The following is a 72,089-nucleotide window of genomic DNA, read 5'->3' as shown; positions in this document are numbered from 1 at the left end:
TCACACTCTTTCCGTGCTCTCTCAGTGCCACATGAAAGCGGAAAGACATGTCTGCATTCACTTAGGTGTGTTTGAATGGCTGCGAGGACACCAGGAGCCTTTTACAACAGCTTCGCGCTCTCAGAGGCGACAAGCCGCTGGCGGGTGTTGAATAGAGGTTTTGGGTGGTGATGGATCCCACTGGGACCAATTTGAGGGTCCCTCGATAAGGTGCATTCACAGGTTGGGGGGTGTGTTCGACACACTGACATTCTGAGAGCGTTGCAGGTGTTGCCAGGGCAGTGCACCAAGACGCCGACTCATTTTATGTCCCTAATTAGCAGATTGATCGGTCAATTTACTGGGTAAATGTCATTTTCAGATTCAATATATCCAATTAGAAACAGCCTTAACCCTGCATATAGTGAAAATTACAAAAGTAATACTAACAGTAGTACCAGTAATACCACCAGAGGTAACAAAATTAGCAGTAATATTCATAACACTAATAGTTAACACACTGATAGTTAATAACATACTAATAACATTATTAGTGGTAGTAGTAGTAGTAGTAACAGCAGTAGTAGTATTTGTAGTAGAGCTAATAGAAGTTGCAGTGATACTAATGGTAGTAGTAGCAGTAACAGTGGCTGCAGCAGTATTAGTAGTAGTGGTATTAGTAATGACAATGATAGCAGTAGTAGTAGCAGTAGTAATAGTAAAAATAGTAGTTGTAGTTGCAGTGGTAGTAATAATGGTGGTAATTTTATTCTAGTAACCGTAGTACTATTACGAGATGTAGAAGTAATGCAAGTAATATCAGAAGTAATAGTTAAGAGTAGCAATAGTAGTAGTAGTAGTAGCAGCAGCAGTGGTAGTTGTAATGGTAGTTATAGAGGTAATGGCAGCAATAGTAATAGTTATAGTAGTACCAGTAATAGTAGCAGTAGTAATAATAATAGTAATATTAGTCGTAGCAAAAGTAATAGTTCTTGTAGTAGCAGTGCTACCACTAGCAGTAGTAGTACTAGAAGTAGTAATAGTAACAGTAATTGTAGTAGTAGTAGTTAGTAATAGCAATATTCATTAAAGTAGTAGTCGTAGTAGTAGTGGTAGTGGTAGTCATTGTAGCAGTAGTGGTTGTAGTAGTAGTAATAGTCATGGTAGTATTAGTAGTAACAGTAATAGTCATTGTAGTAGTAGTAGTAATAGTAATGATAGTAATACTAATTGTCATTGTAATAATAACAGTAGTAGTAGTAGCAGTAGTAGCAGCTGTGGTGGTAGTAATGGTAGTAACAGAAGTAACTGTAGTAATAGCTGTAGTGAGTAGCAGTGGTAGTGCTAGCAGTAGTAGTAGAAGTAGTAGTAATAGTTATCGTAACAACAACAGTAGTACAAGTAGTTGCAGTACTAACAGTAGGTGTAGTACTATAGTTTCAGTGAATGAATGCATGAATTTAATTCCATGTGTAGTCATGTGAGCATGACCCGTCAAGGCATTACAATAATCAACAGGGATAGTATTTGTACATTAATCAACAGTGATAGTATTTGTACAATAACTGATAGTGATAGTATTTGTACAATAATCAGTAGTGTTAGTATTTGTACAGTAAACAGTAGTGTTAGTATTTGCACAGTAATCAGTAGTGATAGTATTTGAATAATAACCAGTAGTGATAGTATTTGTATAATAACTGATAGTGATAGTATTTGTACAGTAACCAGTGGTGTTAGTATTTGTTATTGTTGTACAGTACACTCTGACATTGTGCTGTAGCTGTGGGACACAAACACAGCGAGTGGCCTCTCCATCTGCCCGGCTGCAGTATAAATGCAGTCATTTCCTCACTATCCATAATTCAGACGCTGCAGGAGAGTAATGGCTGTGTGAAATAGGAACAGTAACACGAACACATTCAGCACGGAACAGCCATTTGGCAAATGGGCCGACTATTTAATTATCTTTGCTGATATGATTTAACTGTGAACTAATGCTGGCCTCTTGACTGTACGGATGATCCCCCAAAATACTTGAACTGAATCAGGGAAGTGCTGCACACAGAGACAAATAAAATAAAACACTAAAATGAATGATTAAATGCACAAAGGGCAAAATGCTAAATGAAAAAAAAAAATGGAACTCAACAAAACAAATGAAATCCAGTAAAATAAACAGGCACCTCAGGTAAATCAGGGTGTTTTTGGATAAAAGCTATATTTAAAGAAGAGGATTTAGTTTTCAGGCTGAAGGAGACAGAAGGCCTAATATATAACTAATATTAATCACAAGATTAATGACCTGAAGGATCTCAAAATATTTTAAAAGTACTAGGGATTTTGCCCTACCTGTTTCATAAATGTTCCCCACATCTATCATGTTTAACAGTGAATTTTATTCTTTTGCCAGCAGTTATTCTGTCAGATTTTTTTTAATTGTACTATTTAAAAAACAGCTCTTTTAATATTTACAAATGACATGGAATCTTGTGAATAAATAAGTTGTCTAAGTCTATATAGAAAATGTCATTTCCGTGGAAACTTTTATAGTTGCGCTATTGCGACATGTTTTGAGCATTTTTTTTTTTTTTTTTTTGCAGTTATTAAACTTATTAAACTTTGCATGTAAGAAAAAAATACATATTTTCCAGAGGGATTAACGCAGAGTGTTGTGTTTGAGGTGCTGGCCAGGTGCAGGAAAACAATGTCCATTAAAATCTATATGTTTGTTTATTCTGTTCAATGTTTCATAAGAGGTGAGACTATTTTGAGGAAAGAAATGTTTACTTGCAATATAAAAAATTAACAACATAAATAATTGAAACAAGTAGCTGTAGGATTGATGAAGTGTGTGGCAGACCTTCAGTTTCTGACAGTCATTATTCTCTCCAGTGCTGAGAGCAGAGCTCGGGTCTCTTCATAATAACACACCACAGGATTTCAATAAAGAACAACAATAACAGACCATAATGCAGACCGAAACACTGGCTGATATCTCAACTGCAGGATGGAAACAACATTTATCTTGCAGGCAGCTTCTCAGATCTGTAAGAGCTGTGTAAAGCCTCAGTTTCCCACTCTATTGGCTGCATCCGTCTAATCCTGCAAAACCAGTGAAGGGCAAACAAGATGGAGAATAAATTTCAGCGGCATCAAAGAACAAAAGAGCTTGCAGCTTCTTTATACCAGACCTTGTTACGCAATGCAGTCATGTCGGTTTCTTCTTTTTTATATGTAGGTATAACTCATATAACTAAGAGCCCCTTGACTTGCATTCCCAGAAGTTTACATGTGCGTTTTTGAGTGGCTCAACCTTGGATGCACACTCAGTGTCACTTTATCAGCTCCACCTGTCCAGTCTGATGCAGTTCAGCTCAGCAGCTCTGCCACAAATTCTACCTTTTAACAAAGTTTAACATGTTCAGTTTGTGTTGACATTGTGGAGAATGTGTCAATTTAATTCTGCGTTTATTATTGAGGTTGTAGTTTGCAGAGGTCTTGTACTGGACTGCATTATATTGTCCCTCATATTTATATACAACGAGGGGGGACAGAATAGTGGAAACAGCTGTCAGTAAAATGCAGTCCAGTCCAACGGCAGCACTAACTATGAGCTCAATGCCAAATATAGAAGTGAATGAACACCTCTGTTACATTGACAAAAAGAAAAGCTGAGCATTATCGGCAGCAGGAGAGGAAACTTTATGGTACAACAGTGGGATTGGATTGGATTAGATTGTACAGATGGACCTAAGAAAGCAGCCAGGTGGGTTCATCGCTATGAAAGTTGCTCAGTGGCTCATGAAGCCAAAAAAGATTGACTTCTGGGTATAAAATTACCTGAATCTTTTGCATGTATGGGGCCTATGGAGCGAGCGCACTAGCATTTCCTTTAACCCCACCTCTGCTGCCAACCACTCAGTCAGTTGGACTCGCTCACATGATTGACATTTCGCTTGCTTTTAGCCTCGTAGCTGCAGCGTTTATGTATTAATGAGACACATAAACCACCTGGCCACGTTTAACAGCATAATCCAGCAACATGTCATCATCAGGTTTGGAAAATAAGCCAAATCAAAACATGTTGTGACCATGGATGTATATCAGGCTGCACCATGTGCCTTTGCCCATCCTGGTGTGTTAATATAGCCTACAACTAATAACATCACTGTGTTAAATTATCTTTATGTGGTGCTACTAGCTACTATCCGAGAGCCAGTTGTTTGGGAACAGAGACATTAATGTATCCACGATACAGGCCATGATACACACAGCCCATTGAGTTGATGAGTTACAGCCAGTACATCCATGATTACAGCCCATGGATGTATTCCAGCTGCATAAAGCGGGCATGAAGCCAGGAGAACAGGAACGTCGTCAATGAACACAGGACGGCGCCGTCCTGTGGCTCTGATGCCCGTTCATTATGCCTAACTGCTGGTGAAGATTACAACTTTTAGAACATAATGATTTAAATAAGTGCTTTTTATTGTACGTACTGGGAAGTTGACGCATCTTTTCATCTCTTTCACAATGTATGTCTATGGGAAGTTGTCTTTTTGGGCCCCTGTGCAGAACCCAGAAGGTGTAATCACACATTTTGGCCACTACATCCACTTGGCTTCAGAGCCTGGTTCACTTCATGGGGGCTTGGCCTTTACAGTGAGCTCAACAGTAGAATAAGGTTCAATTCCTTGATCTACAGTGGCCCTGAGAGCTCAGTGAAAACACATGCAAACAGACAAAACACAAGCAAATTAAGAAAACATGTCTGGTTACTGTAAAATTAAAATTATCCTTCTTCAATTAAAAAAGCATTTTCAGGGTCTACAAAGTAATTTTGGAAGTCACTGTTTACAGCAACCAGATGTAACATCACACCTAAGTGTCCTCTGGAAACACTTTGTCGTCATTTGGTGTAATTGTTGAGTGTTTTCCAAATGCTGCACGTTTCTGTATTGTGTTGTAAGATGTTTTTGTAATTTGCTTGATTTTATTTATTTGAATGTTGCAGACTATACAGTTTCAAATGGGAGGTCACCACACGATATTATAATGTGGTAAGGAATGATGAATGGCACTCAATTCTTGACTCAGAGATGCCTCAGGAGTTTAAAACAACTCTTTTCCACCTTCATAATCCAAAATGTCAGTGCATTTCACTCTGTTGTTCATCTTGTTATGCATATTTGACATCAAAACATTAGATTCATTACAGGCATTTAAAAGTGTTCAATCTATTTCTATGGGTTATTCATCCTTGCAGGAACCTGAGGGGTTTCATCTCTCCCCAGCCTCATCCTTAACATCAGCAAACAAAGTGGCGTGCCCTCCCAGTTCAAACTTATGAGTCTGCCTTTATGTCACAGAGCATTTTCTTAAGTTGCAGGGCGTACGGATCAGCCGCTTGTAAGAAACTGAAAATGAGGAGTGCAAAAAGCAAGAGCTCCGTCAATATTTCCGTGACCTTCAAATGATCAGCTCAGAGAAAAGTGCCCCAGATAGAGGCAGAAAGAGAGGCAGAGGGGACGTCCCCTCAGGATGAAAGAGCGAGTGCAAGACGAAGACAGAGGAGGAGGTGAGACTGAGCAGTTGGGGGGGTTGGGGGGAGGGGGAGGGAGGGGTGATGTGAGCTATTTGTTGAAGAGATGAGTTTTCAGACGGGCAGCAATTCTTCTGTCCTGGCTGCAGATTGGAGTTTTATTTATACAAACTCTTCTCAGAGGTCAATCTCATATGAAGCTCTGGTGAATTTGCCCTCAGAAGCGTGACTGCGACCGCCCAAACACAGGGATGGGGGACGGGGTGGGGATGATGGGTTGGGGACGGGGGACAGGGGATGGGGGGGACGGTGGACAGCGGGTGTTGGGTGTTGAATTGGAAAATCTTAAGTCATTAATTTATTCCTCAGATATTCGACATCACATTGTAAACAACATTTGTAAGTCTTTCATCAGCTCTACAGTTTACATGCAATTCTTTCCTTAATGAGTCTCTCCCTGGGTGGAGCAGCCAATCAGCGCTGATCCCAGGTAGGTGCAACGGAAATGACAGATGATTGGTCCAAAATGTTCGCCCAACCTTAAACCATTTCACTTCCTGCTATCCTTACTTAAACTTAACTTCATTCTACAGTGGGCGGAGCTAAAGAACCACAGGTGTTCTGGCTAAGTAACATTAGACTGAAGTAAAATAGAAGAAGCTAATATTATGAAGCCGAGCCTCGGCCCTACTGACTGAAAAGAAGGTTTGCGGTTGTCTTGGTTAGGCTGTCTAGCTGACGTTCCAAGTTCATAAGAAGAAGAAGAAGACAAAAAAGGGAAAGATGAAGAATATTTTATTCATTAACATTGCTCAAACTATCCGTACTAGTCTAATACTAATAATAACAGTACTAACGATACATTTTATTTGTATAGCACTTCTCTTGGATCTCACTTTATGGTAAAAAAAAAAGAGCTAAAAACCACATGAAATAAACAATATAATGAAAAAATAAAGTAGATTAAAGTAGAGAATTTAACAGACAAGTAGAGAACTTAACAAACTATACACAGCTCCACACATGATCCACTGGATAAATCAGACAGCTTCAGAGTTGCTGTAGGCTTTATTTATTCACTTTGACAGGGCTAGGCAAACGACTCCCATAGACTTCAAGTCTTTATGCTAAGCTAACAGGAAAAGCTACCCATAGGAAACAAACCACTGGACGTACAGAGGAGAAAATGGCACCAAACATCTTGTCTCAGTCTGGGGAAGTCAGAAAAAGGGGATTTGGCCCAAAATGTTGGGATTACACCATTAAGACTGGCACTGGATTCTTTTTTTTTTTCATATTTTAGAGACTGTTTGCCTAATCTTTGCAGGTCTTTTTGCTCTTTTAAGTCATTGCTCTTCTTGAAACTAACTTGTCAGAAGCTATATGACTTCTAGAAATGGCTGGCGAGTCACTGTACTGGACTATATTTTAATCATACAGTCATTTAATTTGTAATTTGGAAAGTGTGTCACAGTACAAGTAGCTGCCGAGTCTCTCCTGAGTTGTGGTCAGCACATAGGGTAGCCCAGTGCCGGCAGCCTGAACTTCAGAGCGCACTGTTGTAGTTTTATTTTTTAGCAGGAATTCTTTGGCTCTGCCTGTTGGCGTTTAACTGAACCAATTAAATTATTTCTGTCCTCTGAGAAATGTTTATAGAGCTAAAAGGAGCTTCTAGGTCCCGGCTGGAGTGGTGGGACATCCGTCATTGAAAAGCCAAGAGGGAGAGAGTGGAGTATCGACCGGCTCGCCACCGCAATTTATCATCATCTATAGTGTTGATTTACCCGGTTTGATAGTCTGAGCAATGTTATTTTCTTTTGCCAGGCTCCAGGATCGCTCTGATACAGTGGGTAACAGTTTACCAGAGAAATTATCAGTCAAATCTTTCATTAAAATGACACAAACAAACAGCTGCCGTACTGGTTGTGGTTCAGTGAGGCTCAGTGGCTCATGACTAAACATTTCACTTCCACTGGGACCAAAGCTAAAAATGTCAGCATTTGTAAGTAATTGGGTGGTTGTTCTTTCATCCCCTTCCAACAACAACAACAACAACAACAAAAAAATCCCTGGCGGTGGGTAAAAACAATTTCTAAAGGTGACATTTTCCTGAATAAAAGTGATGATTTGTGTATATCACACGGCTCTTCTGTCTTTTTCTATGACGTCCTCTGTTGATCGAGGAAACCTTAAACTTCAGGTTTCAGCGCAGACTTAATACAAAGAGAGTTGGCACATATTAAGGATAATGACTTCCCTGAATAAAGCAAGATCATTTGCAATCAAGCACTAATGATGACAGGGTAATGAGGTAGAAAGGAACTTGCCAGAATTTTAGTCACAGGACACAGAATCAATTTAGTTTCACTTCACCTCAGGCGTTTAACATGTAACTGTGGTCATTTCTATGCAAATACCTGGATCTTTCTCCCTTTACTGAGAATAGAAACGTGGGTGATTATGGCAATAAATTGTACAACAGTTAAAGACACTGTCAGCTTCAGATTTAGTGGAAAAGAAAAAAAAAACATGACCAAGGCCAAACAGATAGATGAAGTGTTTCTGGTTGTGAAATGTGTCAGTACTGAGAAGAAATACCAAAAGTCTATTCACAAGCATACTTCACATACCGATTAAAGTGCTACTTATGAAAAAGGACTACATCCCAAAGCTGTATAACTTGATCTTAATGTTACCTCTCAAAATTAAGTGAGCTTTTATGCCAATCGCTTGATTATGTCATTAATCTTAAGGCACCTCCAGCCACTATTTCCATCTCAGTTCAGACTGAGTGATTTGACATCCAAAGCTTCTTGTCCTTGAGCAGCTGCAGGACAAACTGTTCTGTATCTGATCCTCACCACAACTTCATATTGTTGCCCCTAATATTGTTACCTGTAAAAAAAAACTCTTCAAATCTTCAACTCCAAAGCAACTCATTCTCAAGAGTGAAAGTAGTAATCGGAACTCAAACCAGACTCTAAAAGCTGCTGTACTTTTTGTTCTAACACTGTAAATTAGTCACTGTAATGAAAAATTTTAAGGCGATAAAGTAGCCTGGTTGGACTAACTAACATCTGGTTGGAAATTTGCTCAGATGTTTTCGGAGACGCCAAATAACTCTCAAGCTAGCCACGGCACAAAATAAGCACACTTTTGGTTGTTTACAACAAAAAACAGCATTATTCTCAAATGGCTTGCAGAATACATTAGAACCAAGTGTACTGTTTTTGTTTTGAAGACATTCGCTTCAATCTGAAATTACAATCGTTTACAGCATCACAACACTGATTTAGTATTATTAAATCACTCATTTGTACGGTGAGGCAATGCATTCTGGGGAAGTTGAGTATAGCTGGTAAGCTCAACCTTGCAGACACAAAAAAATTTGCAAATCTAGTTTACATCCGGGCATTTCTCGCGCACACAAAATCCACAAACTAGAATGCACTACAAAGTCAATTTGCCATCATATTTAGTATGAATAGTACTTTAGTAGGTGATTTCAAACACGGCCTTGGTGTGCAAACGTCTTAAAAAGGACGTTGGAGGGCCTCGTCAACACACCTGCCATGTTTGAAGTCAACGGGACGTTCGGTTGCAGAAATAATCGAGCCACAGACACACATACAGACAGATTTCTCCATTTCTAGTTAGTTATGTTAGTTCTCCTTCTGGTCTTGCTGATCCTGCTTATTGAAGCTCACACTGTCCACCGACAGCAGGTACAGTGAGTGGAGCTCCAGTAATTTCCCCTCATCAGCGACTCACAGGCTAATTTCTGCCACATTAAGACAGCCGGGGTGTAAAGAGCGGCGTGCCACCCGACTCCGTGACGCCACACAGGGAGCCGTAAACCTTCAACACCGTGGAAACCGATAAGAGGAAGGTTCCTGCAGGTGGAGCATTCCTGCCTTTGACCCAGATTTATCTGGAAAGGAAACTGAGAGGAAGTCTCTGGCGATGGCCGTGCCTTTAAAATTCATCCGATCAAACATCTGCAGCAGAAACACGGGGTCGCCAGCGTGTTATTAGGCCTCATTATCTGCCCGCTGGTCATTATCTGCTGTGTGTGTGTGTGTGTGTGTCTGTGTAGACTCACTTCTCCTCACTTCTTACAATGGCAATTTTAGGGTTAGGATTTTGATTCAGGGTTAAGATAAGAATTAGGATTACGTGATGGTGAGATTTTAGCATTTAAGTAACTGTATGTGAGTATATAAATCCAGATTATATTATATTTTGGGTTGGGGCTAAACCCAGTGTAGATTAGGATTTGAATTTAGGGTTACAATTAGAATTAGAGTTACATGAGGGTGAGGTTTTAGGGTTAAAGTAAGTGTAGATTAGGTTGAGATTATAATTAATTAATAAGAATTACAATAAAACCTAATAACTTGCTGCAGTTTCTGATGCTCGTGTAACATTTTTGCCAATATGTATTGATCATCAAAGCAAAGCAAAAATCAATACTCAAGTTCTGTTGCTCATCTTTGGTGGTAAAAGCCTCTTTTTCCTCAAACAAGGTAAAAAACAAAACAAACAAACAAACAAACAAAACAGCCAGTGAGATGAGATAATCCCACTAGTTAGGTGCTTTCCTTTAAAAGGCAACACATCTTATTCTCTTGCATACTTATTATCTTTATTTTGAAATATTGTTTCACTTGTTTCAGGATTTCTCCCAGAGAGCGAGCATAAATCTGCTGAAACAAGGCAGAATAAGGCAGATCATGCCACTGGGATCAAGAAAATGACGCTTGATTCAAGAAAACTCTGATAGCTGATAAGCGTTGAAAACAAGTGGGATTATCTCATCCCACTGGCAGTTTTTTTTCTCTGTGTTTTTAATTAAAGATAGACTAAACTTGTACATTTTTACAGTATCATCTGATAGTGGAGGAGAGATAGATGGAGTAAGAATGAGAGAGCGAGAGAGAAAGGGGTGTGTGTGGGGGGGTGTATTTGTCAGCTGGGTCGCTGTGGCAACCGCAGCCGAGAAACAGCGGGAGTGTTTTATTTATTTTATTTTCCCCCTCTGCCTCTCTCCCTCTTCCTGATGTTTGCAGGGTTAGGGCTCAGGATGTGGCATGAGGGTCTGACTGCCTGATCTGTGTGTGTGGTGTGGTGTGGTGTGTGTGTGTGTGTGCAAACAAACGGCTGGGCAGCTTCCGAGAGCACTGCTCTTTATCTGAAGCCGAGACATTTACAGGCTTTCAGGCGGTCATGTAATCGTCTTTATGGCCTGCAGGTTCAACTAGAACACGTCACACGCTCGCTACATATGCAGTGCATGTCTGCAAAAAATAAATAAATAAATAAATAAAATAACCCACATAACCTTCTCCTTTAATCTGAGGTACTAAGTCCATTCATTCAAGTCCTGTAGTTCAGTCCAGTTTTGAGTTTCTGAGTCCATTCAGTGGGACTTTCTTCAGTTCCTGCTGCACATTTCTGAGGGAAATCTACTTTTTCCTGCACTTCTTTCATCTGACGGCTGGAGTTACTAGTTACTTTGCAGAGGAAGCTTTTCCATGCAGAACATTAAATGTGCTACACTGTTAGAGTGTAAACCAGCCAACAGGATATGGAGCAGTTCGAGCTGCAGCATTAAAACACTTCTTACAGGTTAATGCATCAATAATTTAATTTAATTCCCTGAAAGGAACTGTTCTTCACAGTGACGACTCGCTGTACTGGCTAAGACTTAAGGAACATTATGAATGCAAGGCTTATTTTAACCGGAGTATTTTTCCATCACGGTATTGCGTCTTACTTAAAGGCAACGAGGGCTTTTCCCACCACTGATCCCCACTGACTGAAGTGGATTAACAGGTGAAAACAAACAGAGATTAGAGAGCTTTCACCTGGGCTCACCTGCTCTGCCTGTTTCAAGGAAAAAAACAAACCAAACAGAACAGGTGCAATGTGCAATGACGTTTATGTAAAAACAAACCTGTCTTAGCTGGCTAAATCCCTAAAAGTGGGGTTGCAACTGAGACAAGCGTCTCATGCAAACAAACTGCAGATGCTGTAGAATCACTCGGTTTGCTCAAAATATCGTCATCATCTCTGGTGTCGATGAACTGAGGAAATCTGAAATCTTCCACACACAAGAGCAAAGCACAAAACTCATCTAAAGCTGTCCAGAGAAAGATGGACATAAAGTGCGATGGCCGAACCTCTTCACTGCCGCTCTCGCTGCAATTTGAAGCTTCAACAGTGCAGCTTTAAGACCTGCTGGCCATGACAAGCTGTGAGATTTCTGCAGTCTTATACGTTTATTGCAAGCCACACTGTGTCACATGAATCAAATAAACCTGGGTACAAAGTCTAATGTATGCTTTTTTTACGATGATCACACTGACTGAATCTTATAGGTGATGATGCAAATCAATATACAGCAAAACATCATCAGCGTACGGGATCACTCTGCGCTGCTCTAGTGGTAAATAATGAAGCTCTGCAAGAATGGAGGCCTTGAAATGGTGGTATTAATGTATTAATATTAATTATTAATACTAGGTGTGGTTAATGTGTTTGGTGGGAATCAAGAGAGGAGGAGGAGGAGAATGTGGAGCCGGTCGTTTTCTCCATTGTCGGATTCCCAAACATTTCGTTTTGCTTGTTATTACGGGGTTAAGCGCCAGTGTCATATTCATCAGTGTTGTCATTTTATGCTGCTTTCCTGTTGGTTGGTTAGTAGACGTAGCTCATAGCAGCGGTCACACTGAGATGCTTCTCCCAAATTTTTGACTTTCACTTTTGTCTCAGGCTATCTTTGGTCACAAGACTGCGACAACGGCCATCTTTGAACCTCTCTCGCAGTGCCATGTAGGATCACAGTTTTGGAGCCATGACCAAAGAAATCACCACGTTTCTTCCACGTTGGTCATCACCTCTGGGATGGCCCAGAATCGCACAGTGTAAACCTGGCTTTACAGCAAATCATTAAGCTTTCCACACATGGACAGTGATGAAGTGGCTTTGCGCTGGTTGGACGGAGCGCTCCTGCAGCCTCCTGCTCTGGTGCAAACCTCAGCTCTCCACTGAGTCACTGCACTCAAAGTTCAATATTTTTCATCTGTGACCCTGTTAGTTTCTGACCTTTCAGAAGCACAACTGATGATAAGAAAACAGCCGAGTAATGTAGAATAAAAAAAAATTGCCTTTGTAGCATCCAAATAATATCAGGATGTGAGGTTAAAAAAAAAGGCCCAGCATGGTGGTAGTTTATGATCATATTTCAAACACATCCAAAGTAACTAATAACCAGTCAAATCCATATCAACTTCTAAAAATGATTCTCCCTTTTGGTTTCTGGCCTTTGTGGTGTGTTCCACTACAGAAAAAAAGTAGGCCTAATAGATATGAAAGGTGTCAGTTGTCATTGTCTCTATTCCCAACTGTCTACATAAGGTAAAGGATGAAACGATTCTCCTTATAAATAAAAACTTTCTTTTTCCAGCCGTGACAAAATGACTCCATGTAGTTGGGGCTCACCCCTCTGCCATGTCTCGCTTCAGCTGCAGCGATTTCCCAGAGGGCCAAGCTGCCAAAATGTGGAATATGAGGAAATGTCAGATATTATCCTCTGACACCCTTATGCAACTGCCAGGCGCGTGTCAAGGATAATCCTCTTAGGGAGGAAAGAGTCGCCTTAATAGGAAACAAAACGCGGCGTGCCTCCTCTGCTGCCTGCATTTAATAATCATAATGGAGTTAGAGCAAGAGGCCGCCGTGCAGAATAATCCAGGCAGCAGGACACGGCCGTGCGCTCTAATCTACTGTGATTTGCATGTTTAAAAAAAAAAAAAAAAAGCTAGCTAGCAGTCGAGCGTGGAGAAACAGCTGTGTTTAGGTGGCCGGTTAAAATGCATTTGACGGGATTAGAGACAAACCGGAGCGGCCCTTTTGCAGCGGTGCGATGTTGGAAACACGGTTTTGGAAGAAGAAGAAGAAGAACAGGTTTCAAATGAGGTACGCACTGTTTCCATAGCAACTGGCAGCGGTGTACTTGGCCAAGCTGCTTTTTAACGTTTAGGGCAGTGGCGATAAATGGGGGTGTGCATCCCCCTAGGGGTGCATTCGAGTACTGCAGTGGGTACGTGTTTTTTTTTTTTTTTTTTAATGTTAACTCAAAAATCTCAGTCAGGCATAATTCCTAAAATAATTGGCCCATGCTCTATAATATGTTAATTAAAAAACAGAGATAAAAGTTAAAGTGATAAAGCACATTTTATATTCAGTATTCACTTGGCTTTTTTTCTCGAAGCTGTCAAATGCGTGTGTTTGTGGTTTGGACCTCTTTATATAGGCTTTCCTTTCTAACAGATTTTTTTTGCACTGGTCAGGGGTTATGTGGCTGAAAAAATATTTCAGTGAGTGTACATTATTAAAAGGTAAAGGGAAAGGTTTGTCGTAATGGTTATGGTAAGGAAAAAATCAGTGGATAAGATAACAAAACAAGACTTTTTTCTACCATTTTTTTCCCCGCACTGGTCAGGGGCTGCTTGGCTGAAAAAATATTTCAGGTGAAAAAAGTTTGAGACCCCACACAGACAAAACCAGCAAATATCATGGTTATTCCATGTTTTTTTTTTTTTTTTTTTTTTTTTTTTTTTGAGTCTAAGTGAGTCTAACCCTCGTACCTTTGACGTAATGCACCTTTAAGTAAACCTCAAGTTGTAGTTACCCTGAATAGGCTTTCTACAACAACAGAATTAAGCATAAAGTTTACAAAATGTAATTAATTCAGGAAGTTTGCAAGTGAGGAAATTAAAGACATTCTGAGACTGTCAGTGAGAAAATACTGAGAAACCACACAAGTTTCTAAAATTTCTTGTTTTGTGATTTAAGATCTAAAGAGTGTTCTGATTGGTCAACACCATGCATAGTTAATGAGGATCCTCAGTTCTCTCAGATTTAGGATTAAGGTTAAGATTAGCCAGCTGCTCGCCAAACCAGCCAATATTTCTGAAAAAGACAAAAAAACCTCATTTCTACAAATGGCATTTGTTTCCCAAAGATAGAAATATTACTCTGCAGTGGAAAGCTCTGGAAAAATGTTACTTCTTACTTGTGACAAAAACCAGTATCAAGACTTCTCCTGGATCTTTAATGCTTCACTTTGAGAAATTCAACAAGCGCTCAATTACACTGAAAAATGAAGGTCTCTGGTCTTTGAAGGCATGTTTGATGGCATCTTCCTGCCTTCCAGACGTAGCTGGTAAATATGTGCTGCCTTGAAGCCAGAGTTGTGTTTCATCACAGATTATATCGGCCTGAAATTGTAAAAATGCTTCTTATCTGTTCAACATTTAACAAGCCGGTTAGCCTTGAAGCGAGGTGCTCTCTGCGCCGAGTGTGAGATGAAGCCTCATTTCACCTGGGAGAGGAAAGAGCTGTTGTGTGACCGATGGTCGGAGACGCAGATCATAATCTGTACATTTTTCTCTTGGCTGTTGCTAAAGGATCCTGAAAAGGAGCTGATGTAAATTTTGGAAACATCATCTATTCAGATGCAAACAGTTCCTCTGATGACAAATCTGCAGGCCTGAGAAATTATCTGGTTTGAAAATATTTACCCATAACATGTCTCCACAGACTCTGAGGGAATAGTAGTGTGTATCTGCATGCATTCAATCAAAAAACAATGTTAAAATGTTCCAGTTTGTTCTGTTCTGCATGTGATGAATATGAAATTAAAAGTGTCCTCATGCAAATCTGTGACAAATGAGGAGAATGTCAAGCAATCAGCAGGTGCGGCAATCAGCTAATCAATGTGATTATCAATGGAGAAGGTCTGGGCCTGCAGAGCTCTAACTCAGCGCACTGACCCCACCTGGTGGCGACAGCGAGAATTACAGTCCACTCACTCGGAGTAAAAACTGAATTGAATGCACCTATAAATGAATGAATAAATGAATGAATGAATGAATGAATGAATCTGATTCCAAAGGAAAAAATGGCATTTTGGGGAAATAAAGTGAAATAAAATAATTATAAATCAAAAACAAAACAACCCCCCCTCCCCTCAAACAAAACAAAACAAAACAAAACAAAACAAAAAAAACAAGAAAGATATTTTTTGGTTTACATTAATTTTCTCTGATTTGCCACAATTCACAGATATTAATTATCTGAGGTATTAATGCTGCAGATGTTGCCTTCATTTTTTTTTTTTTTGATCATGTAATGAAAAAAAAATTGAATATGCCTGAAAGAAGATGTTTCCCATTCTGTCTGTAGAGATATACAGGTGTTTGAGGTTATTTTTTACATTTTAATATTTATCAATATTATTTGTTTAGCCTAAAATTTAATTTCAGTGAACCTGTAACCACATGATCACAACCCTCAGGCCACATGGTTCCAAGTTCAGTTTTCATCATAAAATCCAGCTGACACGTATAAACTTTTACTTTCTTTCATCAAAATGAAAGAAAATCAAAGTTTATATCAATGGTAACCATGTGACCATGTGGCCCGAGGGCAGTCACATGTCACACGGTCACATGTTCACTTCCATTCATAAAACTGTGTTCACACATTGCTGTGGTCTGGTGAACACCACAATTCTCCAGGATGTGATGTGTTTTTAGGCTTGATGGCTGTGCATTTTTCAATTTAATTAGTTTTTTTTTGTTGTTGTTGTTTTGTTTAAATTGTATTTCTTCTTAATTCTTAACTGATATAGTCAGGAAATGAAGTCACCAAAATTGGAGAAAAAGTGTTTTCACCCAACAATGAGGATATAAATATTCATTTTCCAGCTCTCACTCCTCTGCACATAAGCAAAGCAGGAATACCATAAAAAAGTTATATGAGAGGCAATAAGGAAAACCAAAACTAAATATATCTGTGCCAGCTGACAGGGTTGTTGATCAACACCAGCGACTTTATAATTCCATGTCCAGCTGTTGAGATTTCTGGCTTTGCTTGGAGAGAAAAGTGAATTTCAGCTGCAAAAGCTAAAAAAGCCTCGTTCTCAAGGCAGCAAAAACAAATGACAAAGCAGCATTATTGCAGCATTCTGCACAGTGATTTAAGAGTAAGAAATCCCAGCATCATACACTACATGGACAAAAGTATTGGGCCACACCTCTTTAACTGAATTCAGGTGTTTCATTCAGTGTCGTTGCCACAGGTATATAAAAGCCAGCAGTTAACCATGCAGTCTGCCTTTACAAACATTACTGAAAGAAAGGCTCGTTCTAAAGAGCTCACTGAGTTCCAGCGTGCTGCTGTAATAGTAATGTAATAGGATGCCACCGCTGCAACGAGTCAGCTGGTGAAGTTTCTTCCCTCCTAGATATTCCACCATCAGCTGGAAGTGGGATTATTGCAAAGTGGAAGTGTTTAGGAACCACAGCGACTCAGCCACCAGGGGGCAGCACCACGTAAAGTTACAGAGCGGGGTCACCAAGCGTTGAGGCGCATAGTGCATAAAAGTGGCCGACGCTCTGCCGCCTCAGTAACTGCAGAGCTCCAAACCTCCTCTGGCATCAACAGCAGCACAGAAACAGAGTGCTGGGAGCTTCATGGCCGAGCGGCCGCACGCGAGCATCACCAAGCATGACGCTGAGCGGCGGACGGAGCGGCGTAAAGCACGCCGCCGACTCTGGAGCGGTGGAAACGTGTTCTGTGGAGCAACCAATCAGACTTCTCTATGTGGCGGTCTGATGGACAAGTCTGTGTTTGGTGAACGCCAGGAGAACGTTCCCTGCCTGACTGCATTGTGCCAAGTTTGCTGGAGGAGAGATAACACTATGCGCTGGTTGTTCTAGGGTTGGCCTCGGCCCCTCAGTTCCAGTGAAATTGTGAGCCGGGCCCTCTGATCCAACATCAGTGTCTGACCTGACAAATGCTCTTCTGGATGAACGGGCAAAAATTCCCACAGACACACTCCAACATCTGGTAGAAAGCCTTCCCAGAAGAGTAGAAGCTGTTCTAGCTGCAAAGGGGGACCAACTCCATATTAATGCCTATGGATTTAGAATGGGAGGTCAGAAAAGCTTGTGTAGGTGCAATGTGTAGGTGGTCCCATACGTTTGTCCATATAGTGTATCAAACACCTGTTTCAAAACATTCAACAGAGACAGAATCACTTTTCTTTACAATAAATAATGTTTATTACTGCAATTATCAATCTAAATTCAAATGGAAGGCATTTCCAGTTTAAGCAAACTGCTCGGATGGAACAGATTTCTAAATAACTTTACATTTTTTTCATTGCACTACACTATAGCAGAGCAGATGGCCTATCTGACATTCATTTAAATATCTTCTTTATTTACAATTAAAGCAAATACTGTGATCTCTTGTAAATAAATGTTCCTTGAACAAGGAGAAATGTAAACAGGGTTTGTCATTCAGTAAAGCATGGGAGAGTGCTTCCTCTCACTTCTTGTAACAATAAATCTGTAAAAGTCACTGGTTTCTCTTGCTTGAAATCTACATTCAGGATCTGAAGACATACGCTGTTGAGAGTCCGAAGTGGCAAAAAAAGAAAAAAGAAGTAGCAAAACCTGCTGCCAAATGTCCAACTGGACACAGGAAGTCCATGTTGTGTCCAGACAGAGCAGCGGGTCGGTGTGAACGTGCTGGGTGCAGTTCATCAGTCGTCCTGCAGGAGGTGCTGCTCCGACACAGCAGGAGGAAGGTGAGAGGGTCCAGTATCATGCAGGAAAGCCGGCGCTCCTCTCCGTCCTCCTCTGAGCAGCAGCTGACACCTGCACACCACAGAGACAACACATTCATATCAAATAAACATGAATTAAAGCAAAGCTGACAGTAACAAGCTGCTTTATTGTTTATTATTTACACATTTCACTCAGTTCACTTTAAGTTGAATCCCTGTCTTATTTTATTTATACATATTTTGCCTTCTTTTACTTTCTGTTGTCCATTTTATGAATGTATTTTGTTGTTATTAAACTGTTTTTTAAGTACTACTGCTGTGTACTTTGTTGGTAATTATTATTCTTATCCTTATTATTTTTTGATTAATTTCTATTTTAAAACCTGACATTGTTAGAGGGCTGGACAACAAAATAATGTAACAGCTGCTGAATAAATGTGCTAACTTCTTCTAAACATGATAAAATGTCCCTCAAAATGAGTCAAAAATGCAACAAATCCTGTTCATGTAACTAATGATACGATGTAATAACATCATATTGTTACATTAACCAGTGATTATTACTTTATTAGAGGTGTAATATATTTAACTGATGAGGTAATACTAGTAACTGGCCAGTGATGTAATAAATCAAGTTATTGCATTCTCCTTATTTTTACTCCATTACTGGTAGATATTATTATGACATCATTGTTTGAAAATGTTCCAACACTTGTGACGTAATAATGGTTGCTCTAATACCATATGAGGGATTTAATTTGTTACATTAATAAGTATTAGTGGATTTTTGACCCATTTAAAGGGACAATCTTATTACGTTTCTAAATTTATTACATTATTCAGCAGTTATTAAATTTTTAGTTGCTACATTTTATTTCAAAACATTTATCCCTAATCAGAGGCATCTCCGAGGCAACCATGTTACTATAAAACTTGATTTGAAGATTTCAGTGATCACATTACAAATACCAAATTTTCACATAATGACTGTTACATAATTGCAGGGCACTGATGGAGTTTCATGTGTTTTCAAACGCACCGTGGAGCCAGGTGGTGCGTTCAGGGCCACTCCTTGTGATGGGCCCGGTCCTTCCTCTTCCTCTCGTTCTTCTCCTTCTGCAGCCGCTCCAGCTCGGCCTCGTACATCATCTCCTGGATCAGATATTTCTCCCTGCGCATCCGGTCCCGCAGGTCCTTCGGCAGGTCGGGGATCAGGTAGGCGATCAGGGTCTTGATGGCGAAGACCATGTGCTGCGGAAACGGAGTCGGCAAATGTCACAAGGGCCAGAGTCCTACCTCTATGAAGTGATGTGAAACTTTTTTTTGTTTGTTCTAGTTATTCTCAGCTAATGCTACCCATAGGAACCGAACCACTGGACGTACAGAGGTGAAAATGGTACCCAACATCTTGTCTCAGTCTGGGTAAGAGTCGGAAAAAGGGGCATTTTTCCCAAAACGTTGGAGTGTTCCTTTAAAGCCACATGGAAGATCAGTAAAATATTTCTCTGTAAATGTTCTTGAGCTCATTTTAAATCTATATTCTGACTCCCTACTTCACCAGGAGGTCCGCTGCAGAACATGCATCTTCTGTTTTTCACCTCCACATTCACAAATGACTCTCAAAAACACAGTTCTGACTAAAATGTGAACAAGTTACAAACACGACTTCAAGTTTAGTTTAATTTAGATTATTTTGACAGACATTTAAAAAAATGCAAATAAGGAAGAGTAGCAGAGTATCAAGTATCAAAGAGCATAAGGAAACCGTGGTCTAATACCTGAAGAGCAGTTCCAGCAAACCGGATCTACTTTCTCATTCAAACACTTATAATATGAAAATTAGGCCGTTACAGCTACAGCTTCCTTATGTGATCCTCTTTGAATCGTCTTTGTAACTGGTTTATATTTAAGTTAGAACTACATTTCTCAGAGAGTGTTTTCTTCATGTGTAATACACATGAATGAGGAGGTGAAAAACAGAAGATGTGTGTTCTACAGTGGAGCTCCCAATGAACCTATAGACTTATATCGAGCTCAAGAGCATACACAAGCAAATGTTTTATTAAACTTCCATGTTGCTTTAAGAGCCATTCAATTTGATTTCGCCAAATGAAAAGTGCAGTAATCCACAGCGCTTTCATGCACTGATAAAATACAGATTAACACGAGTGCAGTGATGGCTTAGGATCTAATGAAACAAAAAGCCATCGCAGCAGCAACTACATTTGATGTCAGGCTTCCAAAACTCTAGACCAGTGGTTTTCAAGGTGTGGTCCGGGGACCCCTAGGGTTCCTTGAGAGGTTTCCAGGGGGTCTCAGCACTATAATGTAGATTCTCTCGGAATTATTGCAGTACAAAAAATGTATTAATGATGATATTAATATTGTTTTACTCTCAGCATTTTGGATCTATAGGCCAGTGTTTAAGGATGGCATGTGCATAACTCAATTCTTAATGACACCTACAGTTTGTGAGATTACAGTAATCTTTGTTGTGACATGGATCTAATAAACCTGGGTCAAGTTTCATGTATGTCAACTGTACGATGATTACACTGACTGAATCTTATTGGCTACGACGCAAGTCAATAAACAAGAGAACGTCATCGGCATACAGGATGAACAATGAAGCTAAGCAAGAATGGAGCCTTGCAATATTGATATTAATGTGTTTGGTCAACAATTCCAAGAAGAGAAGGAGAATGTGGATGCACATTTGGTTTTACTCGTTTTACCTCCTGAGGCTGTCAGAATTTTGTTCCAGGCTATCTTTGGTTGCAAGACTGTGACAACTGCCAACTTTGAACCTCTCTCGCTGTGCAACATAAGGCCACCATTTTGGAGCCACAACCACAGATGTCGTTTTTTCCACGGCGTTGGTCATCTTTCATCAGGGATGGTCCAAAATCACACTGTGTATAGCCGGCTTAAGACAAACCAAAGTATCTTTTCATGTCAGGGTCCCATCAGGGCAAAATTACTTCGGATCGGGGTGTTGGCCTTAGCCTTAACAGCAAAAATATCATAATAGGCCTAACAACAATAACAATAGGACAATAATATACTTCATTTAGAAAAGGAAAAGCATAAAGAACAGAAACATTTTCTTGAATGACAGGCTGGCAGTGACACAATACGTTTAGCCTAAAGTCTTAATGGAGTCCCTGGGCTGAAGCCACATATTTGCAGTCCATACACAATTGATCTGCAGTCCACTTTTGGACCACGACCCACCAGCTGAGAACCAGTGCTCTAAACCGAATACAACTCTGTTTAAGTGTTGGCATTTCGTCAACTACTCAGCGTCATCTAACAGACACCATGATTGTACAAAACTGATAATATCCATAGCAACATATAGCATTAGCCAGCCATTTTCGACCTGATTAATCAATAGTATTTCCATCATACTGATCAGTTCTGACTTGCACCTCACCAAATGTGTCATCATAGAGGTCTTACTTGCCTTGGTGCGTCTCTTCAGTAAAGTCAAAACAGGACTATTGACTACAATCAACTGCAAATGCACCTATCTGTTTCTCTCTCAATTTTAAAACAGAGACCTGTGCCTCTAAATAAACATAAAAGATGATGTGGTATCTTAAAAGCCTGTAATCAACAAATGAACAAATGACAGTAAAAGAAGACCTAAATTAAAATAAAAATAAAGGCCATTCTTGTAATTTGGATGCTAGCTCGACCATTGCTTGAGCACTTCATTGTTTCCTCAATCTTCCTCAAACAGGGCATAATGAAAATGTCTTGTGTAGCTCTACTGTGTGAAGTCATGCACACAATACATACTAATAGTTGCAAGGTCATGGATAACCTGCATATTAAATGATCTACATGGCTCACAACAAAACATGATTTTGGTGCTTTCAGGTTGATTTTTGGAGTGTCTCTTGGCCTGTTAGGGCTGTAGCGCAGAGCTGCAGCTGTAATTCGAGTGCAGTGGTGGAGTGGAGGCCTGCCTGGATGGGATTAATGCTGCAGGACGGCGCTGGTAATGTAATTCAGTACATCACACATCAGTGATTTTAATGAACAGTCCAGAGGGCATTATGTATGTGCTTTATTGCTCCTATAAATTAAAGGCCTGCATCTCTTCTATCAGATTATAGATGTGTCTACTGTGTATAGCGTTTGAAATTTATACATCATGAACCACGGATCTGGATGGGACTAGAGCTGACAGAGGACGATGAAGGTCGCTGGAAAATGGACGACATTACAGCTAAAATTCACCATGCAACTTTTCTTCCTGCAGGTATTTGATTCCTTAATAATCACCAATGGAAAATAAGCAATGGGAAACCAGCAATTTTTTCTCTTTTTACTGGAGTCTAGGAAATAGTTTGAAATTGAAAGCGAGAAGTGTGTGGTTTTCCCTTTGCTTTTTCTATGCTTTCAAGCTAATGACCTGCATCATTCTGGGTGTGTGTTCTTATTTTTCAAGTACAAGAATCACCAATTCTGCATTTATCTGCAGAATAAACAGATCACGCATCACTCTGGGAAAAACAACATCACCAGACTTCCTCTAATAATTCTGTGCTAATGACCAGACAGGACTTACGCTTTAATTTCTACATCACAAACGTCGCAAGAAACCAATAATGAGGAATGAAAGTCCTGTGAGAGAAGTTTGAGGTAATCAGAAAGACAGAGAAAGTTATCTGTTTTTCCGATGAGAGCAAATTAGAGTAAAGTTTTGGAAGAAGAGTCATGGAAACTAACAGAAAGATAAGAAGCATCAGCAGAATAATATCAAGGAATCCAATTACACAGACATCCCGTCGTCTGGCGTTATTTGTCAAAGAAATTGCCAACACTGACCTCAAACACGATGATAAATGCCAGCCTGGCTGCCAAGACGTGCCAGAACTGCAAAGTGTACGAATACGGCTCAGCAGAGTCCGGAGGCTCCCTGTAGTCCCGGTACCTGCGGGGGTTAAACGAGGTCTGAGGTCAAAGGTCAAAAACTCACAAACTCATCATGCTGTGGATTCAAAACTTTCTCAGAGAGCAAAATGTGGTTCCCTTAACCCCTTCATATTTGTGAGAATATTTGTGGTAACTCCTGGGAGCATTACCTGAACGCTCCTCCTTTAAAGTGACAGTTTGGATTCTTACCCATATGTTCATACTTGCTCCATGTGAGTGTAATACATCCACCAAGTTTGGCACATTAACTCGTTCCCTGTCCTAAGAACAAGAGCTTTACCAGGAGTGTACCGCTCCAAAATGAAAGAAGTAGATACAGACCCGAAAACAACATGAATTTTAGTGGTGACACAAAGATGGAAAGTTATTTTGAATGATGCACAAGAAAACATGGTTATTTTGGTTTCTCTTTCTACGCTCTCTCCAGGACCATGGCTTCCAAAGGGGTGGAACTATTTTCCGCAATAGCACTTCCACTGTTTCACCATGCAGCAGCGCTCCAGTCCCATATTCAACCGACTGGGTGATACAGTTGAAATGCTACAGCAGAAAACTTTGGCCAGTTTGGAAGCTAGGAGGCTGGAAAAAACGATGGAATCGAAATCAAAACAAATGTGTGGGGATGAACAAATCAAATCGAGCTGTTTTTCTCTCATTAGCCACCTTTCCGCTGTCGCGCCAAACATGGGTGTACTACTGCGTGCCGAGGACAGTTGCATTTCCATTGTCATGTCCGGTCTTAGGTCGCTATGTCGGGGCCAGTTTCCAGGTGCAAATGGCCCACCAAATACACATGGACCAGACAGGGCTAACCGCAAGGTGGAGTTAAGGCGGGGCTTACCTGGCTGTGGAGACGTTGTAGCTGACAAGTACAGATGTCAGTGCAGTGGCTCGCTTTTGTGGCAGAAAAATAACAGAGAAAATAAAAATGGAGAACAAGCGGCGGTCCTAGTAAAATGAGGACATTAGGGTTCTGCTCGCTGTCTGGGCCGAGGATAATGAACCAACCTAGGTGGATGTATTAGACTCACATGGATCAGTAAATATGACTGTATGGGCAACAACCCATACTATCACTTTAAATTCCTGAGATGTTACAATGTTCTGTGAGTCAGAAATGAAAGTGAAATGTTTTAGAAAGGTTAGCCAGACTTTAATGCCCATATTGACTTTTAAATCTTGTCTTTTTGTGACATACAGTTTGTGTGGACAGTGAGACTCGCCTGTGAAATGGGAATCTTTAATAATCCAATAATAACAATAAAACAAGTTATGCAATCAATCCTCGAGAGGCACAAATGTTTGCAGCCAAACCCCCACTCTTCTGAATACAATAAGCTTATTTTTTGGTGAACAAACGCTTGAGGGAAGTGAAGAGCGTGACTCTCGCTGTTGCCAAGCGGCCACGAAAAAGGGTGTAAATGTAAATATCAAAGTATTTTTAATACCACCTAGTATTTGGTGCTCTAAGGGCTGAAAAGACACTGAAATATTAACGCTATTAAAGTGGAGTAAACTGGACTTTGCTGGCTGAGATCTGCTCTTCTCGGTGAGCGCTGGTTACCTGCAGAACTTCACAGCTTCTCCGAGCAGTTCGGAGCCGTTTGTCCTCGGCTGTGATTTCCTCTCAAAGTCAGAAACCCGAAACACCGACAGACTGGCGTTCACATAACCCATCATGCACCTGAGGAGGAGACGAGGGAACATTAATCCATTTGGCTGATGCTCTTAATCACAGCAGCCGCAGCAGCAGAGTAAGCTGAAAATCCTAAATTGCCATTTCTGACTCAGTGATTTGCACACAGTTTGAGAAGGTCCTCGCTGCAGAGGAAATCTCAGTCAATAAGATTCACTTCAAATGGCAGCGTAGGGGGTTTCCTGCTGTTAAATTAGAAATGAGTCTGATTTGACCAGCAGTCATCATGTCAGCTGTGAAGATGAAGAAATTAAGCGTCCAATAAGCAGTAACTCCTCAACTGTTACCACAAATCTCAATAACGTGGCATTTTTGCGACACAAAAACATCGACATAATGTATCTGGTTTAGTGGCACATTTCTAATTGTAACAAATATTCATGTGATGCTAATGTAAAGAGCTGCAGGACTAATCAACTCACCTCATCAACTAATTTACCAAGTCAGAAGTACTGGTAGCAGATTTCTGTTTGCTAGGATAGTGACAGCAATTTTTTTCCCCCGAGGATGGTGAAGTCATTTTGACTTTTTGGTTAAGGGTAGGGCTTGGCATAAATAGGTTATGGATAACATGAGGAAAAAGCTGTAGAGAATGAATGTAAGTCAATTAGGTCATGACTTCGCCATCCTAAGGCCGAAAATATCACTCTGGCAATGGATTGTTCTGCGAAGACCCGCCTTACTCTGCCCTGACTTTGCACCGTCCCCAAACCGGCGACAACACACAAATAAAAAACATTACACTTCATGACGTATTGGATTCATAACATGATGTACTGGTTGGGTCTGGAGTAAGCTGCCGGTTGGTCCAAATGTGGTTCGAGGGCCGGACTTTGAGAAACCTCGTTGTAGGAGAATGTGGAAATTAAATTCATGAAGAAATTACATTTTACATGAACGTAATGATCACCAAAAGCTTCTTCCTATAAACGGCTCGTTCCTGTAAACGTTAATCGCCTCCCTCCTTGGGTGTACAGTTATGGTCAGATATTAGACCCCGCCCACATTAGGCCCCGCCCCAGATGCAGGATGCAGTGAGAACTAAAACTGATGACTCTTTGTTCGTCGTCACAACCAAACGCATTCTAAAAAAGGAGAGGTTTGAAAACGTAACGTGGTGCTTTTCTTGACAAATTTAGCGAAAAGAACAACAGCAGAACAAACAGGTTCTGCCTCACAAACATGAGAATAAAAACGTAAAATGGTCACTCACCGCTCCCAGGCCCGGCCCTGCCCAGCGCACGGCCCGTACTTGTAGGCGTAAACCAGGCGAGGGATGAAGTCCGAAGTCACGGCGATGACAAACGCGTTGGTGATGACAGACAGGATGCCGATGCCCTCCAGGATGCCGTACCAGATCCCTGCCGCCAACACACAACAGCATCATCATCATCATCATCATCAGACGGTAGGCTTGATTTTACTTGCTGACTGAGTTCCTTATTATCAGCCAGTTATCTAATTTGTGCTTTGAAAAACGGTGTTTCCGTGGCTCCGCCGATGTTTACCTCAACCAATAAGACTGTTTCTGAAGAGTTTGCACGGCTAAAACTGTAACAATCTTGCAAACTGAGGCTTGTCAGTTCAAACAGGAGAATAACTGGAGAAAACTAGACATGCAAATTTCACCCATCAGCAGAACAACCTCCAATATACATCAGTAAAAGATCTAAAACGGGTTTACGCTATAAAGGTCCAGTAATTACCGATGTCTTTGGCTTGAGAGGGCAGAGGTCGCCGCCACTGGGTGACAAACTTGTAGGCGTCCAGACGAATCTCGATGATGTTGTTGAGCAGAGCCAGGAGAGGAGCGAGGGGGAACGCCGCCACGAAGATGGTGGTGAAGCCGAACTGCAAAACTGAACGACAACACGGGCACATCGAGCCGAATGAGTCCTCGTTAAATTCAAAGTTCCAGATTATCCAAATTCTAGAGAGGGGTAACACAGATTTTAGCGGTGTAAATGAACATAAGAAGTTCTGCTCATTAAGCCGCACATGAATTGCAAATTTAAAAAAAACAATGCTTCCCCAAAGGAATCTGTTGTTTCCTCTCTGATATTTTTAATCCATTTGATTTCAAGCAGTGCAAATTAACAGGAAAGACAAGATAGACGATGAAAAATGGATGCTGTGCAGAAAGCCTGGGATGCAAACATTATAAAGAATCTGCTTTAGCCACGCAAGACCCCAGGATGTCATGTGAACTCTTTAAAAATCTGCATTATGGAAGATTACACTGCATGAGAGAAACTAAGACAAGGATTCCTGTTTCATCCCCTCTTGAACCGTTTGTGCCAAAACTGAACACATACTCATCTCCAGGTATTCATCAAAGAGTCCGTAGGCGTTCATGGGCTGCAGATTATAATCCCTCTCCCACTGAGGGAAGCTGGATTTGGCTTTCGGTCCGTGCTCTCGCCGCAGCCGCCGCCGGGTCCACCAGTTCTGGATCAGCCTGAGAAACAAGCAGCAGCAAAAACTCGTTCAGACGGAAACGCTTTTTATCCACAGATTTGTTTTATCCTGGTTAAAGACCAGGTGAGTCACACTGGTCTGGTTCACCTGGCCAATCAGTGCAGTTGTAGGGCGGGACAAACATTGTTGATGTAGAGATCATAGAATATTAACTAACACAAGGAAATATATTGAGTTATCAACGCTGCCACCGACGTTATTTCAAACTTAAAATTGAACCTAAAAACACTCATAGCAGATCTACGTTGTGCGCTGAGGGCATTTCTGAGAGGGGAACATGTTTTTTGCATTCTGCCGATTGAGATTTGGCACAAGTTTAATTTAATTTCTCAGATGGAGCTGGAAAGGACCCTCGGTCTCTTCACTGAATCGTCGCCCAAATGTTTTTCATCGAATTTTTTGGCCATATAGAGCTCCTGTATTTTCACCAACTTTCACCAACAAACGGATTTGGCATGAATGGCACAAAGTGTCAACATTTTTGGCTAAAGTTGCTACTTTAGGCTGATTTGCAGTAGTGTTGACTGAGAACTACGTCACGGCGGCGGGACACGTGGTTGTTTGCAAGTTTCAAATCCCTCCGCCTGCAGAGAGATTTCAGACTGAATAATGGAGCGGAAATGGAGCCGTCACTCAGTCTGAATATCAGGTTTGACTTGTTTTGCAATTATTACCCATATTTTTATGGATATAAAGAAGGCGGTTGTACTATAATTAAGGCAGGAAAGCCTACTCTATGCTGATGTTCTGTGTGGTCCAAAGGAAGAGCAGTCGCTGCAGTTATTTAGCAGCTAATGAGGATCCTGACAAACAAACACACAAAACAACACCGAGCACTTCCAGTAATTATCTCCAGAGCTTGCGACCAAAACACACTTCTGACTCGCTGTCGAACCCCAGGAGCCCTCGGTCTGCCTATCTGCTCATTTTTATTTTATGTTCATTGTACGCTCTTGTATTGAATATGCATTCTATTCTTTTTGAGGCTTTCATTCTATTTTTTTAATGATTCTCTTCATGCTTTTCATACCAAGCATCATGGAATAAGCATGTAATGGGATGGCTGAGTCTATATTGCCTCATTATTCATATTACTCTGATAATAATCCAGTTTTTTCTTTCTCTTTTTTGGTCAACTGAGGTCATCATTTTTTTCTAATTTTAATGATTGCATCTTTAAATAACTTATTTGTAGTCCATGTTGAAAGCTCTTTATGATTTTTTCTTTATGCAAAGTAAATTGTGGTGCCTCTTGTGGATGAAAAGTGTAAAACTTCTTTTGCTAATTTAGCAATTGTAGTACCGAGCAAGGATATTATTATTAATGAAAACTGACAGAATAACAAAAGCTTGATGCAAAAAAACCCCCAAAACATCGTTGTTAAATTAAAAAAAAAAAAAAGAGGCTTTCCAAAAAAAAAAAAAAAAAAAACTGGTCGTGAATACATTTTTAAAAGGTTATGATGTTTTGTTGAGCTTTTATTGCATAATATTTTTTTGATCTTTCTGAATCTCACCCCTGACAAATGCCCCATATTACAAAAACAGACTAAAACTAACAGGAAACTAATAAAAACTAAAACTAAAACAGGCAAACACGCTTTAAAAACGAATCAAAACTGAACTGAAACTGAAACCACAAAGTCAAAATTACATAAAAATAAAACAAATGAAAAATGCAAAAGTATAATAACCTCGGCACCAAGTTTGACTTGGCAACCTGATATCAGGCCGAATCGTGAAAAAAGACCCGCCGGCCCGCCAGAGGAGAGCGTGTCAGCGGCACGTTTTGCTCAGCGTAACATTTGTTCATTAGAGTGTGGACTGGGACACATATGTTTGTCCGAACCCGACCCGAGCCTGAGATTTAGCTCGTCCTCCATCACCATGTGACCGTTACCACCTGAAATGGCCTACGTGTTGCCTTCAGTGTCATCACGAAAACTGCAGGAAGCTGCCCAAAACCGACAGCAGATCCATAATTTTTTGGGTAAAATTATGTTGTTGTAACTGAACCCGACCTGAACATGACGACACCTCAACAAACACTCTGAAAACACACTCTGGTTTTTATTGGACGTAGGTTTGATCTCCTGCCTCCTGACACACTCTCTCTGTCTCTGTTTATGCTCTGTCAGGTCACCGTTCTTTCATACAGCCCGAAACCCACACAGAGTCAGTCTGCTGGGCGTTCCTCTGCTGGACCGGCGGCTCGTCACGCACTTCGCCTTCAGGCAGGCAGTCGTTTAATTTTGAGTCTTTGAAATAAATAAATCAAAATAAATAAATGTGGGCGCAGACTCACGGGTAGCCGAGCTCCATGAAGTTGTTCCAGGTCTGTTTGAGCACCATGATGATCCCCATCTGCATGCACAGGTCGATGAGGCAGCCGCTCGGGTGGCACTGCAACAGACAGACAGACAGACAGACAGACAGACAGACAGACAGACACACAGGCAAACAGACAGACAGACAGACAGACACACACACACACACACACACACACACACACACAGACAGACAGTGAGTAAACCTCAGAAATGCTCCTCTGATGCTGAGGCTGCCCTTCAGTCTCAGAGAATTAAACCCAGCACACACACATCTGATGCCACAGGACCCCTCACGGCCCCTGGACCGCAGCTTTGGAACCACTGATATCAACCCTCAAACCATGAGTGCACAGCCTGACCTTTATTTGATTTTTTTTTCTTTTTTATTTAATAAAATCCCCTTTCTTTCTTTCTGTCTTTCAAAAAATATTTTTAAAAAGTGCTGCTTCGGCTAGGAAGATGCATTTCATTTTTTGTGTAATTTTATTTATCATGAATAAATAAATAAATAAAAATATGTAAATAATCCTGAGCCTGAGCTAATTACTGAAATAATATATACAGGTCAGATCAGCAACGGTGGATCGAATGCTCATGAAAGCCTGAAGCTGCTTTGGACGAGCATTTCAGGAAGACAAGTCGATTACATACAATCAATTTATACAAAACTGAAGGTGTAATTATCATGTTTAAAAAGCTTTGCTGAGACTTTCTGGACACTGAGGAGGATTTATATTTATTCTCGCTGGTTTTAGCACATTTGAAAAAGTTCATTTAAAAGCTTGGCGGTACGTCTGGTTCGTGCTCAGCAGCAGGCCCTCGGTCCCTCAGCACCTCCTCAGCCTCTGGTGTTTTCCTGCATGCCTCCATCAGTGATGCTGCAGTAATGGTTACTGCTGATGGGGGTTAAACGCCTGGCAGGCCGCCGCACAGGAAGTGCCTGGCTCCATAATGCTTTGCTGCGCCTCCCTTACGGGAAAGCAAAGTAATTACTCACCTCTTCCAGCTTCCAGCGGTTGAGGAGGCGTAGATATGCACCCGGGCGTCCCGTAAACCTGTCGACAGGGGCAAAAATCCTTCACTTAAGTTTAGTCCCAGTGCAAAATCGACTCAACTTTTCCCGTGTCAGCTGTCAGCTTTCATAGCCGTCAACATCAGCCGGTTACTGCAATGACACGGGACGCTTCTGACTGCATTTCTGCACCTCATTTCTGCTCATTTTCTCATTTTTCTGGGGAGGTTTTGATCGGGAAAATATGCCATGACATCTTGCAGCTGCTGCCAAGTCTTTATAATTCAATAAAAGAGCATATAATAAAAAAAATCAAGGGCATCTCCTGCATGTAATCCTTTGAATTGTATATAATATTAATGTAGATGTGGAGAAAAGTGCCACTTTTAACAGACACACACTTGCTGAAATAACTTTGCCTCCCCGCACAAGAGGAATTGCTTCTAATTCATAAATAAGAAATCTGCAGGGTGTTCAAGCGGCTGTGAGGTGCGAGGAGGAGCGCTCGGGAGTTTGGTGGCACATTTTGTTTCCTCCCGCGTGACATTCGCCGGCGGCACTAATACATGCGGGGTAAATCCACCGACGTGTGACTTCTGAGACGCGTTTGCAAGTGACTTTCTCACCTTCCCAGGAAGAAGGCGATGTAGAAAGTGGAGCTGTTGAGGTTGACGAACTGAAAGAGGAACATCTTGAGGGTGAAGCTGTTCTCCCACTCCGACTCGGTCCTCGGCTGCTCTGTGGCGGCGGGAGGAGAAAACGGGACGGTGAATAAAACACAAGAGCAGAGAGAAGTCGAACAATTCCTCAGTTCCTTTTCGTACATTTTGTCCTGCGCCTTTACAGCGTCATGTCAGTCCTTTTTTCTATATCCATCTGTATGAACAATTGAACATTTCTCACAAACGGTGTGCATTCGTTTGCATTCGGAAAACCTTTTCAGCCTCATCGTGACAACACACAGGACAGGCGTTCTGCTGAGTCATGTTTCGTCTCTTGTAAAACTAAATTCGACTGGATTTGTTGCTCTAAAATGAACTTGAGCTGCATGCAACTTACCTAAATTGGTGAGCAGAAGAGCAACTTTTTCATAGAGCTGGAAACAAAAAAAAGACAAAAAGACAAGGTTGGTTTTCACAGTGAGGGGCGTACAGGCTGCTCTTGAGGCCTCGGTGGCGTCTTCCAGCATTTGAAACGTGAAAAAAACTATGACAGAAATATTATAAATTGTAAAATGATAATAATAATAATAATAATAATAACAGTTACTGCAGCACTCCCATGGTGAATATTGCAATTATAGTTTCAACCCTTATCTGAGCAAATCGCTTGTGCTTTTAAAGTATTTTAAGCAAGGATTATGAAGTAGCACCTTTAGAAATTAAAATAATCCGGTAATTACACAAACAGGATGAACTGAAATGAGGACAGTTATTTTAAATACTTGACTTTCCATAAGTGAAATATGTTTTTTTTTTTTTTTTTTTTTTTTTTTTTTCTTTCCATCCTCTAGTTTATTTGTAGGAATAGAGTTTACTACCACTAAGGCTGATATAATCTTCATAGCATAAATTCATAAGTAAATAGAGTGCCACTGATGTAAGCTTTGAAAGCTATTTTCTGTATTTTAAGGGAAAAGAAGCATCAATGTCATTTTTTTTTGCACTTTAAATAGCAGTTTATTATCATTTCTGTCTCTGTGCGGCGCTGACACTCACCACGTTGAGCAGCATGATGATGCAGAAGTTGATGCAGACCGCCGTGCCCGTGGTCGCCACCTGAGAGTTGTTCCTGATCAGCGCCCAGCCGAAGGCGGCGAAGGTGCTGACCGTCACCACGCGGTACACGACGATCCCGAACACCGCCGCGATCACCACCAGGATCTGCGGAGCCGCACGCACACGCCGTCACGCCGACATTTACAAACACAACTTTACACTCTCAATGATATCATGAATTATAAATGACTAAAAAGGCTAATTTTCAGTTTTTTGTGTGCTCTACTTTTCTAGTAATTTTCTCCTACTGCTTTTTTTTTTAATGTTCTGGTCTTCTTTTTTGTTTACTTTTTTTTTTTTTTTTTTTTTGCTAATTTGCTACTTGCTTTTCGGTGTGTTTTGGAAACAAACCGAGTGACTCAGCACATGAGGTTTCAAAAATAATGCCAAAGTCTCATGGGGAAAACATTATTAATTTTATGATGATATGAATGGAGAAAAGGAGGGAAGTCTTTGCATCTTCATGAAGCATGTTTGTAAAAAAGTCTGGGATTTTTTTCTGGACAAATGATTAATATTTCATGATTAATATCTGAGCGACTAATCGTTTCAACTCTCTTTCTGTTCCTACATCCAACACTGCCACTGAGAATAATAATAAATATCTTTATTTGTGCAGCGCTTACATAGAAGTTTATGAAGCGCTCTGAAAAAAAAGGATGTTCAAAGTGTCTGAGACAAAATGAAGATCAAAAAGAAGCTGCTGAACGGCGTAAAAAATGGAAAAACTGGCACCTGGTTGCTGACATGAAGGCAAATCACATGACGGCTTTGTAATTAATTTATGATAAGTCATGCTGAGACCTTTGCTCACCAAATGGCCTGGTGTGTTCGAGATAAGAGACGTCCATCAAAAAATGACTTGGTGATTTGCAGATGAGCAGAATTTCTCATAATTGAACTTTATGTGTGACATTTTGCAGTGAAACCCTTCATACGCAGTCGTCACTGTCTGCCCCTCTGCTGCAGTTGTCATCATAATCTCACTGTAATCTGCGGCGCTGCCATTACATAACCAGCTTTGTTGCATGTTTATGTTTCAAGCCAAAGCAGCCGCAGCACAAAAGTTCAAGCTGCAGAGAAACCGGCAACAGCGCCAGCCTTGAAAATCAAATTTTATGAAAACTAATAAAAGGGAGAGAGTGATGTGTTTGCATTGGGCTCACCATGAAGAAGATCCCGGACGTGGAGACGATGAGGCGGCTGTACTTGTCGGTGAAGGCCTGGTAGGGCTCGGGCTTCCCCGATATGGGGTTCATCCTCTCCTTCTTGGAGTATTTGGCCTCAAACTGGGGTCGAATTTCCTCCTGAAAGACACAGGACGCAACACACTTGAGCAAAATCCATGAAAAAACAGATTCTGTCAAACTCCCTTAACTTAAAAACATCATAATCCTGGCGGGTCATCAGGGTGTTTCTCTAAAAAAAACAAACTATTTGATGTAAAATCCGCAAGAAATCATATAGGACATTGACCAAAAAGCATGTTTATGTTGTTGCATGAATATTTTTAAATGCAATCCTCCACATCAGAGGAGCTCTTTAGGTGGAAATCATCTCATAGGTCGGGTTACAGCTCAGTTTGACTGGCTCTAAATTTCACGCCGTTCAATCCAGCATTCAGCATTTGGGATAAAAACAGCTGCCTGCGCCTCGTTTGCATGAAACAGCTGTCTGCAAGTCGCCGTGACGGGGTCGCTTTGCCTCGATGGCTGTATGCTGGTGTTTGCCATGAAAAAGCTTGGCAAGAGCGCTGCAGGATGCACTCATGCGTTATTGATTGAGCCCCCACATATAAATACCTATACAGATTAGTCAGTGTCTTTTTTTAAAGATCCTCTTAAAACGCACTTTTATCTTTGCTTTTATTTTATTTATTCCTGTCACAGTTTATTCTGGTCGACCCTTTTCATCATCATGTTTCCTTGCACTTTGCTTGTTATTTCTGTGTGCACCACTTCTGTGTCATCAGCCTCCAGATCTGCAGCCGTCTCACTGACCTGCCTCTGATGCAATGATGGAAAAAATAAATAAATAAATAAATAAATAAAACAAGTCTGAGTTTATTGCGTCCTCCTCCGTCTTAGCTACTGTTTGGCCCACAGCAGATATTTCTGAGTCACTTTCACGCCCACCAGCGGCAGCCGGCCTGCTCACCCGGCCCCGCTCGCCGCTCGGAGGAGGAGGCAGATCAGCGCTGGAGGTCGGCGCACAGGCGAGGCGCTACAAACCCGCCGATTCACATCCGACACTGCCAAACTGTGACTAATGTGATTTTCATATTGCAGTGAGTCACCGAGTGAGTTCAGAGGCACTTTCTTGGCGCTGCCGTCCCAAACACACACACACACCGAAAATCACCGAGCTGAACCTGAGAATGTGTTTTGGTTAGCTTTTCGATCCCGTTTTTACAGGCGAGGGCAGCGGCTCTCAATCCCGCATGGTCAGGGGAGGATTTTTGGGGAGTTGCAAGATGATTAAGACACAGGAGAAAGAAAAATGTTTGATATGGAAAATTATAATGATTATTTTTTCAGATTTTTCAAATTTTCTGTTCTTTTTGGTTGGCCCGCCAACAGTGAGGACCAGTGCTAAAAATGCAAATGTGCATCACTGACTCAAGCCGATGGATGGTGTGCATCCAGAGGGGCGCTCACTTTGCAGGTGTGGATGTTGGATGGGCGTGGCCATTCCTGATGATTGACAGCTGCTCTCTCCTATAGAGTGGTGAAGTCCCGCCCACCCACTTCCGGTACATGGGTCCTCAAAAGCAAAAAATTATGAATGCGATCCAATGGGTAGATAAAAATTATTTTCTGGTCCCGTTTGAATTGTGCCATGGATTTCACAGATGTTGTTTGTGATATTTAAAGGTAATTTTTCACGCAAAGAAGACTACAATTTAGTGCCAAGAATATTAATAATGCTAGGTTTTGTGTGAGCCCGCTTTGTGAACTACAACTCTTCGCTGCTCTCGGTGTGAATGATGTACGTCACCAGCCGCACTGGAAGCCTACAACAGACATGGCGATTTCTCTGCTCCGCTCTGAGTTTTTGAGGTTCTGAGTTTTTCCGCCCGGCGGCGGGGTCCGCTCGCCCTCCTGCCCGGCCCGGCGCTCCGTCGGCCCTCGGAGACGCGGACAATCGGGAACAAAACACACCGGCATCTTGACTTGAATCTGGATGGAGGGAAACGGCGATGACGTGACGTCACGCGACACAGCATGTAGTCTTTCTAATTGTGTTTTCTCAACAGCATTTAACTGAACAATGGCGCAATAAACGGTCAAACTCTTGACATGAAAATTTGTTATTTAAGCCTATAAACAACATTTGTGTAATCCAAGGCATAACGACGGGGGGACCAGAAAATAATTATTTTCTGTTAATTGAACACCATTCATTTTTTTCGCTCCGAAAGGTCCCATGGGGGCCCACCGGAAGGGGTGGGACTTCACCACTCTATAACCACCCAGACATTTCCCGGCTGCACCTGATTGGACAAACGCCTGAGCAGTGAGCCGAAACTGAACCAACATGGCAGCTCTTCTGGAAACTTTCTGTTATATTATGAAAACAGTTTATTGTTTATTGCAGCTGCTGAGTCTGTCTTTGTTTGGTTCATTTAAAAGTTTGCGGGAGTTTTCCAGAGGCGGTGATTTGCCCTGGACGTCCCTCATTTGCATAAAGTAGCCTGGACCTCAACTTTATGCAAGTCTCTTGAAACGCAACGCAGTGCAACAAGGATGCATTGTTACATGGACGATGAATGCGAAGCGTCAAAATGACGGACCCTGCGCACACGGACCATGAGTCACGATGTTACACCGTTACATCAGGCAAGCATCGAAACAGTTTCTGTGACGTCCTCTGGGGGGCGCTGACAGCGGCTCTGCTCTTTGATGGCAGCTGAGTTTTTGCTGCTCGTGGACGGTACTGATGATTAAAGACGTCTGAATTCATTGACAACAGAGAATGACTCTCCCTGAAACAAAATGGCCTCAGTTTCACACATAATCCAACCGTACGCTAACTGTTTTGACCGAGTTTCTTGCGAAAACACAGAGTGGTTTTAAAACGCGAGGCCTCCTCTGATAATTAAGCAAATGAAACAAGATGAAAACGTCAACAAGTGCTCCAGTTTGTCCCGGCTCTTCAATACAACCAACAAGGTCGTCTCTAATTCGACCCAAAGGAGCGCTTCCTGAGCTAGTTAGCAAGCAAGTGGACGTTCGCTAATAAATGGCAGCCCGCTACCGAGCTCGCTAGCCACTAAAAATACTTGGTTAAGGTTCGGAAAAGGTTATTGTTAAGGTTAAGGAAAGGTTTGTCGTAATGTTCAAGGTTGAGAAAAGGTCAGGGGTTATGGTTACAAAATGTTAGCTAAAATTATCTAGCTAATATTAGGAAATATTTGCTAATTAGCTTGTTTTCTAGATTTAGATCTGACACTGTCAAACTGTGACAAATGTTTATGGGCTCAGGTTTGTGTGAGTTATTTTGAAAATGTTTTTTCACATTTCAATGAGTCGCTGATCGAACTCAGACTTTCTCAGTGCAGCAAACCCATAGGCTACGGCTGCCGAGGTCGTTTCTTCCAAACCTTTAATACAACCGCTTCCGTGAACGAGCTAACTAGCAAGCTAACATTTGCTAACAAACGGTAGCCCGCTAGCTAGTTTGCTATCCACTAAAAACACTTGGTTAAAGTTAGGGGAAGGCTTGTCATAATTGTTAAGGTTAGGAAAAGGTCATGGTTAAGCACCTTCCTCACACCTTGTTTCGCCGCCCCTTTAATACGACACCACCGTGTTGTTACTGACAGGACCACTAGAGGGCGCTTAACTTTAAAACACAATGACAGGCTGTAATTAGCTGCTTCACAAACGTGAACGTGGTCATTTTTAGCTGGAAGGCAAACCCCTGGGCGAGCAAACAGACTAATGAAGGCAGATCAGTTTGTTGGAGCAAACAAACTCAAATATAAAGTGGCCGCCTCCCAATCAGTTCCTGCTGCAGCGTTTCAGCCTTGAGGTCGGATCCTCCACTGGCTTCCCACACACACACACACACACACACACACACACAGAGGGGCGCCGCCAGGAATTTTGGGCCCCATGAAAAAAAAAAAAATTATTTACTCAATGATGGTTTAATAATTTTATATTAGTTTTTACCTATTTTTTGGGGCCCCTGTCAGGCAAGGGCCCTTGGAATTGTCCTAACTTTTCCCCCATATTCGGCGCCCCTGCACACAGATACACACACGCACACACACACACACACACACGGCCTGCGACACGTCACCTCCTCCTCCTCCCAGTCGATCAGGTCCCAGTCGTAGGCCAGGACGGCTCGGCGCCTCTTCCAGAACTCCAGGAAGACCGTCGCTGCAACACACAAATTAAACAGGATTAACGCACTGTGAGGCTTGAAGGTGTGTGTGTGTCTGTGTGTGTGTGTGTGTGTGTGTGTGTGTGTGCTGAGCTACACACACACAGCATGCTTTGGTACAGTGTTTTGGGGCCTTGATAAGGTTTCCAGAGAAACATCCCATTCCACAAAAGCACACACTACAAAGATACCTGAGTTAACAAGCAATTTAGGATCATATTCATAAAAATAAATAAATAAATAAATAAAAAAAATCTGCAAGTGGGACGACATAATCTCACTTTTTTCCAATGTGGTTTCACTTTTTTTTTCTTTTTTTTTTTAAACCTTTATTTAACCAGGCAAGTCATTCAGAGGACATTCTTATTTACAAAGGCCAATAAATAACGATTAAATAAATATAAGTCAGGAGCTGCAAGTGGAAGAACCTGTACTGCAAATATTTTTTCAGGATAATGTTGTTGGTTTTTGCGGAGCAGCCGGTTTGCTCACAGAAGGTTGTAACAGCAGGAGGAAAAAACAAAAAAAGAAGAGGTATTTAAACTGGATTTGAAAATGTTGATTATATTTGATTGAAGTGAGTTCCGAAGTTATATCTTCGGTGTTCAAATCTTCATTTTTTTCTGGAATCAAGTGTCATTTTCTTTATCCTGGTCGGCTCTTATCCTTATTCCAACATGTTTCAACACGTTTCCCTGACAGATTGAAGTGAAAAAAGTGAAACTGCACTGGAAACAAGTGGGATTATCTCATCCCACGGGCAGATTTCTGACCTTATTTGAAGAAAAACAAGACTTGAACACTGAAATTGAGATTAAGTGACTGAGGATGGCTATTTTCTTGCCGTCTGTGCCGTCAGGAGGATCTCAGAAATACATTTTGGAGGTGGATTTGAGTCCGCTCTCTAGATTTGGATAGGATAATCACACAGGTGTATGGTTGTATAATGCAGCACCATATTTAGCTGTTCATAGGTGCGACATGGGTTCAGAGTCACACAGAACAAAGTCCTGCGGATGGCTTACTTATTGCACATGTTTAGCAGGTTTGCAGCAGCTGCAGGCCTGTTGCAGGTCAGAGCCTCTGATCTTGGTGTTTTAAACCAGGCATTGCACTTTTTTGTCTGGGGGATATTTGTTTTTTGAGGCCGTAACTCCTCGCCTTCCCTCCTCAAAGCGGAGTAACATGTTTTGTAGCTGAGGGCTCGCTCGTCTGAGAGGGGCTCGGCTTTTCTTGTCCGACCAGCGGGGGAGCGCACATGTGAGGAGCCTTAATGAGGGGATTTCAACGGGAGAGTCTGCCGTAGCTGCAACCCGGAGAAATATCCACTCGGACAAGGCGGCTTCCAGCACCGAGAGGCAGCGACGGCAAGGTCAGTGGGACTTTTGTGAAACTCCTTTTTGAAAGATAAGAAGTTAGAGTGGAGGAATCAGAGAGCAGGCGTGGGCTCGGCGTGACGGTGCAGCTGTGAAAACAGCTTGCACAATATTCAGTTTATGGTTCAGACTGAAGTTATAGCAGATATTCTGAAGTGTTTTACAACATGCGTGCTGCATGTGAACGCTCCTGATTTGTGTTTCAAATTGATCACTGTGCGCCTGAAAGTCTTATCTAATGTCCCAAAGCAGATTCAAATTCCCAGTTTTGTTGCTGTAGTATTTAACCTGTTCGACTCCACCGGCTCAGTTTCTCATCGCGGTGCGGACGAGCTTTTGTTCAAACTTCACAAAACTTTATTTTAAATTCCAGTGCAGATCCTGAGGTTTCCAAAGCTCCCAAACATGAGCTGCACAAGACAGGTAGATCTTTTCTGTCTGATGTAATTCTGCAGCCTTGGCTTTGAATCTTTCACTCAGGATCAGTGTGTTGGAGGCTCAGTGAAGCTGCAACCAGCAGAGACACAACATTCATGTGACTTTTTTTCCCCCTACAATATGGAAACGAAGGATTTTTCAGTCTTTGAGGTGACTTTAAGGGGAAATCTGCAACAAAAATCCAGAGTTCAGGAGGTTAAAGCTGCAAACTGAGATAACGCTGCAGCTCTGTGACTGATTAGTGAAGTTAAAGTTGTTAAAGTGGGCGGGGAGAGGAGATGGGAGGAGGTGTGGCTCATGTTTCACACCTGACCTCCTCATCCTGACACTTCACCTGCAAGAAGACACACTGGGCCAGATGCAAGAACTGATAAGCCAACAAATGTCCTCTTATTTTTGTTCTAATCCACATTTTGTTCTTATTTTTGCTTTCTCTTATGTCAGAAAAAAAATTAAGAGTGGTTGAGAGCACAGAAAAAAAAATCTCATAGTCACAGTCCACAGTTCGGTTGTCCAACACATCCATAAATACCAGAAAATCATTATATGAATATCAATCAAATTGGGATTACTTTATGTTTTAGAGTGATTATAAGGATCAGGATATTTGAGTTTGTTGAAAAAACAGAACAAAAGCCTACAGACTATGACAGTGTTGTATGCATGAATGAATTTTGTAGTGTTTATGCGGTAGAGCTGCTGGGGCTTCAAAAACCGGATCGTCCTCGTCACCATGGAAACACTTGGTTTGTGCAATGTGTGTTTTTTTTTTTTTTTTTTTTTTGGTCCGCATTTTAATATTAAATCAGTTTCATTTGATTTCAGCAGCTCCTTGTCCCTCTGCTGAGACGAGGTTCACAGCATCACAGAGGTTTTTTTTCTTCACACGATTGATTTTTTGACTTTCTTGCACTGACACTTCGGAAAAAATCGCAGTTTCTTTTTCTTCTTCTTCTTCTTCTTCTTCTTCTTCTACTTCTTCTTCTTCTTTTTTCAGGTTAATTCAACAGAACCTCAGTTTAGTTCAGTTCAGTTCAAACCTCATCGGCCCTGATTTCAGCTGCTGAGTTTCTTTTCCGTCCTTGTTGTTTGGTGGCGTCTCCATTTCTTGGGCATCTGCCACCGCACTCTGCCCTCGTGCAGAGTTTTGACACACACGCACACACACACACACCTGCAGTTTACTAACAGGTGGGATTCATCACCCAGCACACCTGCGTGAGAGCAGATTGGGATGATTAAGAAAATTTGGTGCTGACTTCTATTATTTTTTTCTTAACAGTAAATAAGAAAAAATATAAAAGAAATTTAAGAGAAGTTTGCTGCCTTTAGTCCACTGATGCCAGCAGGTAATAGAAAAAAATGACTTGATAAAACATCCATTTCCTACAAATCAAGACAATTTCTGACTCATATTCAGACTTAACCGGTGACACATGGACGCCTGTGTTATCCCGAGTTTATTTGCACAATAATAAAAAGCTGAACATTTCTCCAACTGGCTCTCACACACAAAAGCCTTCCACTTTAGTTTTTAGTTAAATTGGTTTACTGTCACTGTGAAGGAACAAACTAATGAAGTTTTATAGCTCTGGGTAAGAAATGATTGCAGAGAATGATTGCATTTGTGAGCCGTCCTGCTGAAAGACGGTCAGACTAAAACAGGTGAAAGGCTGACTTTCTCCAAACCTCCCACGTCAGAAAGTGTTTTACATCCCAGAGAATCAAATTATAACTTTCAACGGAGCTCAAGAACACGATTTCACACTTCCACTGAATTTAATTAATAAGAAAAATATATTCTGGAGGACGTGATGCTCCTGATTGTTTGAAAAGTATTTAGCAGATACTCAGCGTCGGGGTTTGGGGTTCATGTTAGAGGGTTTAGGGTTCAGGTAGGGTTATGATCCGCTCCGGTGAGGTTTACAGTCCACAGAGACACAACAGGCCGGAGAGTGACACTGTGTTTACTGTGTGCCCTGAGGCCTCACCGGGGCATGATCTGCAACTTTGGAGGCATTCCGCCAAAACACACACACACACACACACACGGCTGCTGCAGAACGCTCCAGTCGTGCAGACAAACTGCATAACTGGAGCACAGCACAGAAAACACTTCTCCCACAAGAGCAATCCCATTTTAAAAATTCAGTCGCCCATGACAACAGCAACATTATGCCTTGACTTACTGGCAATAAGTTTCATCTGCAGTAGTGAAGATGCAATATTGCTCTCATTAACTGGCTCATGTTTTCAGAAAATGTTATATGCGCAGCGCTGAGAGACATTCGTCTTCCTCTCCATTCGTTTAATAGCTGTGGGTTAGAAATGGCTGCAGGGCGGCCCGCCGGCTCACGGTGGAGGCTCAGCCGCAGTGGCCGAGGTTCAGATCCGACCCAGACGCTTTGCTGCACGTCGTCCCGTCTGTCTGTCCTGTCCTGTCTCCCTGCACGGTCACTGTCTAATGAAGGCAGACAGGACCAAAAAATCATCTTAAAAAACAAACAAATAAAAAAAGAAATGATTGCAGCTGCAGATCGGGTCAGTAATGTGGCCACTGGGGCCGTCAGTGAGGCCTTGTTCACATCAAGCTGAGTAAAAGTGAAAACACCAAACAGCAGGGACGGGAGGATTAACTGTTTAATATCGACACACGGACACGGTGCGAGTTCACCGGCAGAGCAGCCGTGAACTGACGCAATTTTAGGATGAAATCGAGATAGTTTTTTTTTTTTTAAATAAAATGTTCTATACTTTCATTTAGAAACATGAGCCAGTAGTTTGATATGATGGACTGTTTCTCCTTTGTTACCGAGCGGACGCCGGCCGCTGCGCACACACCAGTGAGCTACAAATCGAAAGTTTGGAAATGCGAGGGATTTTACAAGACAGACAGACAATTTAAGATTAAGATTAAGATTAAGATAAGCCTTTATTAGTCCCACCACGGGGAAATTCACAGTGCTGCAGCAGCAACAATAATGAAAGGCAGGAAAAATAATTGAATGCTACATATCAGTATTGGACAGATGGGGTTTGTGTGTGTGTGTGTGTGTGTGTGTGTGTGTGTGTGTGTGTGTGCAAATGCTCTAATGGGAGCAGCTCAGAGTGTAAAGTCTGACAGCCGCTGGAAGGAAGGAGCTACGATGTCGCTCCTTCCCACACCGTGGAGCAGCAGCTCACAGGGTTGTGCACGGGGTGGGAGTTACTCTCCATCAGGGATGTCAGCTTGGCCTTCATTCTCCTCTGCCCCTCCACCTCCTCTGAGTCCAGTGGACGACCCAGGACTGAGCCAGCCTTCCTAATCTTCCTTGACAAATCAAAACGGGCCGTGTTGCTGTAACATGAAGCACAGCGAACCTTCTCACACACCTGAGACGGCGACACGGTGTGAAGGTGGAGGCGTCTGCCAGCGGTTAATAAATAATCAAACTCAGTGAACTGCATGGCATCGTTCCTTTGCATCGTCACTGTGTTGAATCAAATCATTAAAGCTCAGTGCATCATAACGGGGGCTGAATCGTATCGTATCACATCAGTAGTTGCCATCTATATACACTACTCACAAAAAGTTAGGGATATTTGGCTTTTGGGTGAAATTTATGGAAAATATAAAAAGTTCACGCTACAGTGATATTATATCATGAAAGTAGGGCATTTAGGTAGAAGCATACGCTGGTGATTTCCTCATCTCAAACAATTTCTTGAAACAAAAGCCAACAACAGTGGTGGATATACCACAACAAAAAATGTCAGTGTCAATAACTTGTCATGTGCCCTTGAGCATCAATTACAGCTTGACAACGACGTCTCATGCTGTTCACAAGTCGACTTATTGTCTGCTGAGGCATGGCATCCCACTCTTCTTGAAGGGCGGCCCTCAGGACATTGAGGTTCTGGGGTACAGAGCTCCAAGCCTCTACACGGCGACTCAGCTGATCCCATAGGTTTTCTATGGGATGCAGGTCTGGAGAAAGTGCAGGCCACTCCATCTGAGGTACCCCAGTCTCCAGCAGCCGTTCCCTAATGATACGACCTCGATGAGCTGGAGCATCAAACACCTGATGTGAATTTTGCCGTTAAGCTCCTTGTTAGAGAACAGCAACTTGTGCAAAAAGTACTGAAACATTGAACAGTTGGACATGTGCATTCAAAAGTTTACAGAAGGTCACATTAAGTTCACCTGGAAAGGTTATAATGCATTTTAGGTTCATCCTGAAATTTCACCCGAAAGCCGAATATCCCTAACTTTTTGTGAGTAGTGTATCTGAATGGTATCGGATCTTTGGCAGTGTGTCCAGATTCGTATTGTGTCGGCCGCAGACCGCACCAAAAATGGTCCCCAAAGTGTGTGAATCTGCATCTGTGACGGGGAAAACGTTGCTTTCTGAAAAAGACACAAGATGGTCACGTGAGTGGGAGTTTTTTTTTTTTTTTTTTTTTTTTGTTAAACCGTCAGAAATGGTGCTGTGGCTTTGTGTGGATGGAAGGCCAAGACAGGTGTTTGGATCTCCTGGCTCAGTAAATCTGACTCACTAAGCCTTCACACAGCGCTGTAGTTAGGGCTGTCCTTGAGCAAAGGAACCACACTGGCACGTTCCTGGAATAAACTAGGTGTAAGTGTGTGAATTTAACTCTAATTTCCCCTCTAATTGCTCCCTCAGGCTAATTCCACGAATAGGAAAATGCTATTTGCCAGCCAGTGTGGTAGCGTAACCCAGAAACTGAGCAGATTTTGACACGAGCTGCATCCGGATTGAAGACGACGCCACGATGAGCGCTGATTTATTTAACGTTGTAGCCCACAGCTGCTACCTGCACACTTTTGTGAAATCAGGACCAAAATATATTTCTGATTTTAGCTGAAAACAATTTCCTTTGCATGATTTCCTTGTGCTATGCCAACATGTTTAATAGCCTCCTGTGTGTTGGGGTTGTTGCTCTAAAGGAACATAAAAGAAATAAAAATATTACACGGGTGTGATGCCTTTCAGTGTGCAGCAGTTTAATGGGGTTTAAAAAGTGCCAAATGTCTCTCCTGGGTCCACAGAGAGTCTGAGAGGGTCGGCTGATGGGATTTCCTCCGAACAGCAGCCTGTCCCTGGGCGCCTCCCAGCCAGAGGTCAGGGAGCTGCTTCCCAAACCAGACTCCTCCTCCGCCGGTGAGTCCAACTCCTTTTGCTCTTGTCTCCTCTGCAGGGTTTTGTTTGTGAGAGGAAACGCCGCAGGGGCCGCTTACGTGAGCAACGCCTTTAGAAACATGCAAACACACAGCGAGCGGCGGCTGGCGTTTCCCCGGAGCGCCACACTGAGCAGACCATCTGCAGAATCACGAAACACATGTTGGAAAAAAAAAACAAAAACAAAAACAAAAAAACAAAAACTTGCCTTGCCTTAAGTTCATTCTTCAGTATCTTTAAAATATAGAGGATCCCGTCTGTGAGTGATATCATTTTGACAAAAATGAGCTTATTTAATCTTTTAAAAGTAATTGAAATTCATGTAAAAGCACTTGTAATTGTTTTTAAATAGACTTTGTAAGAGACGTCAGACAGACAGCCCGTCTGCACGTCTATTTTTAAATCAAATGATTTCTTTCTAAATTGAAATATTTGCAACCTGTTATTATCAAGTATATAGGTTTCTATGATAAAATGATAATTAGACAAGCTATCCATCAGCTGGAAGTGAAAGGTTGCCATGAAATGATGGAAGATGAAAAGGGCAGTTATTTTATTGTCTTCTGGGAGGTAAATAACAAACCTGTCTACTGTACATTTGCTGCATTTGTCTACTTCTGCTTGATGTAATTCTCCATTATGTGTTATTTTCACGAGCCAACATGCAATTTCTTATTGATTAGGCGGCGGCAAATTGATTGATTTAAAACAATAAGTCAGAAAGCAGTTTGGACTCCGGTCCTAGTGATGATAGCAAAAAATAATCCTAAGAGGAAGTTTCAGATAATCTCATTGTGCAAAGCAAAGTCTTCCATTATGACGCACCACCAGAGACTGGGCCTGGTCAAGCTTCACGTTCACATGTCAGCAGTAATAAATACATTAAATCTGCACTGGACCCAAACCTCTCCATAAAAATTTATTTCTCAACCTATTTTTGCTGCAGTTTCCAGACGACTCTTGTCTTTGCTCGGGTTCACTCCCGCTATTCTTCCTCCAAATCACCATGAAACATTCAAAAAGGTGGGATGGATTGGGTTTCCACTGTGAACGGGGCAATGTCTGAATATGCCGCGGATATCAATTATTAACTGTGGACTAATGCGACAGGACCTGCACTGCTTTCAGCACCAAAGCCGCCTCGTGTCCCCGAATGCAACAGAAAACACTCACAGCTTCAGATATCGAGCGTTTGGCTGCGACACATTTGAAGCCCACAGCGGGGTCATGCAAATGAGTTATACGTGTGTAATTCTGGATTTTCTTCAAATTATCTCCTGCTGTCTGGATGTAAAATGTCACAATCTACACTTTCATTTGTAGAAAAAAAAACAAAAAACAAAAAAAAAAAAAACGCTGCACAGCCGGGCCGTGTTACAAAGAGATTTTCCTCTTCATGCCTCATGCGGAGCCTCTACTCTGTGCCGGTGGATGATGCTGCATTTGCACTGACGGGATTAAAATTAAACATTCTGTTGGTAATAATTACAAGACCTCCGAGTCAAAAACTAATCCAGTGTGAATGGGGTTTAACGTGGCCGGGATTAGGGCTTCCTCTCCCAAACGCAGTTCCAACATCGCCAGAAAAGGTCTGGGATGAAAGAGTCTCGAAAACTCACACAGGTTTTCCTTCACCACCTGTTGGTGCCCGGACTATATTCAGGCTCTGTCTGTTTTGCAAGAAAGCTTTGTAGTTAGGACGTGTTAGGAAGTTTCCCTGCACATCTGGATATTTTAATGGTGGATGGAAACACTGCTTAAATGTAGGTATGTAGTTAAGAATCTGAAACCTGAGAAAATTCACTTGGTATTTTTTCCAAAAAAAAAAAAAAGAAAAAAGAAAAAAAAAAAAAAATTAGCAACTTAGCAAAATAAATGAATGAATAAATATATAACAATAAATTACTGGAACATTAGCAAAAATTAGGCATAATAAAGACAAGAAAATGCCAGATAATTATTTAAAAAAAAAAAAAAAAAACCTACCTGACAATTTGCTAAATTAATTAATAATATTCAATTAATTACAGGAAATCACCAGCATTTAACTTATTGAAAGAAACTACCTTGGAAAAAAAGCAAGATTAAAAAAATATTATTAAAATTATTTTAAAAATAGAGGTAAAAAAAAATAAGGTAAATTTTGTTTTGTGAGTGAAATAAAACCTTTCAAATTAAAAATAATTTCCAGGGCTCCTGGCCTTTAAGGGGTTACAGTTAAAGTAAATTCAGTTTAAATTCATGGGAATTTAAATTCTTGAATGTTTGAATTTGTCAATAAAGGCCCGAATTTTGTTCGTTAAGCTCAATGTCATCAATTTTTTCCTCCAGAATGTAAGCATTGTGCTGAGTTGCTCAAACAAATCTACCTAATCAGACTCTCCACTTTACCTCTCCTGTGTTTCAGGAGCAGATGTTGTGTTTTTATTTTAGATTTGTTCAGTTTCTCCCTGCAGAGCCGCTGCAGGTTTATGATGTAACCGCAGACGACCCGCGGCCATCTGCCGCTGCAGCGGAGGCTTTTAGCCAAAACCGCTTTACAGCTTCATGAGCGCACACCATTTTAGGAGAGATGCAGCCTGTAACCCGGCAGTGCAGGGTCACACACACACACACACACACACACACATGCACATGCACAGGCTGAGTTGTGTGTGTGCTCTCTCCCCCTCAGCGGCGCACGGCGGCGTGCTCATGCTGGCCGCGCTGACCTTTGCCCTCCAGCTGGTTCTGGTTGTGTTCCTGCTGCTCAGGTGCTGGAGGTTCGACCGGCGGGTGCAGACGACGCTCAGACACCCCGAGGCGGCGGAGAAGCTCCTGACAGGTGAGTCACACACCTGCAGCCTGGACACGTTCTCATGCTCTGATCCCAGATTATTGTCATGGCAACAAATCCAAGTGGCTGGTAGGTTTTCCTGCTCGTTGGGATCCAGTCCCGCATCAAATATTCATGTGACTCTGATGCTGTAACCACATCACAGCCCGAGGGGCCCAGGGTGTTAATGGGAACTATTTTCCTGCCAAACAACACAGGCAAACCGTATCCATCCACCTCCAGTTCAGACACGTTGGGGCGGAAATTAATATTCATCCAGCCTTGTTGTATTAAAGCTGGAACCCAAAATAAATCACACAGAAACTGTCTGGACAGGCAGACTGCACAGAGTGGACACGCCAGAATATCTATATTATATCTATATTATATCTATATTTATTTTTATTTTATTTCTTTTATTTTATTGGTATTTATTTATTTATTTGTTTATTTATTTATTTATTTTTAATATATGTATATATTTTATAATTAACCATGTTTTACAATGTCAAGAAAACTATGGTGACTATGTTTATTTATTTATTTATTTATTATCTTTATGTATGTATGTATGTATTTATTCATTCATTTGTTCATTCATTATAGGTAACCATGTTTTACAGTACCAAGAACGATGCCACTTTTTTTTTTGTGGAGAGCAGTATGACTCTGTTGTCTGAGCTCTGCTTTCACTCTGTTTTAACTGCTGTCTCTCTCTACAGTATTACCACCAGTTCATCACAGTTACTGTAAAGTTGCTCATTACAGAATCAGTGCTGTTATCCTGACAGTGCAGCAGAGGTTATTCACAGTAAAACTGTGGGAATGACATGAGAAGCTCCAGTAAATGCAGCTCGCTGACTTCCTGCTTTGCTCGGTTTCTCCCCCAGCCTCTCTGCAGCCCCACGACTTCAGCCAACAAGTGGCTCTTCGACTTGACGGCGAGGCCAAAGCTTCCTGCGCTCCGCCTGCAGCTCGCAGCAGCGACGAGTACGATGAGTTCGACCCCTACACAGCCTCTGTGCCGGCAGCCTTCACCGGCTGGCCCTGGGACCTCGTCCAGCGCTAACGCCTTCAGCAAAATGCAAATGTCGAGATCTTTGAGCGGACTGACGGACGATGGTGGCGGCGTGAATTTATGACGTGCGGCACCGCCAAACTGTGAAATGTACACGCAATGCTTCCAATGCAGACCTTTTAGGCTTTTCTGTCACTTCAATCAGAACTCCTATGTCGATCGCTGCTGAAATCAATCGTTTTGTGTGTTTTTATGTATCTGCAGTGTTTTAGCTTTAAGGAGAAACTCTTGAGAAAGCTCTGATCCGAGCGTGAAATGTGAAACTCACCCCAAACAGCCATGAATACGGCGAAGAAAACAGTTGCACCGTTGTCGAAGAGATGGGTGACCTGAGAAAACAGAGACGGTCAGCACGGCCAAGGCACAACAGATAATACAAATTATTACAACAAAACCAAGCAAAGTCTTTATTTAACTTCCCACTTTTATTTCCATAGTGACAAAATGTAAGAGAATTATTGCTTTTTACAGTAATCCAAAGTTAACTGCAGCACATTTTCATTATAGACAGACAGGGCTGATGGTTCAATCACTGAATCAATACATTGATTATCAATTCTGCAGATTTAGCCGTATCGATCTGAATGAATCGCTGTGGCTCGATATGAAATGCCTTCAATCACATCAACCACAATTCTTGATTTTAAAAAATATATAACGCTGTGAAATAACACAATGAAGTGATTAGCAATTTTTCAATGTTAGTGTTTTTTAATTAGAATAAATTATATTAAAGTAGATCTTTCATCTGATTTTTTGCACATTTACGAATAGGAAGGACAGTGTTACATTATTGTGCATGTTTATTTTAAGGAAATAACATCTAAACAATAACAGCTAAATTCACAGTTTTAATTTCTTTGTATGCCCGTACATTTCTCTATTGTGACATATTTAATTTGACACGGTGGCTCGTCCTCAGTGAACGCTGCAGCTCCAATCAGAAATCAGAAACAACTCAGCGGGACGAGGACGGAAAGTTCCAGTAAATTTCCAGAAAAACTGTCCTTTGGAAGTTAACCTGGGGAATTATGGAAATACTCCCACTTGGAAACTTTCCATGGGAGTTAACAGGAACAAATGGGAATTAATGGAATTATCTGGAAATTTGGGGCAGTTTATACAAACTGTACTTTTTTGACTTCAATCTATTGGTGAGCAGAACTTTAATCAATTCTTTTGAACAACAAAAAACATGAATGTTGAAAAAAATAAACATATTCCCTACATAACAACGACAACAATAAAGTCACATTCAAACTGTGCAATGAAAACAAAATGTGAAATGCTTCTGGTTTCTGTATTTTTCTGCATTTTTCCTCGATCCTGTACAGGACTCTAGAAATGAAGAAATGATCTGTATGTGTGATGGAGGAATTCATAGTGCAGGGTAGGGCATTAACGTAAAGGTCGACCTGTCGACGTCATTAACTGATGCCGACGTGTTGCCAGGGTCCGTCGAAAGTCGAAGAAAAAAAAAGGTGCGATAGCACCTTTGTGGGATGTATGGGATTATGTACCTTGGCGTAGATGCAGCTGTCCGACAGCCTCAGGTAGGGGCAGTACTGGTCGCAGATGGGACACATGATGATGTCCGTGGCCTGGCAGATTTCTTTACTGGAGAAGCAGACGACATTTGGCCCGGGTCAACACACACTCGCACCGCGGGACGGACCAACACACTCTCAGCTCAACCACCGTGCAATCACTTTGCCTCAAATGGAAAAAATACCTTGTTTTTTACTTTTTTTCCCCATGTGAGGGTTAAATATAGACCCAGCAACTAAAAACAGACATTGTGATTTCTTGTTTTTATATTCAGGATCTTTAAATTTGATCTTTTCCATGGCAAAAAAGTTTGTTTCCACCAGATTTTTGCTCTTGTCAGGGTGTAAAAGCTTGTTAAGCCAGCTAAAACTCTCTGCTGAAACTCTTGGGCTGATGAAATTCTCTTAGCCTGATGTAAGAGTTTGTTTTCCTTGTCTCTTTTAATTTGCTGTGAGTTCCCACAGCGTATTTGCAGCAGTGGACTTCAAACTCATGGCTGAAGTTGGACAAACTTCAGCCAAACTTTTCTGGCCTCATGCTGTCCTCTAGTTTTTTGTTTTTTTTTGTTCACATGTTGCACTGTTACAGCTGAGAAGCTCAACATCCCTTCAGTGAAAGTGTGAAGCAGGGAGCATTTTCACACTGCAGAGCTGATTATTAACACTGTAGGCCGAAAATCAGAATTCATTTTGAACAAATGAAAAATATTGTATGGTGTTTTTCAAACACCCAGGATTATCATATATATATATATATATATATATATATATATATATATATATATATATATATATATATATATATATATATATATACATATATATATATATATATAATTTCTTCAACTTCTGTGTGATTCGGTGAATTTTTTTTTTTAAAAGCTTTTAATATAAACTATAAGGCAAGCAGCTTAGTGTAGAGAGCATGAAGAACATCCTTTAGACTTGTCTGTCCTGCTGACGTGCCCTTGAGCAAAACACTGAGTACCACTCATCTGCACAATGCAAAAAAATCCATTTTAACAAGTCATTTAACAAGTCTCATATAATATGACGGCGCATAAGGGCCATTTTAGGGAGAAAAGAAAATTATGGAGTTGAGGAATGGGGTAATATTCCAAGAAGAAAACTCAGAATTTTCAAGATTGAAGTCATAATTTTACAAGAAAAAATTTAGATATTCTCTGATATTAAAGTGATACATTTACTAGAAAAATTCACAAATTTATAGGAAAAAAAACACTGAAATGCTGAGATTACAAGCTCACAAATTTATGAGAAATCAACAGTGAAAACTAGTTATTCTTCTGTGGGATTCAGTCAGAAGGCAATCCTGGTGGTTTGAACCCAGAATCACAATCTTCTCATCAGCATCTGGACTTTGAAGAGACGTTGCTGTGACTTGGGCCGATTCAGAAGAAAACAATCTTGTGATTCTGGGCTAAAATCAGCAGGATTTCACAGAATATTATCCCGACTCCATAATGTTTTTCTCCCCTACGATGGCCCTAATATGCCATCGTACATATGCAGTGTTAAAATCTGAAACAAGATTTAAAAAAAAAAAAAAAAAAAAACTTGTTTACAGTGCAGTTCCACTTGTTTCAGGTCTTTTTTTCTGGGAACAAGAATAAATGTGTTGAACCAGGAGAGAATAAGGCAGATCAGCCACCTAGGATCAAGAAAATTCAGGAAACAAGTTGGATTATCTCATCCCGCTGTCAGATTTTTTTTTTTTAAACCTTGTTTGAGGAAAATCAAGGTTTTAACACTGAAAATGAGACTAAATGACTTGGTAAGATGTAGATTTTTTGCAGTACAGGGCTGATTACCATTATTGCTACAGTTATTACATGATAAAAAGGAGCGAGGAGGGGTGTTTACCTGACCTGGCAGTGCTCCAGAGTGAAGACGCCGTACAGGAAGACCAGCAGACCCACCAGTGCAGCGGGGAACAGCATGCCAGTGTACCAGCCCAGCCAAGCGAAGTACAGGCCGATCTTCTCCCCGAAATACCTCCTACAGCAGCACCAGGGGGGAAGCACAACGCCATGACTGTACACAAGCTTAAACACCTAAACTATATTGTTAGGCATAATCTAACTGGTCAGAGGGGAACTTGAAATAAATCAAATGAATTTTTTAAATATGCAATAAACTTTAGTAATTGACAAGAAATAGAACTAACGCTTTTTATTTGCAGATAGCTTATCATTTCAGTGTAAATCTGTGGGTGTGGCAGCTTGAGATTTGCGTGTCACAGAAACTTCCAGAGGAAAACGATCGCTGCTTTTTTCTGCTACAATTTTATTTCACACAGTCAGACATGATTTGTCTACAATTAAACTTAATGAAAAAATGAGAAGTTGTGGCCCACCTGTTCGTGGACATATCCCGGCCTCTGGGGCTCATGATAGTGATTCAGTGCTACCATATCATTCAAGTGTGACACCTATACTCCTGTGCCGTGTGATTTGTCAATGTGAAAGCTCTGTGCAGGGCCCCTGGGAAGTGCCGTGTTGTACCTTATGAGGTCCAGCGGCTGGTATTTGTACCAAACGCCCCACCAGGCCCAGCACTCGTACAGCAGGTGGCGGTGGTTTTCAGCTCCATGTGTCCTGATGGAGTTTTTGCTCCGGTAGCTCCCCTGTTAACACACACAATATAATCCTTTAAAAATTTAACAGTTTTTAGGTGGAGGCTTCAAATAAGCCCACTGGGTTTTTTGCCTCTCCTTGTACTGTATATCACTTATCATTTATTATATGTATATATCTTTTAACTGTGCAAAAAATAAACCTAAACCCTGACTTCTCTCTGCGCATCAGTGTTTCCATGCACACTACACAGCAGAGCAACATGAATGAATCAACATCCCGTTAAAAATCGTCTGTTTTACCTCATGGAGAGGGAACGCCGCCTCGTATGAACTGTTGCTCAAAAGGCGATTTATCCCTGGAATGAGAAAGGAAAGAGTAGAAGATGCAGGACGAGTAGGAGATGAAGTGATTATTAATTTAATTACAGAATTTCAGCCTGATAAAATAACAGAATAAGGTGAACTCAATAAGGTGAGCTTGATAAAACAAGATAATCTGTATTTATTATCCTCTGCTCTTCTCTCCTGTGGAGTTCCCCAGGGCTCCATTCTTGGTCCTCTATTATTCACAATTTACATGCTACCCCTCGGGCCAATCATGTGCAAATTCGATATCAACTTCCATTGCTATGCAGATGATACACAGCTATATGCCCCATTAAAACCTGGAACTACCGCTGTTTCATGCATTATGTCATGCATCATTCCTTTCTCCTGCAGATTTAGAAAAGCTCATCCATGCCTTTATCACTTCCAGACTTGACTACTGTAATGCACTTTATCCTGGTGTGAGTAACAGAAACATTCAGAGATTGCAGTTGTTACAAAACACTGCAGCCAGGCTTTTAACAGGTACAAAAAGAGTTACCCACGTTACACCTGTCCCTGCTGCTCTTCACTGGTCACCTGGGAGTTTTACAAGTGATTTTAAGATTTGACTGCTTGTTTCTGGGGCACTGAACGGCCAGGCTTCTGTCTATATCTGTGAACTGTTCGGGCCCCTGGGTTGTGGAAATCTCAGGCAGGCAAACTCAGTGTCCTCTTTAAAATCTCTTCTTAAGACTCACTTCTATAATTTAGCTTTTCTTAACTGATGCTGGTCGCTTCTTAATTATTTTATTGTGCTTTATCTCATGTTGGATTTTATTATATGTGTTATTTATTGTGTTACTGTTGAGCACTTTGTAACCCCTGTTTTGAAAAGTGCTCCATAAATAAAGTTTATTATTGTAATTATTATTGTCCACTTATGTAGAAATTTGCCTTTGGCTTCACAAGTTGGTTAAGACACACCGCAGTGAATCACAACATATTTATAAATTATAAAAACATAACATGCAGTCCAGACAACAGTAAGAGACATGGTTCCAGTGTGAACAGTGTTTAAGAGTTTAGCAGAGTTATTGCATTTGCATATTTGCATTTGCATTTTGGCATTTTGGTATATATATTGCTGCAGCGACTCTGTAGCGAGGGGAGTTTTATGAATTCTTCACAGAGGGGATGAACAGGATCAGACACAATTTATCCGCCTTTTAGTTTCACCTGCATTTTATATTATATATCCCATCCCATCCATTTGGGAATTTCCCAGTTTGGGATCAATAAAGTATACCTATCTATCTATCTATCTATCCCACTTTTCTTTCTTCTTTCCCTGTATTACATGTAAAAGTTGTAAAAGTGCTATCAGAAAAGACTCCTAAATATTTAAACTCCTCCTCTGCTTCAACAGGCCGATCATTAATCAGAGCAGGTGGAAAACAGTGGCAGGTGTTGTTGTGACTAATAATAACCAGCTCCTTAGATGAACTTTCATTAATAATGAGCAGCGAAAAATAGAAAAATAGAGGTTTAGCACAACAGGGACAAAAAGGTAGTGAAGGATTTAAGATGAGAACATATCTCAAAAGTAGAGATAATAAATATAGGAAACCAGATCCAACAGCTTCTCAATCCTTTTTTTTTTTTTTGCTCTGATTTCAAAGAATTTTGTTCTTAGCCTTAACACAAAAGCTTCAAAGAGGTTTCTGACAGGCTGCCTGCGAGTTACATTGAGGTAAAGACTTTTGACGGCCTTTTTCATGCCAGTGAAAATGAAAAAATAAAGCCAAAGCCTTGTCCTGTCAGCCAGTGGGTTTGAATAGTTTTCAGGGACTTGAATTTGGGTCATCAAAGTCGAGACAGCGTCTGGCTCTGATTTATTTATTAATTTATTTTTTGCTTTCCACTTTAACGTCTGGAGGAAACTCACCCATCTTGTTCTTCCCCTCTTCGTATCTGACCCGCTGCAGGATGTGGTGGACGATGCGACTCCTGGTGGCGTTGTTGAAGAACGTGTCTTTGTTGTGGATGATGAAACTACAGTGAAACAAAAACGGTTATTTAAAGTCCGGCCACTTTTATTTCTGTGCCAAGAGAAAAAAGAAAGAAAGAAAAGCAGAGGAAGAACTGAAATGGAAATGCAAATGGCCCGACGGGCAGCTCAGGATAAGGCTGATGAAATCAACACATTAAAGGGCAGTTTCATAAAAAAAAAAAAAAAAAAACAAAGCAAAAAAAAAAAAAAAAAAAAACTCACTGGTGTATCCTGGAGCGGCTGAAGGGGGCGGTGAAGCTCTCGTTCTCCTCCAGGTCAGGCAGGGTGTCGTTATCGAACTTCATGGGCTTACGGGGAAGCCAGCCGCGAAACTTGTTCATGCGCTTCTCCATCCTGCAGGTGTGTATTTATTATTTAAAATAAAAATGCATACATACAAAGGGATAATGTTGTTCTTTTTCTGAGGTAGTATGTCAGTCCTGCTCACACTCACCTGCTCATGAACTTGTGCCGTCGCTGCATGTAAAAGATTTTCCTCCTGAAAGATTCAGAGGGTTATGAATAATGCAATAATACAGCACAACAATAACAACAACACTGCTGCTTCCTCTGTTAATACTGCTGTTCCTGCCACTCAGGTCAAGTCAAGTTCAGCTTTGTTGTCATTTCAGCTCGTTTGACAGCTCGTGCAACAACAAGAAGCAGCTCTATGATTGGGAGAAATACCTTTAAAACCTGAGCAAGGTCACCAGATCTCTCTCAAAAACACGGGGGAAAGGGCGACTGGCAGTATGGCAGTATGTTGAAAAAATTACAAGAAAATTACTAGGAATTAGTGGGAAAAATAAGGAATAAAAAAAACAAAACAAAACAACAAAAAACCCCACAATATTAGCAAAAATATAGAAACATTAGAAAAAACTGTATTTATAATGATTATATACTACAAGGATATTAAACGAAACATAATATAAAATTGCCACAAAATAATTAAGAAAAAAAATTCAGGACTAAAAAAGAAAGAGAAAAACCACCATCATGCACCTGCATTCGAAAAAAAATGTAAAAAAAAAAAAAATACAAGAAAGAAAGAAAGAAAGTGGATTTGTGAATTTTGCTCAGAGTTAAATAAAACAAGTCGACCCACGGGCCTCTATGTTTGAAAAGGTACTAATTAATTTGTATTTACTCATCAGATCCATTAAATATTTGACGTCAAAATAAAAATCCGAAACTACATAGGAGCTAACAATGTAACATGACTTTTATTAAATAATAATGTTAAAAATGATCATATAGATGATTTATTCAAGATTTGAAATATGCAAATAGTGAGACACTGAGACATTAAAAGCAGCTGATTTCCAAGCAAAGCACATACACAACAAAGAATTTCATCAATTAAAATTGATTTAATAATAATATATATTAATAATAATATAGACATGTACAGTCTGCGATCACGACCGCTGATATACCTGCTACTGTAAATAATAACAATAATAATAATATTAATGATAACATTATTGATAATAATCAGTCTTCCAGGAAACAGCTGCTGGAGTTGAGCTCGCTCACCTGAAGGGCATGCGGATGTTCATCAGCTCTGCGTAGCGACACAGGACGTCCCAGGGAGCGTGAAGCTTCAGGAAGATCACGTCGCTGTTTGTCACCGAGGACTGAGGAGACGCACACACACACACACACACACACACACACACACACACATTTCCACAAAGGGGATGAGAGAGCAGAAGTGGGAGGTTTGAAATGACACAGACTGTAAAACACCAGACTTCACCTTGACTTGTGGCTTCATTATTATTATTATTATTGTTATTGTTATTATTATTATTATTATTATTATTATTGTTATCATTATTATTATTTTGTTTTATTTTTGAGTCATTATTGCCATTTTTTTAATTGCCACTTTAAGGCATCTAAATTTTATCAAAAGAGACACAGACTGTATGAGATCCTTATGTGGTTTAAAAAATATATATATTTTTTAACTCCCTGTTGTCATATGTCAACAGTAACTCCGTAAAATTGTAGATATTAAACACACCACTTCAGATCAGGTTTCTGTTCTTTCACTTGATGTGAGACAAACAATACCGAGCTTTTCTAAATAAAATTTCCTTTCGAGTGGACACAATGAGGGGCCAAATGATCCTTAAACATGCTGAAACTAGCAGCTACAGTTATTGTGGAAGCTGTTCCGCATTTGGTTGCACTGATCAGCACTGTCAGAGGTACGGTAGCAGTCCATTTCTACACAAGTGAACCCCCTAGGGCTCATTATTGGACCGCAAGGTAATTATGTAAACCTTACACTCGATAAAAGTATCAGACCACCTACACATTCCACCTACAGCAGCTTTTCTGACATCCCATTCTAAATCCATAGGTATTAATATGGAGTTGGTCCCCTTTTGCAGCCAGAACAGCTTCCACTCTTCTGGGAAGGCTTTCTACCAGATGTTGGAGTGTCTGTGGGAGTTTCTGCCTGTTCATCCAGAAGAGTATTTGTGAGCTCAGACACTGATGTTGGACCAGAGGGCCCTCTGGCTCACAGTCTCCGTTCTGGTTCATCCCAAAGGTGTTGGATGGGGATGAGGTCGGGGCTCTGTGTGGGCCGCTCAAGTTCTTTCACACCAAATTCAGCCAGCTATGCCTTTATGGAGCTGCTTTGTGCACTGGGGCTCAGTCATGCTGGGACAGAAAAGGGCCTTCCCCAAACTGTCCCCGCAAAGCTGGAAGCAGAGAATTGTCCAAAATGTCTCGGTGAGCTGAAGCATTCAGATTTCCCTTCACTGGAACTGAGGGGCCGAGGCTGAGCCCAGAAAAATTAGCCCATAGCGTTATCCCTCCTCCACCAAACTTTACAGTCGGCACAATGCAGTCAGGCAGGGAACGTTCTCCTGACGTTCACCAAATAGTTAATACCTATTATCTAGTCAATATTGTACTTATAATATAGGAACAATACTGCTCTCTATAAGGTACAAACCAGAAGTAGCCAATGTCAAAGGTCCTGCCACAGTGACGAGCCATCATACCCCTAAAGGTACAACTATGAGCTTTGTTTTCTGAGATTGTGGTGGGCGTGGCTTTCGGAGGATGACATGTTGCGTCCCGTCTCTATGAACGTCGTTTCAACTTTTACTCTGCAACTGCTTTCACAAAGCGCTTCAAAAGTGTTGCAGGCTGTGATATCTAGCGTCTGTTCAACGTCAAAAAAATATTTGCCGGGGTAATCTCTCTTCTTGACCTGTTTTTACCACCTCGTACAAAGCAGGAGCTGCCAGAGACGAGACCTAAAAATAACACTGTGGCTCCATGCAAGAAAACACAGACAAGTGGGCTATTCAAGGAGACGAGAGCCATTGTCTTCCTCTGCATGAGCTACATAATGACGACCTTGATGCTACAGCTTCAGCAGAGACACACACACACACACACACACACACACATACAGTGCTGCCGTCGCACTGTTTCAAGCTTTCAAGTGACTCTTTAGCAAAATCAGAGCCATGCAGGGAGAAAATTGCCATCAGCACATTAGTTGGGGCTTTATGAGTGGCAGCTCTCCGATAAAAGTCCCAACGAGCTGAATTGTCAGGCCTTGTAATGCCGGCCATAGAGGCTCGGTGCGCTGTGAAACTCAGCAGACTGGGGTTTTTGGAGTTACGTGCATTATCGAACTGGGCAATAACCTGCCGTCGTGCAGGAACTGGCACTGATGTTGCTCATGTTGCAAATATCTGTCAGCAAGCTGCATGTCTGCCAAAGTAATCACAGCAGAGCTAATTCTCCATCGGTGAAAAGGCCTCCAAGCTTCCCGTTTTTTTTTTGTTTTTTTTTGGTTAGTTTTCTTTGTTTGTTGTTGTTAGAGCAGTGAGGCCAGAAATAATTTTGTGAGACTGTCCTCTAACAAAAAATGAGCCCACAGGTCGTTACTACGAGTTATAGACACTTTTTAGACTTAAGTGACCTCTAGTGGTCCTGGAAATAACAACACTATGGTGTAGTGTTAAGGGAGAGACAATGCTCCTTTCGGTTGTATTAGAGGGTTGCAAAAAACAACCTGTGTAGTCGTATGGATTTGTTGGGTTTCGCTTACACAAGTCATTTAGGCCTTGTTCAAACTAGAGTATGGATACCTGACCGAAGCTCGTCAGGACAAAACGGGTTGGGCCAGGTTTGGAAAAAATTTAGAAATTATGTCGGGTCAGGTTCAGTCACATTGGCATTATTTTAGTGAAAAATGATGGTCCTGCTGTCTGTTCTGGGCAACTTCCTCTATAGTGCTGGAGTTTACATGACTGCACTGAAGGCAACACGTAGGCTATTTCAGGCAGTAAATGTAACCTAGTGATGGAGGACAAGCAAAATGTTGGGCTTGGGTCAGGTTTGGACACAAAAAAAAGTGTGTGTCGGACTTGGAAAAAAATCTGCGGCTGCACTCCAGTTCAGACTGCCAGCCAAAATCTGTTTTTTTGTCATTTCAAGATTGTATCCAGATTTCAGATTTCAGAAAGGCTGGACGGTGAAACACATGCAATGTGGTGGAGGTAGTGGTGAATGCGATTCCAATCGGATTTCCACAGATGTGTCTCAGTCTGGATGCTCCGGATGCTCAACGACGATGTCAGATCCAGAGTGACAGAAGAGCAGCATCATCAGCGTACGTAATTACTCACACACAAATCTGATCTGATCGCTTGCAAAAAAAACTGCTGACAGTCTGTCAACAAATCTGTAGTCTGAACCAAACCACTCAGTAAATAAAGGGTCTCAGATTGGTTGTGATTTTTTTAATACAGCCCCTTTAGTGAATTGACATCCCTGTAAGCAGTATATCCGGTTAGTATTCAGCACCACGGTGACATAAATGCTGCTCACCTCCTTCTCCATCTGGAGGCCCTCTGCGCGCATGTTCCTCTCAAAGACCTCCCTCTTCTCTGCCTGCGAGCTGGACTTCCTGTACACCAGGATGTAGTCGATTCGGCACTTTCCGTCGCGGAAGCAGAGGCCGCTGGACTTACTCCTTCCAGCCTGAACGGAGGTGAAAATGTCGGGAGAGATGCTGATTAATCCTCTCAGCAATCACAAGGTCGCGAGACGCATGATAATTACTTAAAAAAAAAAATGTAGCCCCTGAAACTCATGAGCCCTGGGGCAGGCTTTTATTTTGAATGTTGATGTTTTATTTAACCATCTGATCAAAATTACCTTTATTTCTTTATATAAAATAAAATGAAATGCTACTTCAACCTATGAAGACATATTTTAGAAAGAGCAGACTACTATCTAAAAATATAAATTAATAAAAAAAAATAAAAAACAGATTTAAAAACAAAATAAAATACAATTATATAAAATAAAATATAAAATGATAATAAAATAAAAAATAACCTCAATTAAAATAACAACACTACACTGTCCTGTAAAAAAATATTTTTCTCCTATTTTTCCATGTCCACTTTTTTCACTTTCTTTTACTATTATTTTTAACTGTTGGGTAAAGTTTTTTTTTTTTTTTTTTTTTTTTTTTTTTTGACACTTGACACTTTGACACTTCTCAGCACCAACAAAAAAAATGTTTTCACAGGCCAACTTTTTTTTCTTCTTTTTTTTAAAAAAAGAAAAATGTGAAAAAAAAAAAAGAAGGTGATTTTGATCTTGCCCAGTACTTCAAAATTAGCAGCTTCATGCACAATTAAAGTCAGCGATCACTGTAAATGAGTGCTATGTGAATGGAGCTTCAGAATACAAGGCTTTAGATGTTTTTAAAAATGGCAGCATGTAATAATTAGTTTTAAATGACTGTGTTCCACTGGGTTAAAGCCACACCACAGGAAACGAATCCCCGGCCTGACCTCTGGGGGCGCTGCCTCGGTCTGCGTGTTGTCGTCCAGGATGCTGCTGTGCGTCCCGGGGTTCAGCAGCGTGGAGTCGTCGTCCCGGGACGGGCTGCTGGCGCCCTCCGACCGCTCGCCCTCCAGGAGCACGTTCACATCCTTCACAGCTGAGCGGACAAAAAGCAACAGCCGCTCGTAGACAGGAACATTTATTACCAAAAAAACATTTAAAAGAAATCTGTGCCAGCGTCACCCATCTCACCCTTAAATATGTCATTTTATTGAAAATCAACATGGTCCCACCCAGTGCAACTCCATTATATTACAGTTACTGACCTTCAGGAGCTCCCAGATCTTGGTGGATGATGGAGATAGTACAAAAATAACACTAAATAAGAAAAACTAAATTTTTTAGTGGGTTTACCGTCCCTTTAAGGCGACAGCGCTGTGTTTCAGGACTCACCGAGGGGAGGAGCGTCATCCTGCGTGCTGCTGGAGTCTGGCGCCTCGGCCGAGGATTCCTCCATGATGTCTGCTGTCCCGCGGGGGGAGGGGAAGGACAGGGGTCTGTCTGCAGCCTGGAAGCCCGAGGCCGAAGGCTGCGGGACTCTGCGTCGAAGGGGGCTCTGCCACGGAGGCTCAGACCCATGAAGAGATAAACTCACACCTGCCAACACACAAACACTTTCTCTTCACCTTCTCTTGTTTTTTCAGCATTAGATCGGTGACAGCAGAAAGGAGATGGGACATTTTTAGGGGAGACATGCGACAAATGTCCCAGCTGGATTCAAACTTGAGGATGCAAAAATCTCCGCCTTAACAACCCAATCAGTCTCACATTCAGCCTTAAAGAAGAGTTATGGGACAGTGAGGACCGAAAGTGCTCATTATTTTCATTAAAATATGTCAAAATATCTTCTATAAAACAAAACAGTGCTGTCTAAAAATAAATTAGAATGGAAAATGACATGAGAAGAGTTTTTTTTTCTTAAAACAAATGAAAAGATTGCCATGAGAATGGGATGATCCCACTTGTTTCCACTGCTAATCAGCTTGTTTCACTGGTGTCTTTACTATTCTCATAAAGATGGAACAATATCTCAGTATCTCAAGGTATTTTGTGATGATGATATTTATGATGATATGGCAAAATACCAAGCAGCGGAAATAAGTGGGATAATCCCATTCCCATGGCAATTTTTTCATATGTTCTCTAATTACTGGTAGCCACACACAATTTAACAAAATAAAAATGTTTAAAATGTAAAGTCAGTATAGAAATAACTCAAAGTTTCCCCTCAAATATTCGATACAAACTTCACACTGCTGTTAAATACTGTCATAAGCATAAACATAAGCTTCCTCACGTCCTCTCACTAGTCATTTACTGTAAGCAAAATCTTTAAGGGTTGATAAATCAAAATTGAATTCTGCTCTTATGATACATGTTTTTTTAACCAGCAAACCATCTCTGCCTCTCATAACACCGAGTGGTTTCACAATGCTGGTAAACTAGAAAAAAACAACATGAACAGGTGTTCTAAATGGATATCTTTGCTATTTCTACCATCCTTCCCACATGACGTCAACGCGGCATCAGGCTGCCAAATTAGCCAATCAACTCGTCAGGAGGTAAAGGAGACAGACCCGAGCCAAACGCACACTCCTCTGCTGCAATCTGAACTGAAAAGCTCAGATAAAACTCAGACTAAACACCTGGATACACGTGTAGGAACATGAGAAAATGAGTACAAATTGTTCAGTTTCAGCGATTCAAGCTGCAGCGCCACTCCGGCTTCAACTCGCCTGCCTGCAGTAGAAGTAGAAGTACTGTTCCTCTGCTGGTATTTGACTGCAGTAGAAGTAGAAGTACTGTTCCTCTGCTGGTATGTGACTGCAGTAGAAGTAGAAGTACTGTTCCTCTGCTGGTATCTGACTGCAGTAGAAGTAGAAGTTGTGCAGTAAAAATCTACTGCAGTAAAAGTAAAAAGCGTCTCATTTCAAATGTCCTGGCAGTAAAAGTGACTGAGCTCCTTTTTCCAAACAGTAATTGTGTTAGCTGGGATCTTTTCCATGCAGTTAGAAAAGGAGCTTTTATTATGAAATTTGGAAATGACAAAAACTAGAGCGAACAAAGGAGAAGCAGGTTCTTCTTCTTGTCTTTGCTGACTGAGTTTTTATTGTGAAAGCTTCCACAATCTGTCATTTGTGATCATTTGTTCTCTGTAATGTATCTGATTTAAACTGAGTGAAGGACAAAACTCAAGCAAAAAAATGGTCTGAAGTAAAAGTAAAATTACTGACTCCAAAAAGTACAAGTACACAAAAAACTACTCAATTACAGAAACGTGAGTAACTGTAAGTCATTACTTCCACCTCTGGGAGCTGGCAGCAACATTGCCAAAATATCATTAATATCATGACATGGCAAATTTTTTTTATCATATAAAAAATGGCATGATAAACGATATGATATGGCACACCTCCAGTGACCTCTGGCGACCTCTATGGGCCTCTATGGGAAACAAATATGACTTATTGCCCCTTTAAAAGTGTTTTAGGCTTCAGGATTTACAGAGGACGTTGCCAGGATATAAAGTGAGTGACAGACGGAGACAGAGCTGAGACAACCTTCACGGCGTCTGACCTCGGAAGACCTTCACGAGACAAATGGGACGGGCCGGCCGACTAAACTCCGCTCGTGTCCGTCGGGAGGAGAAATTATTCAAGTCTTTGCAAAACAGCTTAGATCTACTAGATCCAAACAGGACTGCGCCTCCGCCTCCGCCTCCCATCAGGACGGCTTTCGGACGAGCGGGAAAGGAGGAGGGGGGGCGGTTTGTCGTGCTGAATTTCCGTTTGTGACAGCGAGAGGCGACTCAGCTGAAATTTTCTGCTGAGCCGCCGTAGTAGCGGGGACAGAGACAGAAGTGTGTGTGTGTGTGTGTGTGTGTGTGTGTGTGTGTGGACAGGGGCGAGGGGTTTGTCTCGGCCCTTAATCAGCCACTGATGCGTTGGTACATTGGCTGCAGCCGATAGAACAACAATAAATCCCAAACTGCGCTATCTACACCGAGATCATCAAGGTCACATCCAGCAGGATTTTTAATTCTCTTCCCTTTTTTTTTTTTTTTTTTTTTAACTCAGTTCCTCCTGTTTCCATGGCTCACAGGTTTATAGCATCCAATTCTGTCTCTTTTTATTGCATCCTATCCCATTTATTGAACACTGGAGTGATGAATGCTGAATTGTCCAAAAGTTATCTTGAAAGTCATGTTATCTCGTCGTCAGTGTCTTTTTTTTTCCTTCAGTCGACGTAGAAAAAGAAAAAACGCCGGTGGGATGACATAATCCAGCGCTTACCAACTTGTTTCCAGAATTTTCTTGAATCAAGTGTTATTTTGGTGAAAAACTGCAATGGCAGATTATCTTGTCTGGAATCTGGAATTCTGGAATCAAGATTAGCATTGGAAAGAAGTGGGATTATCTCATCCCACTGGCATATTTTTCACTTTGTTTGAAGATTTAAAGAGTGAAGATGAGACTAAATGACGCGTGAAGATCAAAAATCAATCAAACATTAAACCAAAACTTGAGTAGACTCACTGAGGACAGTAAGGACTGATGGAAAAATGAGTTTAAAATGTTATTTGCATGTTATATTTTATGGCCATAGACTCATTTGGGAAAACTTTTCTTCATCACCGGTTCTTCTGTTTCATTCTTCCTAACTGATATTGCAAGGTATTGCACCCGAGGAATCACTTCAAATCCAAAAGTAGGCACCTTAAAAGGAAGCTTCCCCTGTGTCCTACTTGAACGAGAAACTCCGAGGAGCTGCTGTGGGTTGGAGACTTTACTCTACTCTGTTTTGCAGCCTCACATGCATGTAAAGCCTTTGGGAATCTGCACCAGCATGGCTAATGACTCCGGAGCCGACGGTGTCTTCGGCTCCCTGTGTTCAACGCTCACCGACCTCATTTCCTCGGCACCCGCAGCTCTCCGACTCTGGTCTCATTAAAGAGAGCGAGAACTGCTTACTATAAATATTAGCTCTCAGAGGAGAGACACACTACATAATATTACACTGCTGCCGTGCTGAGGCAGGGGCATCTGCTCAAACAATGTCTTTATCAAACTTTAACGGCATCTGTAATACAAACCACTGCTGAGGTCACGTGGCGTCGATGCTTCACCAGGCACACTCGCTTTCTCTGCTGCAGTAGCTGTGCTCGGCTGGTGCAACCCAGCCTCGTCTCCAGACCGTCGAATACTGCAGTTTGTTCACGGCCTTCTGTCTCTGATACTGACACAAGCGGCATCAGGATGAGACACGGGGGACGGTGACGTAAAGAGTGTTAAACTCCATGAGCGGACGTGGTTGGGGTGGACGGTGGGCCGTTTGAAGGGCAGGGGCGAAAAATTCAAAAGGGCACCAACTGCACGACAGGGCGCACAAAAAGCTAGGATGCATCATGTCAGATTATGATTAACATTCTTGTGAGGTGGTCCAGATTAAAAGTAAAATGCTGGGAAAATACACAGGACATACACCTATCGTAAGGGCACCTGTGCTACAGCAGCGCATCACGTTTTCTGCACTGTGGGGTCGTCCATTAAGAAACTTCCCACATTTTCATGCATGCAGGGACATCCTTTACAGCACTGCAGCACATTTTATCCACTGGAGGGGCACGTCTCCATTAGAGGAGCACTTATTTCATTATAATTTACTATTATGATTTATTTATTGCATGAAAGGGCACTGTAGAGGGCATTCAATCTTTTTATTTCCTATGTGAAGACAGAGCAGACAATGGGGCACCTCCTCATGGCTTTGGCACTTTAGCGATGCCAGTGAGTCCGCCAGTGATGATGGGCACCTAAGCAATAGTTTCCATTTTTGCCGTCACTACTCAGGTGGGGAATGAATCCTACACGGACCCAAAATGACTGAATTTCCAGATGTTACTTGTGTTTTGGTTTGTTATTTATTGAGTTGTAGAGAAGATCCTCTGCATGAACCGCTGTGCTTCTCATGACCGCCTCAAGTGGTCAAAATAATTCCTCCAAGATATATCTAAATTCAATAATAATAATAATATATGCCAACAATAAACATTAATGGCTCCTACAAGACTTTCGCAAGACCCATGTTCGATTCCCATTTCCAGCTAGAATTTTCGTGTGTGACTGAGTTCGTGTCAAGTTTATGTTTTGCTGCCGAAACGTAACCTTTCCCTAACCTTCACCAAGTGGCTTTCTGCATAAACCTAACCTTAACAAACGGTTTTACTGCCTAAACCTAACCTTTCCTAACCCTAACCAAGTGGCTTTAAAACTAAACCTAACCTTTCCCAACTTTCACCAAGCGGATTTGTTGGCTAAACCTAACCTTTCCCTAAACTTAACCAAGTGGCTTTATGCATAAACCTAACCTTTTCTAACTTTAACCAAGTGGTTTTGTTGCCGAAACTTAACCTTTCCTAACCCTAAGTGGTTTTCTGCATAAACCTAACCTCTCCTAACCCTAAGTGGATTTCTGCCTACACCTAACCTTTCCTGTCTTTAACCAAGTGGTTTTGTTGCCTTAAACTAACTTTTCCATAACCTGAACCAAGTGGCCTTATGCCTAAACCTAACCACTTGACACTGACATGTTAAAAAAGCGATAAAAAAAGCGAGAAAGGCTGATGCGTCTCGTAAGGCACTAAAATGGCGTGACAAAGCTATGGTATTTGTGATTTTGGGAGTGAGATGTGTTGGCTGTTCACAGCTCAGTAATGAGAACCATTTTTTCTGTCTGGGAGCCAATCCATTTTTGGTGGAGATGCAAGGAACGGTTCAAAGTTTGGTGCACAAACAAGAATGGAACCGGTTCTTTGCTGTTGGAAAAGGGGTAACAGAGCTCTGCAATCCTGAAGAAATGTCAAGGCTGCTGATGGACAATAAAGTGAGAGAGAGAGAGAGAGAGAGAGAGAGAGAGAGAGAGAGAGAGAGAGAGAGAGAGAGAGAAAAAATCTCCTTTCTCCACCTTTCAGCCTGGAGACATCTCTCTGACCTTGACCAGTCAGCTGACAGCTCCCACATGGCTTTTGTCGACACATTTTAGTTCATTTTTTCTTTTTTACCGTGAAATCAAACCGAACCAAAATGAACAATGCAGCAGAGTAACAACTGTTCGACTGCTTCCAAACACAGCAAATGGACTACAGGTGTGAAGACGTGTTCAGAGTTACAAAAAAAAAAAAAAAAATAGAAAAGAAAAGAAAGGTACCGGCACAGGCGCACTGCAGTTCCTCAGTGCAGTGAAAAAGCGCTCCCTCCAGACTAAATCCTGTTTGCAAATAAGATTCATGGTGCGTTTTATCCAACTAAAGTGTCACATGTAGAGGATTTACCGCACATGAAATTACAATAAGAGCCAGACAGTTTAAACTGTCACGGTGAATTATTTTGAAGTGGCAGCCTGGCACTGAAAACCTGCGAAACACAGACGGTGCTTCAGACACGGCAAATAAACAACTTTAGTCCCACTTGACAGGGTGTTTACACAGGCACAGGTAATTCATCACCACCGCAAGCCCCTAAATAGCAGTTGAACCCAAGCAAAGACCTCAAACAGCCATCAACCACATGAGTTAGATCTGGAGTTTCAGCAAATTAACTCAATATTTCTCTTTTTTTTGCACTTGTTTTATCTCTGTCTTTGCCAAGTGGTGTTATGATCTACATTTAAACATCCATTACACGACTGAGCGTCGGGCTCCTTCGCCCTGCAGGCAAGCTTTTCGTGAACGGGCCAAATTCCCCAAAATCTCGATAAGAGCATCATGATGTAAACTGGTGTAGTCTTTAATTAAATATCAGAGGTGAGCCTGTGGGCTGCTCGTCTCTCCACAAAGCAATTACAAAACGATCAATCAGAACAGCCCAAACCTCACATTAGTGATAACAAATTGAAGTTAATTCAAACTGGTTAACGCTCCTGCTGATGCAACCTTGTCTCACGGGAGCTTGTGCAATAGCAGATTCGCGTTCAGGGACACAAGCTTTGTGCATATGGATACAAATTTTAACTTGTGACCGTGAACACAAATTTTCCTTTGCCAGAAGAGGCTAAATTTGGGTACCTTCAGCCAAGAAAAAACATATATCCAGGTGGGGAAAGGTTAGAGTTAGGCACCAAATCTGGAAACTGGATATGATCTTAATTTTAAGTCTAGACTAAAGTCCTATCTAATACACCAAGACTCTACAGCTTCTACCTAATTATTTCATTTTCACTTTTACTCTTAATTTTATACTGTTTTTTGGTGTTATAATATGGTATTTGTACTTTTGTTGTTGTTGTTGTTTTTGTCGTTACTTCAATTTTGAGTAATTTATTTTATTTGTTATCTTATCTTCACTTTTGGGGAGGTTTCCTTGAATAAGCCCATTTTGGGTTTTTTACCTCTCCAGCACTTTCTGTATTATTGTTGTCGTGTTGACTGACCCACCGACCTCCTGACATGGACGCTGTGGCTCTAAATACTCCCTCCCTCAGAGTAAAGGCTCAAAATATACTTTCGCTGGAATGTATTACTTTTAAAGTCGTACTATAGGTTACATTTTCGTGATTCTATCACAAACTGTGGGCTGGCTGATGATATTTAGTCGATCTCTACCTCAGAAACACGTGCTAATTTTAAACAACGGTCCATTTTACTTTCACCTGGGAGAGGTGAAAAATTTGCCTACCTGGTTATAGTGTTTAGCTGAGACAACAATCTACCAAGAAAATGACAAATGCCAACATTTTTAAAGGGTCCATTGAGGGTCTAAGCCTCATTGCTGACCTCTGCTGGCCAGCAATCAAATAACAACAACAAAAATATTTTCAGTAAAGCTGTGATAATTCTGCAATGCAGGTGGAGTATATATGGAAAAATCGGTCAGATTCACACTTATTCTCATTAAATGGCAAAATCCCGTCCCTCATAGTCCCGACTCATAATATTTTTACGGATTTTAACTGCCACTCTTCAATTCGGCATACATTTTACCCACATGACTTTGCTGGTTTTGGTATGTTTTCATTTTTTAGACCAACACCTGAGCGGCTCAACTAACTTGAAGTGCTGGGCGGAGATTTTGTGTTTCATGATTTAAAAAAAAAAAAAAAAAATCTGAACAGAAGAAACGACCACAAAGTGAATGTCACACACACACACACACACACACACACGTCTCTATATGTATGTGCACATGTTTGGGCTCTACAGAGTAAATTCAGAGAAAACTTCAGCAACATTAGACTGTAAGTTACTATCGAGACCAAATGGCTTCTGATTCACGGTGAAGGTTAAAGGTCAAGAACAGAGCAAAGTCAACCTCTGGTTACTAGTTTCAGGGCTCAAACCATCAATTTTGTTTTATCTGCAGCGACAAAAATAAAAACAACAACGTATAAAAATCCACTCCGGAGAGCAAATCGTTAACAATTCAATTACCGACCATCAAAAAAAAAAAAAAAAAAAAAAAAAATAGTCACAGCTAAAAGCATCAATAACACCTCACTTCCTCCTGTAACACAACCAGCCTTGAAATAATGACACTTCACACAGAGAGGAGAAAAAAGCAGTGTGTGTGTGTGTGTGTGTGTGTGTGTGTGTGTGTGAGAGTGTGTGTGTGTAGTAGTATTGCGATCTATTGCCAAGGGGATCAGATGTCACTCAGTTCAAACGGTTCCAGCTCGATGCTCCCATCATGCTCTAGGCTGGTGGAGGAGTGTGTGTGTGTGTGTGTGTGTGTGTGTGGTGGTGGTGGTGCTGAGGGGGGAAAGAGTGGAGATTTCTCGGCTGCCAACCTGCTACTGATGCCTGGACAACACGGTCACAGACACACACACACACACACACACACACACAACAAGGGGGAGGCATGACCCACTTCTCCCTCTCAGAACCGAAACATGTGGACTGGAGCAACATAACGTCATTTACAATACAAAGGAAGGGAGCGAGAGAGAGAGAGAGAGAGAGAGTGTGTGTGTGTGTGTGTGTGAAGGTCAAATTCATGCGTGTTCAAGGAAAAAGTGTGAAAAAAGAGATAGAAATGAGGCAAAAGGAGGTCAAGAAAGAGGAAGACACAGCAACACATGACAGGTAGAAACAGAGAGAGTGTGTGAGAGTAAAAGTGAGAGGAGAGAGAGAGAGAGAGGGAGAGAGAGAGAGCACTGCAGCAAAAACAATCCACTGTGGAGAGAGAGAGAGAGAGAGAGAGAGAGAGAGAGAGAGAGAGAGAGAGAGAGAGAGAGAGCGAGCTGGCCAACTTGACGACACTCACCGTGTGAAGGAGGAGAGAGAGAGGGCGAGGGAGGCAGCTTCACCCCTCACAGGGCAGCGGTGGCAAGGCAAGCACCCAACGGGATAGGGGGAGTGGGGGGGGGGTTCCACATGCACGCACACATGCACACACACACACACACACACACTCACACACACACGCACACAGTCTCACCCATCCCCCCCGAGCCCCGGTGTGTGAATGACCTCACTGCAGGAGGAGCAAAACAAAACACGACGTCCCACGAGGGAAAGCTGCATCCCCACTTTTTTTTTTTTTTTTTTTTTTTACTTCTTCTTTCTACTCCTCATCACTGCGTCGGTCAGTCGACCCTCACACACACACACACACACACACCCTCAACCCCTCTGCCATACACACTCGTAGACACACACACACGCTGTAAGCATGCAAAAAAAAAACAAAACCAGTCCAAAAAACCTGTCCAAGACCTTCACTGGTGGAGGGAGAAGAAGACGCTAAAGCAGCAGCAGGATGTTTACACCGTGAGAGAGAGAGAGAGAGAGAGAGAGAGAGAGAGAGAGAGACAGAGAGAGAGAGAGAGAGGGGAGCTGCATGCTACTCATCTGTATTCTCGATCTGTCTTCCCTGGCGGCCAATCAGAGGAGAGGCAGCTATGACAGCGGCCAATCAGAAAAAAGGGCTGGCTGCATCAGTGTTGCTGCCGAACAAAGCAGTGACAGGCGGCTGCGATCGTGCACCTTGATCCGAGTGGTAACACACACACACACACACACACGCATGTACACACACACACACATGCACGCGTGCTCACACACACACATGCAATTAGGAACACTTGTCATGAAATCTGGCAGCTGTAAGGACTGTGTAAGTATGACTTTCCACTTGCAAACATAAGAGCAAACACCTGCTGTACACACACTCCAAAAACCCCTCCGTGTTAACAACTCATTCAGTCTCTTATTCAGATTTAAACTTTTCAAAAATTTTCAAAAATTCTGCCAGTGGGATGAGATAATCCCACTGGTTTTCCAATGCAGTTTGACTTGTTTCAGGATTTTTATTTATTTTTTTTAAAGAATAAATCAGTTGAAACAAGGCAGAATGAGGCAGATGATGGTGCACTTACTGCATACCTTTTAATCATCAAGTCATTATTTTGCCTGTTGTTCTTTTATTTCTGGTCTTATAGTTTTTAAAACATTTTTGGTTTGTTTCTTCTCCAGCCTTTTTAATTTTTTTTCTGCTTTTATTGATTTTAAACATGTTTTCTCAGTGTTTCATTTATGTTAATGTACTTTATGCCCTTGTAAACACTTAACACAATAAACTGGCCTCGTCTGATGTTAGTTTTTGCATGGCGCACATTTAAAATCAATGTTCTGCTGGATACTGGAACGTTCCCACAAGCAATTTGAGCTGTGCAAAGTTGAAGGAAGAAGCCACCAGCGCTCATAGATTATGTCCTTAAAAATTAAGTTTCCCAAACTCTGAAACTGGTGGGGTATTTACGAACTGGCGTGCGTCTGCTCGTCCGTCCAGTCGTCACAAAGCGGCTCAGATTTCCACCAAATTTGGCGGGAAGGTTGGTCATGGGCCAAAGAAGAAGTGCCTAACTTTTCACGTCCCTTGGCCCAAAAAAGGCAAGACAGTGACACAATCGGTCTTAAATTTTGTGATATGCCACGCCCACATCCTCCAAGGCCACGCCCACTTCCATTTTTTAATTTTTTTTATTTCTCGTTTACC

The 72,089-nt window shown here is 41.4% G+C and overlaps 1 protein-coding gene across 1 annotated transcript; it reads right to left on the bottom strand.

The window, feature by feature from the left end:
- Positions 1 to 17,634: 17,634 nt before the first annotated feature.
- Positions 17,635 to 70,438, bottom strand: LOC115355581 (anoctamin-4). The gene is made up of 27 exons (XM_030046438.1): positions 70,356 to 70,438; positions 61,489 to 61,692; positions 61,044 to 61,192; positions 60,067 to 60,219; positions 56,734 to 56,834; positions 55,649 to 55,693; positions 55,417 to 55,548; positions 55,090 to 55,196; positions 53,136 to 53,191; positions 52,762 to 52,883; positions 52,121 to 52,255; positions 50,210 to 50,306; positions 48,958 to 49,018; positions 37,716 to 37,798; positions 33,575 to 33,715; positions 32,349 to 32,513; positions 31,690 to 31,726; positions 31,257 to 31,368; positions 30,616 to 30,673; positions 29,594 to 29,691; positions 27,126 to 27,268; positions 26,517 to 26,669; positions 26,024 to 26,171; positions 24,679 to 24,798; positions 23,007 to 23,112; positions 19,207 to 19,418; positions 17,635 to 18,258 (listed from the first exon to the last, which is right to left on the bottom strand). Exons 2-26 carry the CDS (start codon positions 61,550 to 61,552, stop codon positions 19,227 to 19,229), a joined length of 2,778 nt encoding a protein of 925 aa, XP_029902298.1. The 5' UTR covers positions 61,553 to 61,692; positions 70,356 to 70,438; the 3' UTR covers positions 17,635 to 18,258; positions 19,207 to 19,226.
- Positions 70,439 to 72,089: the final 1,651 nt, after the last annotated feature.

This window comes from Myripristis murdjan, chromosome 23, assembly GCF_902150065.1.
Source record: "Myripristis murdjan chromosome 23, fMyrMur1.1, whole genome shotgun sequence".
Classification (NCBI taxonomy): domain Eukaryota; kingdom Metazoa; phylum Chordata; class Actinopteri; order Holocentriformes; family Holocentridae; genus Myripristis; species Myripristis murdjan.
The sequence above is the reverse complement of the archived record's forward strand: the minus strand, read 5'-3'. Positions and strand labels throughout refer to the sequence as shown.

What these genes read in the sequence shown, in the direction of transcription:
- LOC115355581 (XM_030046438.1), bottom strand. Translation starts at nt 61,552, where the DNA reads ATGGAGGAATCCTCGGCCGAGGCGCCAGACTCCAGCAGCACGCAGGAT. An exon ending in AGCCGCTCCAGGATACACCA is followed by an intron (nt 55,197 to 55,416) that starts GTGAGTTTTTTT and finishes GTTTCACTGTAG; the next exon opens with TTTCATCATCCACAACAAAG. An exon ending in AGAGGGGAAGAACAAGATGG is followed by an intron (nt 53,192 to 55,089) that starts GTGAGTTTCCTC and finishes TTCTCATTCCAG; the next exon opens with GGATAAATCGCCTTTTGAGC.